This window comes from Triticum aestivum, chromosome 7B (genome assembly GCF_018294505.1).
Source record: "Triticum aestivum cultivar Chinese Spring chromosome 7B, IWGSC CS RefSeq v2.1, whole genome shotgun sequence".
Classification (NCBI taxonomy): domain Eukaryota; kingdom Viridiplantae; phylum Streptophyta; class Magnoliopsida; order Poales; family Poaceae; genus Triticum; species Triticum aestivum.
Window position 1 is genome coordinate 606,704,164 of NC_057813.1, and position 72,089 is coordinate 606,776,252.

A 72,089-nucleotide genomic window follows, 5' to 3' on the forward strand; every position below is an offset into this window, starting at 1 on the left:
AGCCCAAAGCTGGACCAAAGCCTGAAACTGAATGATTATACTGCAAAGGAAATGGTCACTGGAAGTGGAAATGCCCTGAATATTTGGTGGATAAGAAGGATGGCAAAGTGAACAAGGGTATATTTGATATACATGTTATTGATGTGTACCTTACTAGTGTTTATAGTAGCCCCTGAGTATTTGATACTTGTTCGGTTGCTAAATATTAGTAACTCGAAACAGGAGTTACAGAATAAACAGAGACTAGTTGAGGGTGAAGTGACGATGAGTGTCGGAAGTGGTTCCAAGATTGATATGATCATCATCACACACTCCCTATACTTTCGGGATTAGTGTTAAACCTAAATAAATGTTATTTGGCGTTTGCGTTGAGCATGAATATGATTTGATCATGTTTATTGCGATACGGTTATTCATTTAAAGTCAAAGAATAATTGTTGTTCTATTTACATGAATAAAACCTTCGATGGTCATACACCCAATGAAAATAGTTTGTTGGATCTCGATCGTAGTAATACACATATTCATAATATTGATGCCAAAAGATGCAAAGTTGATAATGATAGTGCAACTTATTTCTGGCACTGCCATTTGGGTCATATCGGTGTAAAGCGCATGAAGAAACTCCATAAAGATGGATTTTTGGAATCTCTTGGTTATGAATCATTTGATGCTTGCGAACCGTGCCTTTTGGGCAAGATGACTAAAACTTCGTTCTTCGAAACAATGGAACGAGCTACTGATTTATTGGAAATAATACATACCGATGTATACGGTCCAATGAGTGTTGATGCTCGTGGCGGGTATCGTTATTTTCTGACCTTCACAAGATGAATTGAGCAGATATGAGTATATCTACTTAATGAAGCACAAGTCTGAAACATTTGAAAAGTTCAAAGAATTTCAGAGTGAAGTGGAGAATGATCATAACAAGAAAATAAAGTCTCTGCAATTTGATCGCGGAGACAAATATTTGAGTTACGAGTTTGGTCTTCAATTAAAACAATGTGGAATAGTTTCACAAACTCATGCCACCTGGAACACCACAGCTTATTAGTGTGTCCGAACGTCATAACAGTACTTTATTGGATATAGTGCGATCTATGATGTGTCTTACCGATTTACCACTATCATTTGGGGGTTATGCATTAAAGACATCTGCATTCACTTTAAATAGGGCACCATCAAAATCCGTTGAGACGACGCCTTATGAACTGTGGTTTGGCAAGAAACAAAAGTTGTCGTTTCTTAAAAGTTTGGGGCTGCGATGCTTATGTGAAAAAGTTTTCACCTGATAAGCTCGAACCCAAATCGGAGAAGTGCGTCTTCATAGAATACCCAAAGGTAACTATTGGGTACACCTTCTATCACAGATACGAAAGCAAGATTCGTTGCTAAGATGGATCCTTTCTAGAGAAGGAGTTTCTCTCGAAAGAAGTGAGTGGGAGGAAAGTATAACTTGATAAGGTAATTGTACCTTCTCCCAAATTGGAAAGTAGTTCATCACAGAAATCAGTTCTAGTGATGCCTACACCGATTAGTGAGGAAGTTAATGATGATGATCATGAAACTTTGGATCAAGTTACTACAGAAACTCATAGGTCTTCTAGAGTATGGTCCGCACCAGAGTGGTACGGTAATCCCATTTTGAAAGTCATGTTACTAGACCATGATAAACCTACGAACTATGAGGAAGCGATGATGAGCCCAGATTCCGCGAAATGGCTTGAGGCCATAAAATCTGAGATAGGATCCATGTATGAGAACAAAGTATGGACTTTGGTTGACTTGCTCGATGATCAGCAAGCCATGTTAAATAAATGGATCTTCAAGAGGAAGATGGACACTGATAGTAGTGTTACTATCTACAAAGCTCGACTTGTTGTGAAAGGTTTTCGACAAGTTCAAAGGTGTTGAATACGATGAGATTTTCTCACTCATATCGATGCTTAAGTCTGTCCGAATCATGTTAGCAATTGCCACATTTTATGAAATCTAGCAAATGGATGTCAAAACTGCATTCCTTAATAGATTTATTAAAGAAGAGTTGTATATGATGCAACCAGAAGGTTTTGTCAATCCTAAAGGTGCTAACAAAGTGTGCAAGCTCCAGCGATCCATCAATGGACTGGTGCAAGCATCTCGGAGATGGAATATATGCTTTGATGAGTTGATCAAAGCATATGGTTTTATACAGACTTTTGGAAAGGCCTGTATTTACAAGAAAGTGAGTGGGAGCTCTGTAGCATTTCTGATATTATATGTGCAAGACATATTGTTGATTGGAAATGATATAGAATTTCTGGATAGCATAAAAGGATACTTTAATAAAAGGTTTTTCAATAAAAGACCTCGGTGAACTGCTTACATATTGAGCATCAAGATCTATTGAGATACATCAAGACGCTTGATAAGTTTTTTCAATAAGTACATACCTCGTCAAGATTTTGGAATAGTTCAAAATGGAACAGTCAAAGAAAGAGTTCTTGCCTGTGTTGCAAAGGTGTGAAATTGAGTAAGACTCAAGACCCGACCACGGCAGAAAATAGAAAGAGAATGAAAGTCATTCCCTATGCATCAGTCATAGGTTCTATAAAAGTATGCCATGCTATGGACCAGACCTATTGTATACTCTGCCCTGGTTTGGCAAAGGAGTACAATAGTGATCTAGGAGTAGATCACTGGACATTGGTCAAAATTATCCTTAGTAGAATAAGGATATGTTTCTCGATTATGGAGGTGATAAAAGAGTTCGTCGTAAAGAGTTACATCGATGCAAGCTTTTACACCGATCCAGATGACTCTAAGTCTCAATCTGGATACATATTGAAAGTGAGAGCAATTAGCTAGAGTAGCTCCGTGCAAAGCATTGTAGACATAGAATATTTGCAAAATACATACGACTCTGTAATATGACAGACTCGTTGACTGAACTTCTCTCACGAACAAAACATGATCATACCTTAGTACTCTTTGGGTGTTAGTCACATAGCGATGTGAACTAGATTATTGACTCTAGTAAACCATTTGGGTGTTGATCACATGATGATGTGAACTATGGGTATTAATCACATACAGATGTGAATATTGGTGTTAAATCACATGATGATATGAACTAGATTATTGACTCTAGTGCAAGTGGGAGACTGAAGGAAATATGCCCTAGAGGCAATAATAAAGTTATTATTCATTTCCTTATATCATGATAAATGTTTATTATTCATGCTAGAATTGTATCAACCGAAAACATAATACATGTGTGAATACATAGACAAACATAGTGTCACTAGTATGCCTCTACTTGACTAGCTCGTTTATCAAAGATGGTTATGTTTCCTAACCATGGACAAAAGAGTTGTCATTTGATTAACGGGATCACGTCATTAAGAGAATGATGTGATTGACTTGACCCATTCCGTTAGCTTAGCACTTGATCGTTTAGTATGTTGTTGTTGCTTTCTTCATGACTTATACATGTTCCTGTAACTATGAGATTATGCAACTCCCGTTTACCGGCGGAACACTTTGGGTGCTACCAAACGTCACAACGTAACTGGGTGATTATCAAGGAGTACTACAGGTGTCTCCAAAGGTACATGTTGGGTTGGCGTATTTCAAGATTAGGTTTTGTCACTCCTATTGTCGGAGAGGTATCTCTGGGCCCTCTCGGTAATGCACATCACTTAAGCCTTGCAAGCATTGCAACTAATGAGTTAGTTGCGGGATGATGTATTACGGAACGAGTAAAGAGACTTGCCGGTAACGAGATTGAACTAGGTATTGAGATACCGACGATCGAATCTCGGGCAAGTAACATACCGATGACAAAGGGAACAACATATGTTGTTATGTGGTCTGACCGATAAAGATCTTCGTAGAATATGTGGGAGCCAATATGAGCATCCAGGTTCCGCTATTGGTTATTGACCGAGAATAGTTCTAGGTCATGTCTACATTGTTCTCAAACCCGTAGGGTCCGCATGCTTAAGGTTTCGATGACAGTTATATTATGAGTTTATGAGTTTTGATGTACCGAAGGAGTTCGGAGTCCCGGATGAGATCGGGGACATTACGAGGAGTCTCGAAAGGGTCGAGACATAAAGATTGATATATTGGACGACTATATTCGGACTTCGGAAAGGTTCCGAGTGATTCGGGTATTTTTCGGAGTACCGGAGAGTTACGGGAATTCGCCAGGGAGTATATGGGCCTTATTGGGCCATACGGGAATAGAGGAGAGAGGCCAAAAGGAAGGAGGCCTGCCCCCCCCCCTCTGGTCCGAATTGGACAAGGGGGGCAGCCCCCTTTTCCTTCTCCCTCTCCTCCTCTTTTCTTCTCCAACAAGGAAAGGAGGAGTCCTACTCTCGGTGGGAGTAGGACTCCCCCCTTGGCGCGCCTCCTCCATAGGCCGGCCGCCTCCCCCCTTGCTCCTATATATACGGGGGCAGGGGGCACCCCAAAGACACAACAACAATTGATCCTTGAGATCTATTAGCCGTGTGCGGTGCCCCCCTCCATCATAGTCCTCCTCGATAATATTGTAGCGGTGCTTAGGTGAAGCCCTGCGACGGTAGAACTTCAAGATCGTCACCACGCCGTCGTGCTGACGGAACTCTACCTCGACACTCGGCTGGATCAGAGTTCGAGGGACGTCATCGAGCTGGACATGTGCTGGAATTCGGAGGTGCCGTAGTTTCGGTGCTTGATCGGTGGGGCCGTGAAGTACATCAACCGCGTTGTTCTAACGCTTCCGCTTTCAGTCTACAAGGGTATGTAGATTACACTCTCCCCTCTCGTTGCTATGCATCACCATGATCTTACGTGTGCGTAGGAAATTTTTTGAAATTACTACGTTCCCCAACAAATAGAACATAAAAGTTACAATCATGTACTTACCAACGACCTGATAGAGTAAAGAGAGATAGATTGGAACCTTGAAGATGTCATGGTTTGAGGTAATTGAAAGGTAATCAATACAACATTTTATCATTTGCGCTACCGCAATGGTTAACCTCATGGCAAGGTTAATTTTTCCACTTGACTGTCGTGGTGTTCCTACTACCTATACGGTCACCAATCCTGATGCTTTGCGAGTCTTATCAGTATTGCAAAAGCAGTTCCAACTAAGTCCAACTTGTGTGCATGGTGTATGCTTATATTAACCTAGCGAAGATCAAGTTGTGCTCTTTACTCGACCTTGGTTGTGCATGGTGTCTTTTTCGTGAAGTATGACCCTATTCTACCTTGCTTCCCACGCTTTAATATGAACATTAGTACTACATTAAGGTTTTATGTCGTGTATTACAACAACCATACAATAGATGCCTTCATGCAGTTCAATACTGTCAATCTACCATAAGGAGCACATGGGCCTTCGTGCATACTAGAAGGATTGGTGCACTTCGTTGCGCTGTTGTTGTTATTAGGATTTCATAATTTTTGTTTGTTATTTGGTTTGGGGTGTGGGGAAGATGGTATTTTTTTCATAATGTTGTGTTTTAGTGAGCTTTCTTGCAATGATTATGTTTTATCTGTTAATCAACTCATACTTATGTGAGGACGTATCTTGCATTGGTGATTGCATGTATTATATTAGTGCTAGTGTCACATGTTGACGCTTCTTTTTTCTAGGTGGTGAAAGGATGCGCATGACTGTTGTGTTTTTTAGGCTAATTGTTATCAATTAATTTGAGAAATTATTGGACCATTCAAAATCACGAATCAAATCCAAAATTGATTATCTTAGTTGAATGAGACAACTCCTGACAAATCGTTAACCCGTCCAAATCATGAACCAAGTCCAAATGTAACACCTCAATTGAACGGGAGAGCTCTAACATTAGGGGGCATAGCTTTGAGAAATCGTTGACCCAATCAAAATCGTGAATCAAATAAAATTTGATTACCTTACCTGAATGAGAGAGCTCCTTGAGAAATTGTTGACCCGGTCAAAATCGTGAACTAAATCCAATTGTAACACCTCAATTGAATGAGAGTGCTCTAAAATTAGGGAGTGTGTATTAGATGTTGATTCTAAGCATCCACTGCCTCAATTGGGCTAGCAGGGGCCATGGCTCCCCCGTGGTAATATTTTCTTAAAACATCCCTATATTGCTAGTTCAAGGTGCTCTAGATTTGTATGTTTGGCCCCCTCCAACCTTTTACCTCCTCTGTTCCTGTCTCCGTCCCTGTAAATAACTTGATCATATATCAATTGAAGCCTGCACATTCGATGTCTTAAGACGCATTCACTTACAGGCAAAAGTTTGCGTAAGCAGACACAATGTTTAGAATATAGTCGTATATAGCTTCCTAGTAGATGTTTGGTCATAGCAATTCAAGTTCAGTGTAGTTTCTTAGATTCCCACATTTTGAGAGAGCCTGCGCATTCCACCTATTAATCCGATCATCACAAACGAGCAAAATAAAGCCTAGGCAGCCATAATCTATTGAATTCATGCTCCAGCCAACTCATTCAAAAGTCTGAACTGATGGAGGGAGGTGGGCAATATATTTCAACACTCCCCCTCACGTCTATCGATGTAGGCCTCAAGACCTCTTGGCTCGGATACCATACTGAATTCATACTCCAGCCAACTCATTCAAAAGTTCGAACTGATGAAGGGAGATGGGCAATATATTTCAACATAATCTTCAGAATGTACAATCACATATCAACCAATTGTCATCATTTGATAAAGCCCCGTTCAACTCTCCTGTAAACATGAACGAGTAATACCATGGTCAGGATGCACAACTCCCACCGTCGATCTTCAACACCCCTCACGTAACATCGCCACCTCAGAGGAGTCAGAACCCCATTATTGTGTTGGCAAGCATCAGAGACGCGTCGTGTCGGCAACATATCTGGTGCACCGGGGCAATTGGTGCTACCTGTGCACCGGACCCTATTGCACACTAATAAATGTTCAAAAAATCCAAAAAAAATAGTGCATTGACACCATTAATGTATGTTGTCACAAAAAATCAGATCAAAATTTAAAATATTGCATGAGATACAAAAATGACAAATTTGACATCAATGTGTGCTAATGGGCCAAAACTGAAACCCAGCTTGTGTTATGTACTATTTAGTGCCAAATTTTTTATTTTTATATCTCGAGCAATATTTCAAATTTTGATTTGAATTTTTGTGACAATATACATTGATATTGTGTTAATGCACTTCTCAAAAAAAAAATCTGAACAAGTGGGGACCAGTGCACCGGTAGCACCAATTGCCTTGGTGCACCAGATACAACCTCACGTCGTGGCCAAGCCCTTGCATGCTCTGTGCATGTGATCAATCCTCGTCAGCATGTCATGACCGCATGTTTGCTTTGACGTGCTTAGACTTGACCGAAGTTATCAAAAGCACCGATATGGTTTGACAAGTTAAAAAAGTTGGTGATTTTGAGCTAAAGTCTGTCAAATAGGCCTTTCTGGGAGACCAGCTAGCCATAAGTGTCATCAATTACCATGGAATTGGAAGTGAAAGCTACGGCGATCTTAAAGAACACATCTGACAGATCATTCTCTCAGCATGCATGCATCAGCTCACAGTCGCCAAAGTGAACACAAATGTCAAGTCTTCGGCACCTACACGATGGCGGAGCTGGGGGTATTCCTGGGTCTTCCCTGGAATACCAAAGAAATTTTGTGCAAAACTTTTTACTACATATATCAATATACATGTAGACTGACTTTGCCCAGCCAATGCCCAGCCCAAACACAGCAACGCAGCGACGCGGGGCGCCAGACGAGCGACCGGGTGTCTGGTCTCGGGCGCGAGTAGCAGACCGAAATCGAATCCCCTTTCCCCTTTCCCTAACCTAGCGCTAGCTGAGGCTCCGGCGGCGGCGGCGAGCGATTCTGGTCCGGCGGCCAGCCTTCTCCTCTCGCCTCTCCCTCAGTTCCTCCCCTCCACTCCGACCATCTCCCTCCCCTCCCCAGCTCCCCTCTCCTCCGTCCGGCCCTCTCCTCCGCGGCTCCGTCAAGCGCCAGGCCGGCAGGCCGCCAGTCCGCCTCCGACTTTCCCAGCGCGGCGGCTGCCGGCAGCGCCCTCCATTGACAGTCCGGCCTCGGTTCAGCGCCGTCCAGCAGCAGCAGGCAGCAGGTCCAGCGACAGCGTCGTCCAGCAGCAGCAGGCAGCAGGTCCGGCCTCGGCTCCTCACTTCCTTTGTTTCTTTCCCTCTGTTTCTAACAAATCTGTAGTTTTATTCAGTGAGTGCTTGTAAATTTAAATGCAGTAAACTGAAATTGCAATAACTTCCTTTACTATGTGATTCATTTCTTGTTTACTATGAAAATTGAAGTGTTTGTCCCATGTACATTAGGCCATGCCACATTGTCATTGCCACTGATTTCTATTTTGTTTATGTGATTGTCATGCAGATGAAGAAGAAGGGTGTTAGCATATTTGAAATGTGGGACAAATCTTCAAAGACAAGGAAAATAACTTCTACATCCACACCAACTTCTCTTTCCATTGAGGTTGAGAGCAATCTGCAGCTAGCAATAGTGCAAAGACATGACGAAGCTCCGCAACCGGAGAGGGAGACAACTCCAATTGTAGAAGATGATGAAGCGTTCGATGAAGATGATGAATCAATGCCCCAATTTGAAGCAGATTTGGCAGCTCTGGAACGTGATTCTGGCAAGCGACTTCCCATATCTTCGTATCATGCCAATGACCAAGATAGAGTTAGAAGGAGATACATTGACTTGGGTGTTTTTCAACCAAAGGATCATAAGTTTGAGATCAGAGATTTTAGTGGACATCCGCATCGCTTTTGCCCTACTTGGTTTAAGGATCATAAGTGGCTTGAGTATAGTGTGCAAGAAGAGGCTGCTTTCTGCTTTGTTTGCTACTTGTTCAAGGATAAAACAAAAAGTCCCGGAGGAGATGCATTCATGAACGGTGGGTTTAATAATTGGAACTTGAAAGCTAGATTGAAGAGGCATATTGGTGCTGTTAGTAGTGCTCATGCTGAAGCTCCAGAAAAGTATGATAAGTTCACTATACCTGCAACATCAATTAGGGAGTCCATTGCTTCAAACACCACACAGTACAAGGTTGAAATGTTTGTGGGTGTCATTGATAGGCAACTTCATGAGCTGAATGCAAGATTTGATGAGGTAAACACTGAACTACTTACTTGCATGGCAACATTCAGTCCACGTGATTCATTTGCTGCTTATGATAAAGAGAAGTTGGTTAGCCTTGCTAGAAAGTTTTATGCTAAGGATTTCACAAATGATGAATTGTCAAGACTTTCATGGCAATTAAGCATGTTCATTTCTCATGTGCGTAAGGATAAAAGGTTTAGCAAGTTGAAGAGTCTATGTGAGCTTCCAGTTTTGATGGTTGAGACAAGAAAGAATGAACAATATTATATTGTTTACAAACTTCTTAAGTTGGTTCTCACTCTTCCGGTAGCCACTGCTAGCGTTGAGAGGGTATTTTCCTCGATGAAATACGTGAAGAATTCACTAAGAAACAAAATGGGTGATGAATATTTGAACAATTGCTTGGTTACATTCGTTAAGAGAGAATTCTTCAGGCAAGTGAAAGATGAGGATGTCATCAATCTCTTCCAGAAAGGGGATCGTAAAGTTATATTGTAATTTCCTTTGCTATTTGTAATTTTTCTTAATTGTTAGAGATATTGCCACAATGATATTTTGCTACTATTATCGATGTATGGTCATTGAGTCATTAATGTTATCATCTTGTTGTACATTTATTGTTCTATTGTGTTGCTTTGGCATAAAGTTTTTTTAAAAGAATACCCAGCAGCAAATTCCTGGCTCCGCCACTGCACCTACATGGTTTGGACAAGATATACAAGTTGGTGACTGTGAGCTAAGCTCATACAAGTAAATCTTTCTGGGAGACCGACTAGGCATGAGTGTGAAGCACATGCATGCGCAATAGCTGAGCCGATAGAACATTACACTTACAATCTTGTACTTTCCAACGACCTAATAGAGTAAAGAGAGAATGGAACCTCGAAGATGTCATGGTTGGAGGTAAGTGCAAGGTACTCTCAGTACAACCTTTATCATTTGAGCTACCACAATGGTCAGACTCTTAGCAAGGTTAATTTTCCACTTGACCGTCCTGGCGTTGCTACTTCCTGTACAAATCTAGGTCGGTACAGTCACAAGTCCTGATGCTTCCAAGTCCTAGGATATTGCGAGTCTCGTCGGTATTGCAAAAGTAGATCCAACCAAGTGCAAATGTGTGCCTATTGCGTGCATGGTGTATGCTCCTTACTTGGACCTTAGGTGTGCAGGGCGGCTTCTTTGTGACTTGTGACCCTATTCTACCTCGCTTCCCACTTAAATATGAACACTACTACACTAAGGTTTGATGTTATGTATTGCAACAACCATTCAATGGATGCTTTCAGGCAGTACACATGGGCCTTCGTGCGCTATTCTGAGCATCCACTCCCTCAATGAAGTAGGCCCTATTAAAAAACTTGATCATATCAATTCAAGCCTTCACATTCGCTGTCTTAAAGTGCATTGTCACTAACAGGCAAAAGTTGGCCTAAGCAGTCATAATGTTTGAAATATACGGTCGTGTATAGCTTCCTACCAGATGTTTGGATCATATCAATTCAAATTCACAGTGTAGCTCCTCAGATGCCCACATTTTGAGAGGCTGCACATTCATCTATTAATTCCATCATCACAAACAAGCAAAATAAAGCCTAAGCAGCTATAATCTTCACAATGCACAATTCACGTATGGACCACATAGCATCGAATCGTCATTTAATAAAAGCCCTGCCATGACAGCATATTTGCTTCAACGTGCTTAGACTTGGACCGAAGTTATCAAAAGCACTGATAAGGTTTGACAAGTTATAGAAGCTGGTGATTTTGAGGTAAAGTCGATACAAATGGACCTTTCTGGGAGACCAACTAGCCTTAAGTGTTATCAGTTACCATGGAAGTGAAAGCTAGGATGATCTCAAAGAACACATCTGACAGATCATTCTAGCATGCATCAGCATATATAGTTGACTTCTAGAGTTTGATCATCAGTAAGAGAGGATACACTCAGTTGATCTAATATTGTGAACAAGAAATATATTTAGGATCTCGAAATCGCAACTAAGTTCCTTGTCAAGAACCTCATATAACTATCGCAGCTGAATCTTCTACACCTTCAGCTATCCTGTGGCACCTGGCCAGGAGATCAAGCTCTTGAAACTCCAACGTGCACTCCTGCCTTTGGTTTCGAGTTATTGACCCTTTGTTTTAATCAACCTCAGTGTCAAAAAATAATGATCCCAGTATGCGCCCTTGGTGGTATTTCACAAACCAACTTCTTTACACAATGAGCTAATGTCAGGGATTATTCCGCCGCCAGAGTTTTTAATGACGGAATCACCTGCAAAATCTTTCAACAAGGCAGATGGATCCTTAGCCCCACCATGTCTTAAGAACTTGTCCCTAATCGCGCAACCTGTGCTGCGGGACAATGGGTCACCTTGGCATACTTCTTGCCATATAGTTGTGGCAAAACATCTAGCATAGAGATAGCTATAGTACCCTGCAACAATGTTAAATAAGAGGTTATGCCCTTATGAGAAGCATCGCATGCAAATCAGTTTATGGAACTTCCCAGATGGAAAAAAAAGGTTCATGAAACTAGAGACAGCTAGAAACCCCTACCAGCGCCATAGTTTATAAGATGAGAAAACCGAGTATGCCAGTGAGTGCCTTCTACATAATTCCAACTCGTGTGCTTTCTTTTCAAATCAGCAACAGCAGAAATTGTGTCCACCGGCTTCGATGTGTGCTCCCCAAACAAAGTTAAGTCCATTATAGAATAAAAAACCTGGGGGACAGGCACGATAACACAAATTGGCACAATTAATACAAGGACAAGGTCAACAAACATAACTGACCAGCTCTGATGAAGTGATAAGAAACTAAGTAGAAATATAAGCAAACCTGTCGCTGGAGGTCAGTAGCGGGAAACATGTTTCGAGAAGCATTTAGTGCCTTTACCAGCTTTTCTGGTATTGGATCACCAGTTGTTTCATCTAGAGCAAATGTTCTCAAGACACGGTAGTCCCACGCATAGAACCTGCAATAGAAATTACACTCAACTATCGGTAAAGAGTTCAATAGCAAAAGAAGTTTGTTTCAGATAAGCCATATAACTAGATAAACCTTCAAACGGCTAATCTATTTTTACTAACACGTCATACGTACTCAAAAAGGTTTGAGGGTGTTTCAGCAACATCGAGAGCAACTCTAGTACCAGAGAAATGCTGATATTCCTGCAAATATCAATGTGTACGAGATAAGATATGCAGAAGTCGTTTGATAACCTGAATGAAGAACCAGCAAAATACCGTTCTTGATAGCAGGGAATGAAGGGCATGGCCAAACTCATGGAAAAGAGTTTCGACGTCACAATGGTTGAGCCTTGCAGTTAATCCCCTAGAACTTGAGAAGTTGCATACCAAGGCAATGATCTGAAAAGCAAGAACACAATTGATTGACAAAAACTGAATTAGCAGTACGAATTTGAACTATATAATTTTCCAAGATGAGGATCTATTAATCTAGTTCCATCAAGTGGTATGGAATTTGAGACGTCACTTCCTTGTGGGGAAAAGCCTTGATGTTCATAGTTTTACTGCAAAAATAAACAATAACCAATACGAGATTGCGAGGATATACTGGAAGTTGGTAGTTCATGTCAGACAATCGCCGGCCCCCTCTGATTGCAAAATGAGCACATCCTGGGTATTTACCCTTTCTGGAGTAGAGATCGAGATACATAAATCCTAAATCACCCTGTTGATTAGACATGTTACAAGGTGTGTTTGAGTGGGCACGAGGATTAAGAACGTTATGAAACCAAGAGAAAAGCAAGAAAATGACCATGAAAATCATAAAACCAAGAGAAACACAAGAAAAACAACCATGCTTTTTAATATATGTACCTTGGAAGGGGGGGAGGGGGATAGTTAATGAGAGCATTGCATACAAGTGTGGGAGAGAGAAGATGCGATAATCGAGAAAAACAAGGATGTACATCTATAAACTGATTAAATTCATATGTGTGCATCATACTATGGCGCAAGACGAGTAAAATATATGAATTACAGAAAGAAAGAAAAAAGGAGTGATAATTTCAAAGTTTAAATAGATCATACATTAAGATATACAAATACTCGATCAGGGTGATAGAGAGAGCTTTATCACATCATAATACGTGCCTGATAGCTTTGAAATCATTTGTGACATTAGCAGACAATTTTATGCTATGGTAGCCAATTTATGGTATACATGAGAAAATAATGCTGCAACAGACTTCTGCTATGTTTCTCGTAGTTCTGACTATAAACTGTTTCTATGGGATTTACGCTACTCTGACCCGTCCATTTGATAGAAGTTCGTTGCTAATTTGGACCAGATAATTATAGGGCAGACTATCGATAGTCATTGTTAATGTCTATTAGGTGTGACATACCAGAGCTGTACTTGCCTACTTGGCCATCCTTTCACAAACCACAAGTTATTTCTAAGGGCTGTCATTTTGAATTTAGTAATTACAAAACTTCGAGCAGGTACGAACATCAATTGCAAATTTACACTTATGTAAAACTATCTTCTAAAGGTAGCACATTATTACCTCATCAGGGTGATGGAGAGAAAGCTTTATCACATTAGGATGCCACGACTCTCCGTCCCCGATAGGAACTTGATGAAATGTGGCACCAAATAATGATTCCACCAGCACGTTTAAGCCCTTTATGCATTGGGACAATGGAAAATACGATGCAACAACCTGATACATAAGAAAAGATAGTGTCAAAAAGGATAAAAGAGAAGGGAAGGTAGCCTGCAGGAAACAATGAAATAAAACAATAGCTCACATCAAGTAAAACTTAATGTCCTCAAGAATTTAAGCAACTGCAGAAAATGAAGCTTTTCAGACTAAATATATGAAACTATTAAGCGATTCTGTACTTCAGTTTTCTTCCCCTCATAATACTTTTGGCTTATAAAGTACCAAATGTAGGTTTGATTTGGCTTCTATCAACATATATTATGCAAAGTGTGTATTTACATACATTATTTAACAGGAAATACCTAGATTATGGTAAGAAACCTAAATAGTAGTATATTTAGCATTACTTTCAACAATTGTACATCTTTGAGATAAATAGCACATACCAAGGGATCCACAGTATGAGCAGATGATTTCATCATTCCAATGAAATAATCCTCATCCCATGGTTCAAGATCAGCACTCTTGTCATTACATACTCTTCTCTTAAAATCTTTTATAGTATTAAATTCCTGCATCAAAGGTTGATATAAGTAGAGAAACCACTGGTTCGATATAACGATGTGTATTATGTATGCAATATTAAGTTCACCCCCTTCAGTCCCTTGAATACCTCATCAGCTTTATGCCTAACAGTGTCACTCAAATCGTTGAGAAATGACATGACCACATCGACAGATGCAGCCATGTTAGGACGAATAGCAAATTCAGCATATGATCTGCAACCCATAGTCTGCGAAAAGGATAAAAAATTTGTTGTAATTTTCCTGGAATAAAAGTAGAATTAAAGAAATACTCATACTTAATAATGTAATCGATGTCATCATATTTGATGAACATGCTTAGGAAAGTATATCAGGTCCAATTTTGTTCTGTTTCTTCAAACTTCCATTAAACTACAGAACTAAACAACAGAGTACACACATCAAATACTGGATTAATTTTTGTCTGCTAATAACATGTGATCCAAAGATGAACTAATGCATGTGAGTATGTGACATCTAGCTCAGACATTTGCTAACAATAGAAAGACAAAATATCCAACATGGGTCATCTAGACTCCAGAACCCCCTTGAGAGAACATTAATTTTCCTCACGATCAAGCATGTTTTCCCCATGGAGATACAAAGTGTTCATTACTTGTCCAAATAACCGACTTCCGTGACACTCCTGAATAATTCTCATAGCAATGCCACCTCAACCAAGCAGCCAAACTACAAGGTTGAAACTGACAAACAAGGATCTCATATCCTTCAATTGGTTTACTAACATATTAGTGCACAGAGGAATTCATGCTAAGTTGACTAATCTAGACTGCTAGAAAACCTAACCAAAGCTTAAACGTCATCACTGTATTCAGATCGTAAGTTTACCATGTGCACCATCAAGTGAAGTTTAGCACAAAGATGTTAAAACATTAGCATCAGGTTGCCTCTAAATATACTCTATGATATGGAAAAATGCATTTACCTTTGCAAACTCATCACGAGCATCTATAAGTTCGTCAAGAACACCAATGTTTTCACGAGGTTCAGAATTTCCTACAACATATACCTGTCTCCTGACCTTTGGAAATTTTGGAACAGTTAGAATGCTACTAGCATAAGTGTGATGACATACATTATAGCTATACAAATATTGCATCAAAAGGGTAGGAAAGATAAATAGCTAGACCAAAAAATGGATAAGATATTTCCACATAGAATAAATAAGTGAGCACAAAAAATCCAAACATTGCTAAAAATATCATGAACATGTATGGGTATTCAAAAACGAGTTGAGATCAACCCATGAAAACGCGCAAACAGTAAGATAGTTCATTTGCCTTCACTGCTCACCACGGGAGTAACCGAGATAGTAGAAAAAATTGAAGTGATGGTTTGAATGGATTGAGGTCAAACAGGTTTTGGACACCCCTATGGATATGTATGCTTACGTCATGCAAATATAAGGATGTAAGGAAGTTTTGCAATGCTTATGAGTGGAACAAAAGGAACATACCTCCTCATCCGAAGCCCATCTCAGTGCTGATGATACAGATCCTGAGTCTGTCACTATCCTTACACCCTTTTGCCTTGTAGCGTTCATTGCATTGCTCTGCTCTTCAACACCCCTAGGTTTAAAACGACTAATAGGTTTGAAATTATGTTGTATATTCCTTGGAATACGCGAAGCTGGATATATATCCACAAAACCTGGTTTGTTCATAACATTTTCATTGAACCTGACAGAGCAACAAGAAAGAGCATAACAGTTACAGGTAATTTTCCAAATTGAATCATCAAGCTAAATGGAGTGCAAAGATTCAACTCGGTAAAAAAAAGGTATAACAGAAATATACTGGAGAGGGACCACAACATGAATGCTACAAGCACACAAGGGAGAAATGTGGTTAAACTGACAAAAAAATGTGAAGTTAGCAGGTTCTGTAGCTATTTAGAATAGTCGTATTGCTCATAAAGATTAATTATGAATAGGTGAAAGCAGAATTGTTGTGCAATGAAGCAAATATACTTAGAACCAACAGTCTATTTCTTATTTTCAACATTGCTGGAAAAGGAAGGGAAACCATCATGGGGTTCCATCAAATAAACCAATGATAACAAACCAAGTGTGCAATTTAACCGTCATCTTTAATGGTATGATGCCGCTGAAGCGCTTGTATTAGCAATATCTAGGTAAGCATTTGAAGAAAATAATTAGAAGATCCAAATATCAGGCTTTAATCAGTCCACGAACTTAACAAACAAGCTACAAGAAATATATAATCAAAACGTAAGCATGACATTGGTTTGTGGGAACTCAACATTAAAGATGCTTACCAACAAGTAATGCCACTAAACAATGAAATCACTTGCTGATAGTCAAGTAGGAGATGTGCAACTACAACATGGAATGGAAAGTCAACATGGATAGTTCAACAGTGGAAATAGTACTGAGCTTAGCAACGGCCAGTGTCCAATGGTACCTACTTTCTACCCAGATGCGCAATTGCAAGGTTCAGCTGATTAACACGCTCGAGTTTATCTGCAATGGTAGAGCATTATGTTTCTAATTCAAATTCAAAACTGACAAGAAGCAACGGAATATAACTGTCAGTATGGCAACCTTTGGGAAGATGAATCCCTCCTTTCTCAAAGTCGACACGCAAGTTATTTGCTGCCTTCTGAGATTCCTCTGAGAGCAGGGCACCTTCGCTCTCAGCTTTTAGTATCGCGTTGTATAAAGTGGTATTTGTATTCAGGTACTGCAGAAAATCACAGAAAACGAAATGTTACAATTCTGGTTTGGACATTTCACTCTGGTCTCTCCCTTTTCACAGATGCCATTTATGCTATGGACCTTACTTGAAGATGCTCATAAATCCTCATCGATGCCTTATCTGCTTCCTCCGCAAATTCCCTAGTTCACATACATATCTATTCAGTAAAAACCGAAAGCACTTTGCTGCAGAGCATCAATATTACACAACAAACAAGCAACCATCCCTTATACTCACCTGTCTGGGTGTGTGTTCCTGCACAGCTCCGCCGAATCAATGACCGAACAAACCTGAACAAATCAACACAAAAATACATCAGCTACCCTGTACCAAACCATACGCATCAAATCGAAAGTAACCTAAGAAGAGTAAGGTACAGTGTTGGAGATCTCATCCATGGTGCGAACAATCTCCGCAGCCGGCGGCAGCTGCGCAATGTTAGCAACGAGCTCGTCCGACCTGCACATTCAAGCAAACAGTCACAGAAAAATTAGCGAGCGATGGTTGGGGCGGGGGAGTATTGGGGATCGAACATCAAAGGGGTTCAGGGTTTTTCCCCCCTTACCGCTGGATGGCCTCGTCGACGAAGCGGCGGAAGCCCTTGGCCGTGCGCAGCACGTCGAAGCCGTACAGGCCCGTCTCCGGCCTCGCCGCGGAGGTGGAGAAGGCGGCCACCGCAGCGCGGCGGGCGGCGGCGGCGGCCCTCAACATCGTGGCAGCGTGGGCGCTGGGCTTATCGGCCCCGGAGAGCGGTAGGAGATGACAGGCGCTTGAGCGGCGCCGCTGATTCCGCCGCGTGGTTGGTCCGTACGGCTGCTCGCCCGGTGCCCGCCGTGCCGCCGCCAACCGGAGCTCGGCTGCCCTTGCGCGAGAGGAATGTGACGAGACGGGAGGGCAGGCGAGAACAACTGCCGCCGCCGGGTGAGAATAATCCTCGGCGCTCTGGGGAACGGGAGGGACTCGCCGGTGGGTTGGAAGTCGCCGCGCTTGGGCGGAGGCGGCTGAGCTCGCCGCGCCGCCGCTCCGTGTTAGGGGCGAGCGCGAGAGGGGCTTCGGTCTCTCTCGGACGCTCGAACCAGGGTTTTTTTTTTTTTTTGAGACAAGGTCGAACCAGGTCGGTCGCTTCGTTCGGCTTAGACCGAACCGGTGATCTCTACGAACATGCCCAAAATCTAGAGAGCTTTTTTTTGTCTGTTTTGTTTTTTTCTTTTTAAAATAGTTTTTTTTTAGCATCAGTACAGACATAAGCGCTCATATACACGCGCATACACTCATCCCTATGAACGCACACACGCACACCCTACCCCTATGAGCACCTCCGAGAGACTGAGCCGGCATATCATCTTGAGATTTACGAAGTCACCGTAGACGCCTCGTCGTCGACGGGAACGTCTCCTCCCACTGAAAGCGCATCGTCGGAAATCCTGAAATAAATCCAGGAATAATGCGAGCACCAGGATTTGAACCCTGGTGGGTTGGGGATATCACTGTCCACCTAATCAACTCAACCACAGATTGATTCGCCTTTTTAAAATAGTTTAGATTGCTTACCGCATATGTCGCGTGGTTTCCTTTTGATTCTTGGTTTCTTCTTTCCCATAGATGTAACAAACCGAAACGCTACTCACTTCGTTCTAGTGCAATTATATACTAAATATTCACACCAAAGTATAATTGCAGGAGTTGACACTTTGAGAGGTTACATATGAAGAATAGACGATGGAACCAGAGCGAACATTTGAGATGATCCTTTTTATTGGATGAAACTAGATGATACCTCATACATTGTGGCTAAAATATTTTGCAACATTTTTCAACGAGGTTCATCGCATGAAACATGAATATTTTGAGCAATAATATAAGATCTAAGACTGATAATACATATTAGTTATTGTGTTTGATTATTGTATAGTTATAAAATATTTATTAAATATAAATAACACAATGAAATGAAAATTCTACATGTTTGCATGTTGAGGTGGGTTTTTCCGATACATGTTGCATGATGTTGTGGCATGCTTGCATGTTGAAAGAAATAGGTTAGTGAGAGTGAAACTTTTCTCATACATGTTGTGTGATGAGCTGGCATACTTGCATATTGAAAGAAATAGGTCAGTGGGGGCTAGCTATTTATTTGGATACAGAAGATCAGGGGAAGGGGCCCACCCACTTGAATTGGGAGTGGGGTGGAGATGTTTGTTAGGAAGGTTATGTTAGACCCCAGGCATGCACAGACCAATCCGGAAGGTCCGAACCAAAATCTTGACATTCATGCTGGGCTTGAGTCAGCTTTTCGACCCGAAGGCTGGCCAGAAAGTTCGAACAGTGCATAAATGACTATTTTACTAGAAATATAGGTTAATATATCATTTAAATATCCTAAAATTAACTATTTTAATTAAAAAAATGCATTGTTCATGTGTTTTGGGTTGGGCCGGGCTCGAGCTTGGGATTTTGAGGTCGGGCTTTACAAAGCCCGGCCCGATGAATGCCCAAGTTTAGGTTATTGAAGGAAACACGTAGGATTACCTAGGTCTAACATTTTTGTGACAAGTTAGTTCCAAAATCATCAAGAATATATCATCCATGTAGGAGCGCTCTATTTTTTGCTCGCGTCGCTGTTGGAGAACGTTGCATAAAATAAAAAAATTCCTACGTTCACCAAGATCAATCTATGAGTTCATCTAGCAACGAGAGAGGGGAGTGCATCTACATACCCTTATAGATCGCGAGCGGAAGCGTTCAAGAGAACGGGGTTGAGGGAGTCGTACTCGTCGTGATCCAAATCATAGGAGATCCTAGCGCCGAACGGACGGCACCTCCGCGTTCAACACACGTACGGTCAGCGTGACGTCTCCTCCTTGATCCAGCAAGGAGGGAAGGAGAGGTTGATGAAGATCTAGCAACACGACGGCGTGGTGGTGGATGCAGCAGGGTTCCGACAGAGCTTCGTCGAGCTTCTGCGAGAGGGAGAGGTGCAGTAGGGGGGAGGGAGGCGCAAGACTTCAGGGTGCGGCTGCCCTCCCTCCCCCCCTTTATATAGGCCCCCTGGGGGGGTGCCGGCCCTGGAGATGGGATCTCCCAAGGGGGGCGGCGGCCATGGGGGTGGAGTGCCCCCCCAAGGCAAGTGGAGGCGCCCCCCCCACCCTAGGGTTTCCAACCCTAGGCGCAGGGGGGGCCCAAGGGGGGCGCACCAGCCCAAGGGGCTGGTCCCCTCCCCACTTCAGCCCACAGGGCCCTTCGGGATAGGTGGATAGGTGGCCCCACCCGGTGGACCCCTGGGACCCTTCCGGTGGTCCCGGTACAATACCGGTAACCCCCGAAACTCTCTCGATGGCCGAAACTGCACTTCCTATATATAATTCTTTACCTCCGGACTATTCCGGAACTCCTCGTGACGTCTGGGATCTCATCCGGGACTCTGAACAACTTTTGGTTTCTTGCATACTCATATTCATACAACCCTAGCGTCACCGAACCTTAAGTGTGTAGACCCTACGGGTTCGGGAGACATGTAGACATGACCGAGACGGCTCTCCGGTCAATAACCAACAGCGGGATCTGGATACCCATGTTGGCTCCCACATACTCCTCGATGATCTCATCGGATGAACCACGATGTCGAGGATTTAAGCAACCCCATATACAATTCCCTTTGTCAATCGGTACGTTACTTGCCCGAGATTCGATCACTGGTATCCCAATACCTTGTTCAATCTCGTTACCGGCAAGTCACTTTACTCGTACCGTAATGCATGATCCCGTGACCAGACACTTGGTCACTTTGAACTCATTATGATGATGCTATTACCGAGTGGGCCCAGAGATACCTCTCCGTCATACGGAGTGACAAATCCCAGTCTCGATCCGTGTCAACCCAACAGACACTTTCGGAGATACCTGTAGTGCACCTTTATAGTCACCCAGTTACGTTGTGACGTTTGGTACACCCAAAGCACTCCTACGGTATCCGGGAGTTACACGATCTCATGGTCTAAGGAAAAGATACTTGACATTGGAAAAGCTCTAGCATAACGAACTACACGATCTTGTGCTATGCTTAGGATTGGGTCTTGTCCATCACATCATTCTCCTAATGATGTGATCCCGTTATCAATGACATCTAATGTCCATAGTCAGGAAACCATGACTATCTGTTGATCAACGAGCTAGTCAACTAGAGACTCATTAGGGACATATTGTGGTCTATGTATTCACACGTGTATCACGATTTCTGGATAATACAATTATAGCATGAATAAAAGACAATTATCATTAACAAGGAAATATAATAATAATCCTTTTATTATTGCCTCTAGGGCATATTTCCAACAGTCGCAACGTATTTGTAAATGCATCAAGTGCCCCTTAGTGGTTTTGGAGTATTGAAGACCAATGTGTTAAGCGACTAATGTGTTTGTGAGTACACACAGGTGTTATAGTCCTTGAAGATTTGGTTTAACCAACGAAAGACGACCCCTAAATGTATATTTCTTCAAGTGAAGAAATTGATGCGACCTGTGAAGAAATGATGTGAAGACTTGGAAGCTTGAAGACTTTATTTTCATAATTTCTTTTCTTCTTACTATGAGTCATAGAAAAATCATACTGTTAAATAAGGTCTAGGTGATACGTATATCATTTTTCAAAGTGATGCTCAAATTTATACATACTTGCCATAAAGCAAGTGAAAATCTCCGACAGAGCTAACGAATTCGCTAGCGACAAAGACGCAGTTTTTCTGGTCACTGACAATTTTGGCCAGACTGAGGAGTTAGGATTTCGCCAGTACGATATGCCTATCGTAAGAAAATTTAATGCCCCGACGAAATTGTGAGTTTATTTTTCTAACCGTTGTTGCGCCGCGTGCCAACTGTCGAGTGGATCCTTATCCTAACAACGATCATGTCCGAAGAGGCATTTGTCCCTAGCTATAAATAGTCGACTCCTATCACCACTTATTGGTTGACTGCTCTAGAGAACTTGACACTTGTCACTTGAGAGCAACCCTTCCTGTGACTACGTTGAGAGAAACCAAGTGAGGAAAAACTCAACCAGACACAAAGTGAATGAGCATCACTAAAGAGTTTGATCTTTGTAACTCGACCCATGTTATCTTTGAAAATTGTCATTCTTCTAGGCGATTGGGTGTCATGTTCTAAGCACCCCAAGAGTAATTGTGCGTGTGCTGATGAACAAGTCTGTGAAAGTTTTAAAAGTCTACCTTGAAAACTTACCACGAGTGATTGGTGAGGTCTGTTATAACCTTAGTTCAAGAGGAATAGTGTGAAGACTAAGTGTCTTTGAAGTTCAACTCAGCCACCTCAACCAGACGTACAGTTGATACAACAACTGAAACTGGCCTATCAAATCGTTGTGTCTTCATCGAACCAATCTGGTTTCAAATTCCTCACCCCTTTACTTTAAGTTATTCCACCGCTGAAGAACATGTGATCTACTTTCTGAAGAATTTGAACCGAAGAGTTTCATCATGTTGTTTTTTATTTCTTCGCTCCATCTTCTTCATGTTTGAATGCTTGTATAATTACATGTTCTTCACTTATATGTATCTTGTATGCATGCTTTTTGTTTCTGTGATGACTTAGTTCGTTCGCGTTTCTATTTCCTCACTCTGATCTTCGTCAATTTATCAGAGTTTAGCAAATTTCTAAAAATATACCATTCACGCCCCTCCCCCTCTAGAGTAAACATGTGCTTTCAGTATTGACATGTTTGGTATAGTAAAATAATAACGGGACTGCCGAAATCAATAATGAGAAGCAGTCCTTCAAAGTTCGTCCTCATCTTATCAGGTTGTGACGAGTGGCACGCTCAACCTGAGAGTTTTCTCATTTTTCGTAGATTCAATTATTCAAAATGTTTTATCTCTTAAATCATGCGTCCAAATCTCGAACCGTTTCCACTCCGTCAGGTGTGCCTGTGCCTCTCGCGGAAAAAACGTTTTTTTCTTTCCAAGAGGACGTATGTGCCTCTCGCGGAAGTAAATACATACCTTCATGAAAAATAAATCTATGCCTCTCACGATATAAGAAAAAAAATATTTTTTCCTTGTCCAAAAGGAACGCCGTACATTTCCGGAAGCAAATCCGGCATGCAAGCCCGGCACACGACCAGCGGGCCCAACCTGTTCACTTGCCCGGGCAGCGGCCCGTGCCTTTCACGCGCGGGTGACTCCCACGGGCCCACCAGTACACAAACCCTCACAGCTCCTCCCTGGTAAGATCCTCAAAAAAAAAAAAAACCTCCTCCCTGGTATCATCTAAAAAAAAAACTCCTCCCTGGTCGACGCCACCTCGGTCTCCCTCCGCAGCTCCACCTTGCCATCCCGGTACACTCAGTCCTCACCGGCGACTCGCGCCCGGAACCCTAGGCACAGCGATCGCCGGCGAGCAGGCCATGGATCGCGGCGGCTCGGCGGAGCTGCGCGAGACGCACCGCCTGGTTGGCCACGCCGACCGCGCGTGGGCACTCGCCTGGAGCCCCAACCCGGGCGCCGGCGCCGGCCCCGTCCTCGCCTCCTGCGGCGCCGACAAGACAGTGCGCATCTGGAAGCGCGCCCCCGACGGCGCATGGCACTGCTCGGTAACACCAGTCTACTTTCCTTTGTTCCAGGGCTCCGCATTGCATTGCAATTGCAGTGATTGGTTTCCTTATTTGCGCCCATCTTGCTTGATTAGGATGTGCTCGAAGGCGTGCACGAACGCACGGTGAGGTCCTGCGCTTGGTCCCCCGACGGAAAGCTGTTGGTGGACGCTAGCTTCGATGGCACGGCGGCCATTTGGGAGTACTCTGGTGAAGACTTTGAGTTGGTCGACACGTTGGAGGTGAAGCCTTTTCTGAATTTGGCCTTTTGGGTTCAGTTTCAGTGTCACCACTGTTTGTCGTGGAGAATGTTGGTTACCTGTGGATGTTAACTCTGTGCCGTTAATGGGTAGGGGCACTTGAACGAGGTGAAGAGTGTGTCATGGAACCAGTCCGGTTCGATGATCGCGACATGCAGCCGGGACAGGGCAGCGTGGATATGGGAGATTCTGCCAGGGAACGAGCACGAGTGCGTAGATGTGCTGGAGGGGCACACTGAGGACGTGAAGATGGTCCAGTGGCACCCGTTCTTTGATGTTCTGGTTTCTGTCAGCTATGACAATACGATCAGGGTATGAACTTTTGTCAATTTAATCTGTAAGTAATGCACTAGCTCGGCCTGCGTTATGTTGCTGTATGCCTTGTGGTTTTAGGCTGTGGATACTGGATAGGCAACAAGGGTGTGCTCTTTGCTCTTGCTCTATTCAGTATGCAGTTTTAAGTGTCATTATCATTAATATGCAAGCTTTAATGTAGGTCTGGGCTGATGACGGCGATGGTAAGTGGCCCTGTGTACAGACATTAACTGAAGCCGGTAACAGGTAATGAGGCTCTTTGGTCAAGCCCTTTTTTGCCTTTATTTGGTTGATAAAACTTGCACTGCGTGTGGTATAATATGTTTGGACTTATTTACATTGTAATATTGTACGAATGCATTCAGTCCCGCGAAATCCCAGCTTATGTTTCTTTAGAAGATCAATCCCAACTTATGTGATTCCGATGACTGTGAAAAAGATGTGATGCATGAAGTCATATGGCTGTTGATTTTATGATCTGGACTAAACTTCTGCCACATGATCATACCTTCTTTTAATATGTTTGGATCTTGTAGATTTATTTTCTACTAGCAGCCATATACATGTATGCACGATTCTAGCTATGTGTATTGGAGGTAATTGTAGGGATCCAACTTAAACCATGAGGTGTTGATGTGAGATTTATGGACAGTTATGATCAATAGTGTCGCATGGTGTCCTTCTGTTCTGGTATAAATATCCCTTGATTATTGGGTTTTACTGGTACTTTTTTTCACAGTTCCCATTTTGCTAAAACATAATGCGGGTTTACATATTTACATGTCAATGATAGTAATGTGTTTGTGACTTTGTGTTATGTTGCTATTAACTATAAGATTATCTTGATACTGTTCCATCTTGTTTGGATGATATGATAAACTTTTTGCTATTCATCTTTAAAAATACCTGAACATATCTATTTCCTTCTGAAGTTTTGATTGTTAACTTCAATTGTTGATGGCGACTATGTTCCATCATTAGTAACAGAACGCTACTATATTGATCAATCTTTCTAGTGTTAGAGCTTAACTGATTATTGCATCTTTCCCTGGTAAAGTTGATCTCCTTTTTCTTTTCACAGTGGTCATTCCTCAACAGTATGGTCAATATCTTTTAACCAGAAAGGAGATAGGATGGTCACATGCAGGTTCGCTCTACCATGCTGGATTATAATATCCCTATTTGTTTTGTAGGATCTTTTTGGAGCGGTATATTCCTAGATTCTCTAGCACTGCTGAATTCCTTTGTTCCAGACGGGCCCTAGAAAAGTTACTGATCTCATTAATTTGTTATCCAGTGATGACTGTACTTTGAAAATTTGGGATACGAGTATTGATTTGTCGCAACCAACAATTGGAGAAGGTCATGATTCTTGGTAAGAGATTTTTTCTTGATACCTTTTTTTGATTCATGTTTGTCGCAAAACAAGACAAGCTGTGTGGTGGTTCATGTTTAGTCCCCACCCCAAAATTTAGACTATGCCAGTGATGAATCAAGCATATTAGTGTTATTGTGCTGTGTCTATTGTTATTCATTAGTCTGGCATATCTCTGTAATTTTATATTATCCACCACTTTACTCCCTGGGACAGTTGCAAACTAATAACTGATGATGTTCCTGTTCTTCACAGAGAAGTGGTTGTTTGGTAGAGTATACCATTGTGCTTTTTTATTTGTTGGAGAGCTTTTCTAAGTTAGATGTACTCATCTTTGTTGCTATTAGATCAAATATCAATGCTTACATTGAGTAAAATTTTGCTTTGCTTTCACCGGAGTGCAAATATAGCACAACTTGGCCCTTTCCTTGCATATGGATTATGAGTCGACTTTAGTGTTGGTGTGTAACTATTCTAGTTCTGCTGATATTGTTATCACATCACTGCAGTGAAGCTTATCAAAATTATGTTGCCTTTCCACACCACCCCTTTAATAGGATAATTATCATTTAATTTCAGGCGTCATATTTCTACTCTATCTGGATATCATGGTCGAACTATTTTTTCAGTCCATTGGTCAAGGTTAGCTGAACTCCAATAACTGATGCATATTTACTGCTTCTGAATTTCATTCTGCAGGGGCTAACAAGTTTACTCTTTATCTGCTAGAACACAAGCATTTTTATGAATCCAATCAACAATATAAATTTTATAAAAATAGTTTCTGACTTCTGGTTGAGAGCATTATATGTCTGCAAAAAGGAGGCTCATTATATTTTATGCAAGTTAACTTAATTATACACATCAATATTCCTGTTGAACTGATGGCCAGAATCCTGCAGAAAAAGCTAATCAAAGTCCTTAACTGTCAGTTCTACATGTTTACGAAAGATATGACCGACTATTTATGTATATGTTTTCAGAATACAATTGTCGTATATTTATGTTGAACAAATGTTGATCTCCCAGAATTGGCAAATTCTGCTGTCATTCTGAATAAGCAAAGATATTATTGGCCATTTTAATCTTCCGAGGTTTATTTACATAAGTCGATATGGATTGCCATGCTGAATTGAAATAGAATAGTCTTTCACTCGTTTGTACTATACTTTGACATTTTTCATGCTCCTTTGTGCATGCAGCGAGGATGTAATTGCCAGTGGGGCAGGTGATAATGCTATCTGCTTATTTGCCGAGGAGAATAGTATGGTATCTTATCCTTCCGCTGAACATTCAAATTCTCACGACTCTTGATTCATCTCTATGGGATCTGCTTAGCTGACCATTTTGTCCAAGTTACATTTGCAGTAGATAGTGGAGTGCGATGTTCCAACATGGAGTGCATACTGTAGTATTGGTCATACTTGTCTAGGAATAAGTAAATGCTTGAGTGTTTGTTCATATTTTGCTAAATGCAGTGACCACCCTTTGATTTAAGTATTAACAGCTACTCTGGGCAGTGCAGGTTGAGGGGCCTTCCTACAGATTAATACTGAAGAAAGAGAAGGCACATGACATGGATGTAAATTGTGTCAGATGGTGTCCTCAGGTAATCTCAGAAAATTAGCTGCAAAATAGTCTCAACGTGTTAAAGCTGGTAATGGGCTTCATTTGTTTCTGGCTTGGTGTATGAGAACTATCAATATCTATAATGGTTCAAATATCTTTTACTTTAGTTAGAAGTGCCTAATTCTTGGCAAATAAACTCGTAGGACCCAAGGGTGTTGGCATCCGCGAGCGATGATGGCACAGTCAAATTGTGGGAGCTGCGGGGGGATATACTGGATTGAGTTGGACTCTTCTGCTGTAATAGGATTATAGTTCTAGCTGTGCATCTTAAGTTCCTACTGTAGAACAGAGTAGGGGTCACCTTTTATTTTGTTTCTTTATTCGAAAACAATGCTCCCAAAATAAGTGTCTCGACACTTATTTTGGGATGGAGGGTGTACTTTTTTGTACCCGCAAAGCTTGGATGGGGATGACCGTTTAACAGATACCATTCAAGCTACAAGATCTGCCATCCTGACAGGTTGTGGAGTAGTTCGTGTATGCAATGTGAAACAATAGACTTGTTACAGGCATATCATTTTTGCAAATGAGTTGTAAAACATCAAATTAAGTTTCGCCATTGTGAACAACATATTGTTTGTCACACTGGTTGGTGATGGGATGTCATTGTTGCCGCCTCTTGATGAGATTTCAGATTCCATATCCTTTTGTATACTCACTCTGGAATAATGCATATGGCGTCTGCGTTTTTCTAGGTTATCTAATTGACAAACTAAATATTGTTATATGTCACAAAAGCACATCATTGGATTCATACGAATGAAATTCTAAATATATATTACCTCTGCCCCAAATTAGTTGTCTTAGATTTATCTAAATACGGATGTACCTAGCACTAAAAATTGTTTAGATACATCTGTATCTATACAAATCTAAGACAACTAATTCGGGATGGAGGGAGTAATGTGTACTTTCTCCGTTCCGGAGCTAAATGAGTGAATCTACACTCTAAAATATGTCCATATACATTCGAGTGTAGTCCGCATTGAGATATGTAAAAGGCTTATATTTAGAAACGGATGGAGTATATATTTTATATAGACAACCCCCACTGGCGATCATTAATTGCTATTTTCCTACTATCATAACGAGCCGCATCATCAAAATTGTTGTAGCCATTTATATGCTATATCTCAATGTATAATAGTCATCTGATCTAAATATTGAGTTACTGTCCACGCTGAGAAGTAAACAGTGACAGTAAGGGCCAGTTCTTTTACTGGCTTCTAGAATAAGCTGAAATGAAAACTTCTTTCAGCTTATTCTAGAAGCCTAACCAAAATTATTTTAGAAGCCTACTAACTTAGACTCCGGTAACCTTCAAAAAAAATATTTTGGGTTGGGCTTCTAAGCTAAAAAAACTGGCCCTAAGGCTAAAAGGCTATCTAAAGCCTACTAACTAAGACTTCACCAACACCTGAAGAAATTCTTCTCAAACTTTTAGAAAATTATGAAGTGATTGTTGTTTTTAGTCAACATCGGGTCGTGCTCGGTTTTAACCCAAGTGTCCTTTAGTATTTTCTGGAAAGACTTGTCGGTCGTAAAAATCGGAAAACCGAATTTCTTAAAAAAACCGAGAAACCGAACCGGTCGGTTCGGTGTAACCGAACGCCTGGGCAGCGGCCCGTGTCCTCCACGCGCGGTTGACCTCCACAAGCCACCAGTAAACGAACTCCCCACCATCCTCCTCGCTGTTCGCCGCCGCCGCCTCCCTCCGCTAAATTCCCACCATCCGGCGAATCCACACCATACCTCCTCGCGCCGCCTCGGACCCCCTCCGCAGCTCCCCACTCTGCGCTCCTCACCGGCGACTCGCGCCCGGAACCCTAGGCAACGGCGATCGCCGGCGAACAGGCCATGGATGGCGGCGCGGCGGAGCTGCGCGAGACCCACCGCCTGACGGGCCACGCCGACCGCGCCTGGTCGCTCGCCTGGAACCCCAATCCGGGCCCCGGCGCCGGCCCCGTCCTCGCTTCCTGCGGCGGCGACAAGACCGTGCGCATCTGGAAGCGCGCCCCCGACGGCGTCTGGGACTGCTCGGTAAGAACAATCTACTACTTCAGTTTGCTCCAATAGGTCCACGTTGCATTGCGGTGGTTCGTTTCCTCATCTGCGCCCGTCCATCTCTCTTGTTCAGGATGTGCTCGACGGCGTGCACGAACGCACGGTGAGGTCCTGCGCCTGGTCCCCCGACGGGAAGCTGCTGGCGACCGCGAGCTTCGATGGCACCACCGCGATATGGGAGTACTCCGGTGGGGACTTCGAGTGCGTCGCCACATTGGAGGTGAAAACTCTTGCTGAATTTGGTTTTGGGGTTCAGTGTTACCGCTTTCTGTTGTAGAGATTGCTGGTTACCTGTGGATGTTAACTCTGTGCTGTCGATGGGTAGGGGCATGATAATGAGGTGAAGAGCGTGTCGTGGAGCCAGTCGGGTTCACTGCTCGCGACGTGCAGCCGGGACAAGGCTGTGTGGATATGGGAGGTGCAGCCAGGGAACGAGCACGAGTGTGTAGCCGTGCTGCAGGGGCACACTCAGGACGTGAAGATGGTCCAGTGGCACCCAGTTCTTAATGTTCTGGTTTCTGTCAGCTATGACAATACCATCAGGGTATGAACTCTTATCAATTTAATTTGTAATGCACTAGTTTGACCTGCGTTACTTTGCTGTCTAGTGATTTTAGGCTGTATAGGTTGCTCTTGCTCTGTTCGGTTTGCAGTGTTTAAGTGGCATTACTCATTAAGATGGAAGCTTTGATGTAGGTCTGGGCTGATGACGGCGATGATGACTGGCATTGCGTACAGACATTAGCTGAAGCCGGTAACGGGTAATGAGGCTCTTTGGTCCAGCCCTTTTTGCCTTTCTATGGTTGATAAAACTTGTACTGCTTGTGGTATAATATGTTTTGACTCATTTACTCCCAGGTAATGAGTAGTACATTGTAATATCGTGCGAATGTCCAGCTTATGTTTCTTTAGAAGATCAATCCCAGCTTATTTGATGCTGATGATTGTGAAAAAGATGTGATGCATGAAAACCCATTTTATGAGTCGTTTGGTTGTTGATTTTATGATCTGGACCAAATTTCTGCTCCATGACCATATCGTTTTTTCATATGTTTGAATCTTGCATATTTTAGTTTCTATACTAGCAACCATGTACATGCATGCACGATTCTACAGATGTGTATTGGATGAAAATATAACTACTAACATATTTCAGAAAATCATATTGCATGTACCCAACATTCCCTTCCCACCTTCCCTAACAAACCACTTTATGGAGGGAAAAAAGGATCCAAGATCCAGGTAGTTAGTGAGCTTGATTCTGAATTAATCATACTATAAGTGTGTAATTACTAAAAGGTAATTCTAGGGATCCAACTTAAACCATGAGGCATGGATTATGAGTCCAAGGACTAGTCAACTCCAGGGCCGACTACACTTCAATGTCGACTAGTCTATGAGTCGCAACTTTAGTGTCGACTAGTTACGCTTAGTCTATGAGTCTCAACCTCGGAACGACTCGTCGACTCGTAAACCTTGCCATGAGGTGTTGAGATTTATGAACAGTTAGATCAACAGTATCGCATCGAATTGGTGTCTTTTTGTTTTGGTATAAATATCCCTTAATTATTTCACTTGTATTTTTACCTTTTCCCACAGTTCCCACTTTGCTAAAACATAATCTGGGATTACATGTCAATCATTGTAATGTGTTTGTGTTATGTTGCTATTAATTATTAAGATTACCCTGACACTGTTCCATCTTGTTTGGATGATATGATACACTTTCTGCTATTCATCTTTAAAAATAACAGAGCATATATTTATCTCCTTTTGAAGTTTTGATTGTTCATTTCAATTGTTGACGGACACTATGTTCTCTCATTAGTAACAGAACACTACTATATTGATTATTCTTTCTGGTGTTACAGCTTAACTGATTATTGCATCTTGCCCTGCTATAGTTGATCTCCTTTTTCTTGTTTACAGTGGCCACTCCTCAACAGTATGGTCCGTATCTTTTAACCAGAAAGGAGATAGGATGGTCACATGCAGGTTCGCTCTACCATGCTGGATTAATATCCCTCTTTATTTTGTAGGCTCTTTTTGGAATGCGGTATTTTCCCAGATTCTCTAGCACTGCTGAATTCCTGTGTTAGCAAAAGTTTCTAATGTCATATGTTTCTTATCCAGTGATGACTGTACTTTGAAGATTTGGGATACGAGTGCTGATTTGTCGCAGCCAACAACTGGAGAAGGTCATGAATCTTGGTAAGAGTTTTCTTATCGATACTATTTTTGACTTATATTTGTCGTATAAGGTTCGATAACACTGAAGTAGCACAGCTGTTCCTAAAAGATATGGCTGCAGAAGTAGACAAGCTGTGTGGTAGTTCACATTTAGTCCCCACCCAAAAATTAGACTATGCCGGTGATGAAATCAAGCATGTTAGTGTTCTTGTGCTTTCTATTGCTATTAGTCTGGCATATCTCTATATTTTCATATTATCTGCCACTTTACTCCCTGGGGTAATTGCAAACTAATAATTGATGATGTGCCTGTTCTTCACGGAGAAGTGGTTGTTTGGTATAGTATTACCAATGCGATTTTTTTTTTGTAGCAGAACTTGTATAAGCATCGTTGTTGGTATTAAGATCAAATATCAATGCTTACATTGAGTAAAATTTTGTTTCGCTTCCACCGGAGTGCAAATCTAGTACAACCCTGCCCTTTCCAGGCATATGGTGACTTTAGTGTATTGCTAAGGTTCTGATTAGTTGAGACATACTTGTTAGTTCTGACCATTCTCTCGCGAGTCGACTTTAGTGTTTGTGTGTAACTGTTCTAGTTCTGCTGATATTGTTGTTGTCACATCACTGCAGTGAATCTTTCCACACCACCCCTCTTTAACAGGATGATTATTGTTTAATTTCAGGCGACATCTTTCTACTTTATCTGGACATCATGGTCGAACTATTTTTTCAGCCCATTGGTCAAGGTTAGTTGAACTCCAGTGACTAACACATATTTACTGCTTCTGAATTTTATTCAGAAGGAGCAAACAAATTTACTCTTTATCAGATAGTGCACAAGCATTTTTATGAATTCAATCAACAATATAAGTTTTATAAAACTATTTTCTGACTTCTGGTTGAGAGCATTATATGTCTGCAAAAAGGAGGCTCATTCTATTTACGCAAGTAATTTTTTAATTATATACATCAATATTCCTGTTGGCAGAATCCTGCAGAAAAAGACGATCAAAGTCCTTAACTGTCAGTTCTACATGTTTACGAAAGATATCACTGACCATTTATGTATATGTTTTCAAAATACAATTGTCGTATATTTATGTTGAACAAATGTTGATAATTGACCATTCTTATCTACCGAAGTCTTTACATAAGTCGATGTGGATTAACATGCTGGATTAAAATAGAATAGTCTTTCACTCTTTTGTACTATTCTTTGACATTTTTCATGCTCCTCTGTGCATGCAGCGAGGATGTTATTGCCAGTGGGGCAGGTGATGATGCTATCTGCTTATATGCCGAGGAAAAGAGTACTACGGTATCTTAGCCTTCCGCTGAACATTCAAATTCTCACCACTCTTGATTTATCTCTTATACGATCTGCTTAGCTGACTAGTTTGTCCAAGTTACATTTGTGGTAGATAGTGGAGTGCATGTTTCAACATGGAGTGCATACTTTAGCACTGAACATACTTTTCTTGGGATAAATGCTTGAGGGTTGTTCATATATTTTTCTAAATGCAGTGACCACCATTTGATTTAAGTATTAACAGCTACCTTGGATGGTGTGCAGGTTGAGGGGCCTTTGTACAGATTAATATTGAAGAAAGAGAAAGCGCATGACATGGATGTAAATTGTGTCAGATGGTGTCCTCAGGTAATCTCAGAAAATTAGAAACAAATTGCATCTCGGATAATTGCTCCAGTTGCGCCAATTCCAGTAGTCTCGATGTGTTAAGCTGGTAAAGGATTTTAATTGTCTAGCAATTCAATCCAGTATGAGACTATCACAATCTATAATGGTTCAAGTATCTTCTACTTTGGTTATTAGAAGTGCCTAATTCTTTTCTAATAAACTCGTAGGACCCGAGGGTGTTGGCTTCCGCGAGCGATGATGGCACAGTAAAATTGTGGGAGCTGCGGGGCAATTTACTGGACTGAATTGTGCTCTATCTGCTGCAATGTGATGATAGTTCTAGCTGTGTACCTTAAGATCACAGATGAGTGTAGGAATCGCCATTTGGTTTCTGTTTTCCAAACAATGCTCCCTTAGGTTAGCTAATACTTTTTGTACCTGCAAGAGCTTGGATGGTGGTGATCTTTTAACAGATTTGCCATCCAAGCTACGAGCTCTGGCATCGATGTGGAATTGTTGGTGTATACAATATGAACCGATAGACGTGCTATTATTTTTTTTAAATGAGCTATCAAACATCAAATTAAGTTCCTGTACAGAGACAAGTGCCGCGCACAGTTTTATGTGGTCTCGTGTTCTCTTTGCCATTGGAAAGTGGAAACCCCATATTGTGTGTCACACTGGTCGGCGATTTGATGTCATTGTTGCTGCCTTTTTTATGAGATTTTGAGATTCCATATCATCTTGTATACTTTGTACCTATTGTTTTCTAACAAAGCAAGATTTATGTGGCAAAAGATTACGTTCACCGTTGCTGCATGGGGTTCATGGTGGAAAACTTCGGGAGCAGAATATATTGGATTGCCATTGAAACAAATGTCAAAATTGAAAGCGGATAGATGGTTAGCGCTGTTGTTTGGAATTTCTGATGACCATTTCGTCTGGTCCTTGCCCGAAGGTTAGTATCTACGGACCAAAGTGTCCTGGAATTGCTTCGCCTTCTGCAAAGGTGATTCGGAAGATAGGGAAGAAAATTTTGGTCCTTAAACCAGAAAATATAGGGAGCTATAGCATTTTGAGGGAAGGGCTAGAGATGCTCTTGGGACATCATTCACTATTTAGAATGCAGACCATGGGCTCTGGTTGATCTTCTCATGGATAAATGTCGGTGTCTGTTTTTACTGCAAGGCGGAGATGATTGTGCTGCAAGGGGCAGAACCGCAGAAGCAGCGGCTTCTGCCCCTGTAAAGGAAACAGGGTACACGTGATTTAGGGGGGAAACACACATAACCAAAACACACACACGCACACGCAACATCGAGGACACCCTAACCAAGGCTGTGTCGAGGGGCACCCTCTCACCGGTCACCGCCGCTTCGCCGAGACAACACAAGACCGCCATCGGAAGGCAATGCATAGCTGAAAGTGCATCTATTGCCCTATAGTGGTTTTTGATGATCTATGCTAGCTTTACTTAAAGGACTATGTTTTCTCTACAAAGTGTTCATCAGCTTAGACTCCAAAAGATACAAGTTTGACCCCTCTTTTCTTTGAGGACAAGTGCTAGTAGCCTTCAGTGATCCAAAATCGCCAAGTCCTTAGGTATGCCGATACTATCAAAAAGGATGTTGATTTTTTGAAGTGAAGTGTTTTTTGCAAAGTGCTTAAAGACCAAATTCCAAAACCCCTCAAAAGCCTCATTCTTCCTTTGCCCAATCTCCTACTTTTCAACTTGTTCAAACCCTCCAACCACACTTCATCCGAAGCCTTCGACTCTCTTCGGAGAGTTTGTAATTTGTCTGTGTGCCATTCGGACCCATCTGACTGCTCTTCCCTCAGATAATTTGTTTGTGTTTTCGTCCGACTTTCACACATCGCCACGGTCCAAACAACGAGCAACATGACCAAATTTACCAACCAATTGATCTTAACATTCGTGGTATTTATCTGCTCAAAAGGACACATAGAACTAAAATTCACATGAAGATTATGTGGATTTGCCTGAAAATATCGCATCAATTCTTGTTGAAGAATTTAAACTGCTCGTAATCAGCAGTTTATACATTGATAATGAAAGTAGTGAGGTATTTGTTTCGGTCAATCTACCCTAGAGGGATAAGTAGGGCATTAACCTTTAGGCCCTATTCGGTATCGCTCCGCTCCACAATTCTGCTCCCAGAGCCGGCGGAACTGCAGTTGAAAATGACGGGAGCTGCGGTTTCCTCGCTCCACAGATTCCAGGAGTGGGTGGATTACCAAACAGGGTCTTACTCAATCACAATTCATGATTATTTCCCACGCCGACGACCCGTAGGACGTCCCACGAGGTGGTCTCCTGATCTCCGGATGCACCTCCGGGTGCCTGATGTCTCGTCGACAGAACTGGCACAGCTCGTCGTCGTCGGCAGCCGCCCCTCGGTAGTAGTCACCGTCGTCGTCCAACTAAATCATGCAGGCGAGGGCATGGTCCGGCATGCGAACCTCGGCGAAGAAGGTCCGATCCCGTCCACCGCCGGCGGCGGCAGGCCTGGCGGTGAAGACCACGTGGCCGAGGATCTCGGCGCAGTCGAGCAGGATGCTGTTGCTCCTGGCGCTGCCCTCGACCAGCTCGTACTTGACGCCGTTGCCGGGGTCGGCGTTGTAGCCCCGCAGCGCGTGCACGGCGTACCGTTTGCTCTGGAACTCGTGGCTCCGGCGCACGCACTCGGGGTCGTTGGGGTCTTCGAGGCAGCAGTACAGGTCTGGGTCTTCGTCCTCTGGGCGCCGCCGCCGCGCGGGTGGTTCCGGCTCCGCCGGCTGCTCGTCGTAGGTGGCGGGGAGGTGGCGCTCGAACGCCGTCCGGCGGGATAGCGAGGAGGAGTCGGGGTCGGGGAACACCAGCGGCGGCACGTCATCGCCTATCTGGCTCGGAGACTGCGGAGAGTCTGGGTCTTGGACGGGGGGCTCCTCCGTCTTTATCTCCCAGACGTCCGGCACGTAGTACCTGACCGGCGGTAGCCTAGCCGGAGCGGCAACGTGGTCTTTGGGCGACGGCGAGATCTCCATGGAAGGCAGGCAAACGACCGAGCGAGCAAACGGGCGTTGATCACCTACGGGCTGGGTATTTATGACCGATCGATGCATCGATAGGCGGAATCCGAGATCAAGCAGGAATTAAACCCGCGTACACACAGTACTACGCGCGATCCTGATTTAAAACGTGGAAAACTTGATTACGCGTACACACAGCTCCGGGGGTTTTCCCCCTAACCCTAAAAAACGCTCCGGCGGCGCTGGCGGCGATTAGGGTTTGGACGTGAAAAAAGACTTCGTCCGGTGATCCATCGCCGGTGCGAGAGATCCGTCGGAAGGGAGACCCTGCATATGGCGGGACCCAACTCCGCGGAGGGGAGTGTGGAGCCGGAGAACGATCCACTCGCGGGTTGCGCGGCCAGGAAACATCTGGAGGAAGCCCTAGGAAAACTTGACATCTCTGAGGAAGAGGCGACTCCATTGATACTTGATGATCGCATCGAGGAAGGTCCGGTGAAGTGGCTGTTGGCTGGTAAGGTTCTGCACCGTAATCAACTACATATCCAGACTATCACCAACGCCCTGCGGCCGGCATGGGGAAATCCACGGGGTCTCCAATTCAAATCTGCTGGAGTTAACATCTTTGTGGCAGAGTTTGAGAATCAGAGAGATAGGGATCGTGTTTGGGGCGGATCCCCTTGGCATATCAATAAGAATGCGGTGGTGTTAGCGGAATTCGACGACTGCATGAGGCCGGATGAGGTGAAGTTCGATAAGCTGCAAGTGTGGGCTAGGGTTGTTAACCTGCCATACAATTTGCGCGATGAGGCATGGTGGAAGCCAATAGCTCAGCAGATTGACAAGAACGCTCTTTCGGTAAAATTTGACCACAACGGTGGGTTTCTGCGAGCGAGAATTTCCATCGATGTTGCTAAGCCGATCAGGCGCTGGATCCTGATAGATTCTGCCAGGAGAAAGAAAGTGGATATGTACGATATTCAGTATGAAAATCTTCCTTACTTCTGTTTCTCCTGTGGTAGACTAGGGCACTCGGAGCTTTATTGCCCAACTCCTGGTTCTAGGGATGAAAACGGCGAGCTTCCGTTTGGTTCAAAACTACGAGCTCCTGACGAGTATCGGAAGCCACCGAGTTCGGAAAAATCTTCGAAGGATCCAAAGACAGGTGCCAGTAGCAAGCCTACGACTAGAAACTCAAGCACCAACAAGGAGCCGGGAGAAGAAGTTGTTTCCCCAATCAAGCATAGGCAACCACCAAAGAGAAAAGATGCTCCGAATCAAGTTTACGGACCGGTGATGAAAACCTTGCTGCTTACAGATGGGGGACCGAGTACAGCCAAGGGTGCTGAAACTGTTGGCAAGGATGGTGAGACTTCTGCTAGTAATGAAGTGGAAGGTGATGAATTTGTACGAGATTCTAAGAAAAAGAAGCCCACTCCTGAAAATTCGGCAGAGACCGCGACGCGGTCCTGCTAGGCACAATGACATGCTTAAGCTGGAACTGTCGGGGGCTTGGGAACCCCGAGGCAGTTCGTGAGCTTCGCAGTATAGTGAAGCTGGAAGGACCCACTCTCCTCTTTGTAATGGAAACGAAAATTCAAGCAAAAAGAGTAGAGGCTTTGAAGTATTCTCTCGGTTTTGGAGGTTGTTTTGCAGTCGATAGTGTCGGCCTTAGCGGCGGCATTGGTCTTTTTTGGTCACGTGATGTGAATGTTGAGTTGCGAAATTTCAGCAAGTGTCACATTGATGTGGTGGTTCATAGCAATAATCAGAGTTTATCGGTTTGGAGGTTCACTGGTTTTTACGGGGCGCCGAGAGCATCTGATCGTGGAGAAAGCTGGCAGCTCCTGCGCACTCTCTATGCTATACCCCATGCAGCCTGGCTGTGTATGGGAGATTTCAACGAAACTCTGTATGCATCTGAGCACTTCAGCAGAAGAGCGAGGTCGGAGTCACAGATGAGAGCGTTTCGGTCTGTCATGGACGATGTTTCCATGCAAGATTTAGGCTGGTCAGGTACGCCTTATACTTGGGACAATCAGCAAGGAGGAGATTCAAATGTAAAGGCACGCCTAGACCGAGCTTTCGCGAATGAGGATTTCCAGCAACTTTTTCAGCATATACGGATCAGACACCTCCCCTCTGTTGAATCTGATCACTGTTTTGTTGTAGCTGAAATCAAGGATACACTGTCATACGGAGCACGAGCAAAGAAACAGTTTCGTTACGAGAACGTATGGCAGATGCACTCGGATTACGACCATCTAGTAAGTGATACATGGCGGGGAATCCAAAACAAGTCAGGGCTCCAAGGGATCTCCATGGCTTTGGGGTCTCTTCAGTCTATTCTTGAGCCGTGGGGCTCAAAGGAATTTGGTTGTTTGGCACGCACGGTAAGGAAACTCCAAAAAAATTGGACCGCGTCAGGTGCTGTTCCATGGGTACGGGTCCAACGGACGAAGAGAAAAACATAGTCAAGAAGCTGAAGGAAGCGCTTCTCCAAGAGGAAGTGTGGCTCCGTCAGCGTTCTCGGGTTCCATGGATCCGCGAGGGCGATCGGAACACTTCCTACTTTCAGGCACAGGCTGCCCAGCGCAAAAGAATGAACAAGATCCAGGGTTTACGCCGTGTAGATGGTTCAGTATGTGAAACTGAGATGGAGGACAAGGAAGAGGTTTTAGCTTTCTACCAAAACCTGTATCAAACACAAGGTTTTAGTGAGGCTGGTGACTTATTATCACATGTGCCCGTCAAGGTGACTCAGGGTATGAATGATGATCTTACCAAACCTTATACCGCAGAGGAGGTCAAAGCTGCGCTGTTTCAAATGGCCCCCTCGAAGGCCCCTGGAGTTGACGGATTCACCGCAGGGTTTTATCAGCGGCATTGGGACTTGCTAGGCAATGACGTGACATTGGCAGTCCTAGACTTTCTGAATGGTGGTGAGTTACCGTCGGGATTGAACGATACCTCCATCACATTAATCCCAAAGGTACGCCACCCGCAGTCAATTTCTCAATATCGTCCTATTGCTTTGTGTCCGGTTCTATACAAGATCACGGCCAAAGTTATATCTAACCACTTGCGACACATCATGGACGATATTATTAGTGAAGAGCAGAGCGCTTTCGTTCCTGGTCGTCTTATTACAGATAATGTACTTGTCGCTTATGAAAGTATTCATACGATGAGACGAAGGAAGAAAGGAAAGAACTATTCTTGTGCAGTCAAGTTAGATATGATGAAGGCGTACGACCGAGTGGTGGCACTACCTCGAGGCAATTCTGTCTCGTCTGGGCTTCAACATTGTTTTCATTCGCCTGATTATGAAGTGTGTCACCTCGGTTCGTTTCTCGGTTCGGGTTAATGGAGAGCTGCTCCCTTTCTTCACACCATCTCGGGGTTTTAGACAAGGTGATCCAGTCTCTCCATATCTTTTTCTGCTCTGTGCAGAAGGTTTCTCTTCATTACTAAAGTTTTACAATGGTGGTTCTGTTGATAGGGGCCTAAGAGTGAGCTATAGATCACCTTGGGTCTCTCATCTGCTATTTGCAGACGACAGCCTAATCTTCATAAATGCAAGCCCTGCGAGTGCTTGCCGTCTGAATGAAATTCTGAGGATTTATGGCGATGCCTCTGGCCAGTGCGTGAACCGGGACAAAAGTTCTATCTATTTCAGCTCCAACACCCCGGACACTGTCATGCAAGACTTGAAGACGACCTTGAACATCCAGGTCGAGGCATTCAGCGAAAGATATCTGGGGCTTCCCACTGCGGTTGGACGTATCACCAGTGGTACCTTCGACCATATTAGTGAGAGAGCTCATGGAAAGATGCAAGGGTGGTCGGAAAAACTACTTGCATGTGCTGGAAGGGAAACACTGCTCAAGTCTGTCATTCAATCAATCCCAACTTTCCCAATGAGCACGTTCCTTCTCACCAAAAAAGTTTGCAAGAGTCTCACTTCTCCAATGGCAAAATATTTTTGGAGCAGCTCTCTTGATAAAAAAGCTTTGCATTGGGTTTCCTGGAAGGAGTTATCTAAACCCAAGTGCAAGGGGGGGATGGGTTTCCGAGACCCGAATCTGTTTAATATCGCTATGCTAGGCAAGCATGGATGGCGCTTTATCACCAACCCAAACTTGCTGTGCGCATGAGTTCTCAAAGGTCGTTATTTCCCGGACACTGATTTCATGCATGCATCAGTCCCCAAGTCCGCTTCGGCAACTTGGAAGGCAATTGTGGCAGGAAGGGACGCCCTGAGAAAAGGCTTAATCTCCAGAGTGGGAGACGGATCTACGATCTCGGTATGGGAGGATCAATGGATTCCAGGTACGGTTGCAATGATTCCAACTCAGAGACCTACAGTGACTAACATTGATCGGGTGTCAGATCTTATAGACACACGAAACTGGTCTTGGAAGATTGATGTGATCAGAGACAATTTTACTGCTCAGGATGCCACGGCCATACTAAATATCCCAATTAGGCAAGGCGGGGGCGATGATTTTCTTGCATGGGCATTTGACAAATCAGGTAACTACACTGTTAAAACGGCGTACCGCGCTCTCGTGACTCATAACGAGCCTTTGGCTCTAGAGGAAGGGACGGCTACCGAAGCCTCATTGGACGATCAACAGTTGTGGAAATCCTTATGGAAGTTAAATGTTATACCAAAAGTGAGAGTGTTCTGGTGGAGAGTGTTACGTGGCATTCTTCCAGATGAAACTACTCTTAACTATCGTCACATTGCAGATGCTCGGCAATGCAGTGTTTGCCGCTCTATGGAGGAGGATTTGAAGCATGCGCTAATACACTGTATACATGCACAGAGCTTCTGGGAAGAGGCGTGGACATGGCTTGGTCTCCGTCTTCCACCTCTCCACTCGGTTACTTGGGCTCGAGACATAACCTGTGATCCTCAGTTCACTACCTATGAACGTGCAAAGATCACCACTATTATGTGGTCTATTTGGCACTCTAGGAATCGAATCAAACATGGTAATGGCGGAAGAGATCCCACAGCAACTATCAGACACATTAAGGAGGCTATATCCCTCCTTCAATTACCATGCAAGGAAACCCTGGTTCTACCGGGTTATGGTTGGCGTCCCCCAGAGGAGGGGTCGGTCAAGATCAATACAGACGGCGCTTTGCAGATTGATGAAGGCCGGGGCGGTGCTGGCGGAGTGGCCCGATCTTCCTCAGCACTACTGGGTTCATGGTGCAAACCATACACGGGAGTCTCGGATCCCTTGATGATGGAGTGTTTGTCACTCCGAGATGGAGTCCGCTTTGCTCGTCTTCGAGGATTCCAACATGTGATCATGGAAGTCGACTGTTTGGAGCTGGTGAAGTACTGGCAATCTCGCCACAATGCTCGTTCTATTGTGGCTCCTTTATTTTTAGAAATAGGAGAGCTCTGTACCTCTTTTTCTTCGTTTGATATCTTTCATGTAAATCGAACGGCAAATGTTCCGGCGCATCTGTGTGCGAAGCGTGCTTGCACACTGAATGTGACGGAAAGTCGGCTCGATGAAACCCCTAACTTCTTGGTGACTAGCCTTCTGGCTGACTGCACCGATTATGCTTTCATGAAATAAAGCTCTCCAAATTTCCCGCAAAAAACAAACAAGAATCGCTCCGTATTTATACCGGGGTCCATCCCGAGAGCTGATCTGTTCCGAGTCAGCTAGCTGAGCATCGGCCCCTCGCCGGCCTGCCCATCCACACGGCCTCCTCCTGCCATGCTTATGTGCCCCGCCGGTGCATGCATGCACGGTACCTCCCATGCACGGGCAGGGACGAAGCTACAAAAACTAGGCACTGGTGTCAAGCTCTGTCCACTCTAGCACAACCTATAGTAGTGCAGCACACATAATGTTAGAGAGCGGCACGAAAAGCGAAAACATGCGATGATCCAACAATATTATCATTACATAAAAAATGCCATACCAATTACGCGCTGAGCGAAGTCGTATAGCCACTTCTTGACATAGTCAGAAAATAATAAGCAAAATGATGACTTCAAGAATTCTAGTTGTTTCTTCCTGAAAAGAATGAACGAAAGAACATATTATATGTACAACAATGGTACAAAACAAGTAATACAGAAAATAAACATCATTAAGCAAAATATAAAGTGACACGGGGCTCACATTTTATAACTTTCCTTCTCGATCTTTCATCTTCTTAAATAGATCCATCACAATATCATTCATAATTCTAGAAAATATATCCTTCTGTACGTAGAAAATCATGCAACCACTCATGAACTCGTCACCCACATGAGTATCTAGTCTGCTTTTCTTATTCCAATTAGAGAAAACATTAACAACAAATGCATCATTACCACCTTAGTCGTGGATGCAATCTATGAAAGTATGAATAGATAGCAACACAAACAAAATGCCTTATGCAAATTACGGCTCTAGGCAATGGTAGTCTTTAGACCATTCTAGATTATTTTTTTGTTCTAATCCTACTGTGGTCTTCTGTGGACATTTAAAGACTTCTTGTGGCATGTAAGATATCTCCATCTAATCTCGGCTTGCTTCTTATGATTCTTAGCGTATTATGATATTCTTTTTCGATCAGCTGGATCGGGAGGAAGATCATCTAAATTTATTTCGTCTGGAGTAATAATACAAACACTTGATATATGACCATTATCCTGCCTAAGTCTAAGTGGCCTTGAAGTCCATAACCTCCTAGTTGGACATGAATCAAGGAAGAGAGCAGTAAAATTTTCAAATTAATTCGGTAGCGAAATTTAGTCTGAAGACTAAATCTAATACACATGTGGGTCACGAGGCATACCTGAGAAGAATCAATCTAGGCTTGGTGGATTGGCACCAGATTATGCCGCATTAGACCAAAATCCAGCTGATTTGGCAGCTCGTCTCTCTGTAATTCCACCAGAGACCAGCATGGAATTATCGTATGGATATGGGGGGTTGGGGAATTAGGGATTGAGAGGGGGCGATGAGATTTTCTGCAAAAAATAAAAATAAAGGAGAGGAGGCGATGAGATGAAGAGATGTAGACTCACGCATACATCAGCGGGGCCGTGTGCAAGTATTACATAATGGGTATTCGGGCTCGTGGGTATTTACGGCTGTAATGTGCAGCGGCGTGTGGAATTTGGTGGAATGACCGCATATTTTTTAGTGACTTTGGGCTTCTATGGCTGGGCTGGAACTAGGCTGAGCCTTTTTGCGTCTATACGGACGGGTGGCTGGGCTGGGGTCAATCGTGTTTTCTGGCTGGGGTCAAAGACAAATCTTTTTGACAAGATTAGTTTGAGGTTACGATCGGCACTGGTGTCATTTGACACCAGTCCTTGTACGTGAGCTCCGTCCCTGTGCACGGGAGATTAGCTTTTCTCACATGTCGATGGCATGACCATGTTGTTGTTGCTTGAGTTCCAACGCAGACGGCCGAAAAATTATGAATCTCGGCGTGAAAGTGATGGTTACGTCAGCCCTGAAGGATTCACATCCCAAAAAGAGGAAGACGTTGCATTGATCAAACCAGGTTGCAGTCATCGACCACGTCAACATGACAACATCACTACACCGCTGCCTGTCGAATCTTTTACATTTTAGACCATCCGCGCTAGTGTAATGCCAGAAAAGAACACCTCTGAGTGCAATTGACATAACTATTGTGGTGACAATCCCAACAGACAACACGTGTCACCTGACGCCACAACCGGAGGTGGCAGCGCCTGCCATCACAGCCGATAGCGGCACCTTTGCATCGCAAGATTTGAAGCGACGCTGGAATGGTAAACAAAATGACTTGGCACCTGCCGCCATGGGTTATGGAGGCAGCCACTCAACATATTTGCATGCATTTATGCATGCAACGCCCGAATAATTAAGCTACAATAATTCCAAGTTAATGGTGCCACATCGTCACATTTCTGTTGCTAATCCTCATTTGATCCAAGGCATGGTTCAAATTCAAAATAAAGTCCAAAATTCAAATTTCTCAAACATGCAGTATAAAATATTAAAATTGTGGCAAATATTCCAAAACTAATTATGATGGTGAACCAACATTTTTATAAAGCGTTTTAATGTCCTAAAATGAATAAAACAGTAGCTAAAACAATTGTTTTAATGCTTTTTAATTAATAAACAAATATAAACTATTTACTAATGTGCCGAACTTTTTGCGGCAGTGGGTTAATTGGCAACACTAATTATGTAGCTAGTTTTACATTTAATAAAACTAGCCGCTCCTCGCTCCCCGCCCAGCCGCTCCTCGTCCCCCGCGCCCTTGCGACGTCGGCCATGGCCGCCAGCGTCCCCTATTCGTGACCAGCCACAGGGGAGTTCGGCTGGGCCACTGTCTAGTTAACTAACTTAAGTAGTCACTGACTGGTGGACCCCCTTGTGCTAATTAACCTAACTTAATTGTCCTGTTTAAATAGTAGTCAATGACACCTGGGGCCCACTTGTCAGTTTGACCAGTCAATCGAGTCAGCTTTGACTCTTGACTGGGCTGTCAACAGGGCCCCACTGTCAGCCTCTTTGAGCCTCTGGCTGGGTACACTTCTGGGCAAGTCTCACTAAACAGTAGTGAGCACTTGCTTGGGCTTTTGGTGTTAAATCACATGGCGATGTGAAGTAGATTATTGACTCTAGTGCAAGTGGGAGACTAAAGGAAATATGCCCTAGAGGCAATAATAAAGTTGTTATTTTAGATTTCCTTATTCATGATAAATGTCTATTATTCATGCTAAAATTGTATTGATCAGAAACCTAAATACATGTGTGAATACATAGAAAAATATTGTGTCCCTAGTGAGCCTCTACTTGACTAGCTCGTTGATCAAAGATGGTTAAGGTTTACTAACCGTGGACACGAGTTGTCATTTGATAAAGAGATCACATCATTAGGAGAATGATGTGATGGACAAGACCCATCCGTTAGCTTAGCATATTGACCGTTCAGTTTTATTGCTATTGCTTTGTTCATGTCAAATACATATTCCTTCAACTATGAGATTATGCGACTCTCAGATACCGGTGGAATACCTTGTGTGCTATCAAAAGTCACAAAGTAGATGAGTAATTATAAACATGCTCTGTAGGTATCTCCGAAGGTGTTTGTTAGGTTGACATAGATCAAGATTAGGATTTGTCATTCCGAGTATCAGAGAGGTATCTCTGGGCCCTCTTGGTAATGCACATCATAAGAAGCCTTGCAAGCAATGTGACTAATGAGTTAGTTGCGGGATGATGTATTACGGAAGGAGTAAAGAGACTTGCCAGTAACGAGATTGAATTAGGTATGAAGATACCGACGATCGATAAAGACCTTCGTAGAATATGTAGGAGCCAATATGAGCATCCAGGTTCCGCTATTGTTTATTGATCGGAGAGGTGTCTCGGTCATGTCTACAAAGTTCTCGAACCCGTAGGGTCCGCACGCTTAACGTTCGATGACGATTTTGTATTATATGAGTTATGTGTTTTGGTGATCGAATGTTGTTCGGAGTCCCGGATAAGATCACGGACATGACGAGGAGTCTCGAAATGATCGAGAGGTAAAGATTGATATATAGGACGATAGTATTCGAACAACAGAAGTGTTCCGAGGTACCGGGTACATATCGGGTCACCGGAAAGGGGTTCCGAGCACCCCCGGCAAAGATATTGGCGTAATGGGCCAAGAGGGGAAACGAAGCAGCCAGCTTGGGCTGCTGCGCTCCCCATATAGGCCGAACTAGAAGGCTTCTTAAAGCTTTAAGAAATGAAAAGTTTATGCTCTCATGTGTCCTATGGAAAATATCAATCGATCCTAACTACACTTAACACGATCGATGTATCATAAAGGGGCAAGCACCCTACCTTCATGTAGAGCAAAACCTCATCAAATCGTGATGAGTAGTTTGAGACTTCATTGTGAGTTGAAAACCTCATCAAGTAGTTCAGAACCTTCATGGTGAGCTCCGTATGTAAGTAGTAGTTGTTAGAAGTTGATGCCAAGCGCCTGCAATATGTGCATCATGTAAGTCTGCATAGCATGAGCTGGTGAAAGAAAAAGGACCATGGTAAGATTATAATAATCTTATTCAACTTGTGAACAAAGATCTTGATTTTCGTTTGACAACCACATAAATGCTATAATAATTTTGTCGATCAGCTTAGACCCCAAAAGATACAAATTAGACCCTTCTTTTCTTCAAGGACAAGTGTTAGCAGGATTAAGGACATTTTCATAGCCTTTAGTGATCCAAAATCACCAAGTCCTTAGGTATGTCGATGCTATCAAAAAGGATATTGGTTTTGTTACGTGAAGTGTCTTTTGCAAAGTGCTTAGAGACCAAACTCCCAAAACCCTCAAAAGCCTCATTCTCCCTTTGCCCAATTTCCTACTTTTCAACTTGTTCAAACCCTCCAAGTTCCAACCACACTTCATCCGGAGCCTCCGACTCTCTTCAGAGAGTTAGTAATTAGTCTGTGCGCCATTCCGACCCTCTGATTGCTCTTCCCACGGATAATTTGTTCGTGTGTTTTCATCTGACTTCTACACATCCCTGCGGTCCAAACGAGGAGAACCATGACCAAATTTACCAACCAATTGACCTTCAACATTAGTGGTATTTATCTGCTCAAAAGGACACATAGAACTAAAATTCGTATGGAGATCATGTGGATTTGCCTGAAAATATTGCATTACCTCTCGTTGAAGGAATTAAACTGCTTGTAGCCGGCAGTTTACATTGATAATCAAGTAGCTAGTGCAGTATTTCTTTCGGTCGATCTATCCTAGAGGGATCAATAGGGCGTTAATCTTTAAAATCAATCGCAATCCATGATTGTTTCCGTCGCCGACGTCCCACGAGGTGGTCTCCTGATCTCCGGATGCACCTCCGGGTGCCTGAGGTCCTTTCTACAGAACTGGCACAGCTCGTCGTCGTTGGCAGCCGCCCCTCGGTAGTAGCAGTCTCTGTCGTCGTCCAACGAAATCATGCAGGCGAGGGCATGGTCCGGCATGCGAACCTCGGCGAAGAAGGTCCGATCCCGTCCACCGCCGGCGGCGGCAGGCCTGGCGGTGAAGACCACGTGGCCGAGGATCTCGGCGCAGTCGAGCAGGATGCTGTTGCTCCTGGCGCTGCCCTCGACCAGCTCGTACTTGACGCCGTTGCCAGAGTCGGCGTTGTAGCCCCGCAGCGCGTGCACGGCGTACCGCTTGCTCTGGACCTCGTGGCACCGGCGCACGCACTCGGGGTCGTTGGGGTCTTTGAGGCAGAAGTACAGGTCCGGGTCCTCGTCCTCCGGGCGCCGCGCGGGTTGTTCTTCCGGCGGCGGCGGCGACGGCGGCGGCTCGTCGTGGGTGGCGGGAAGGTGGCGCTCGAACGCCGTCCGGCGGGATAGCCAGGAGGGGGAGGGGTTGGGGTTGGGGAACACCAGCGGCGGCACGTCGTCGCCGATCTGGCTCGGGGACTGCGGGGAGTCTGGGTCGTGGACGGGGTCCTCCTCACGCTTTATCTCCCAGACGGCCGGCACGTAGTACCGCACCGGCGGCAGCCTGGCCGGAGCGGCGGCGCGGTCGGTCGGCGACGGCGAGATCCCCATGGAACGAGGTTAGGTTAGGTCGAGCGCGCAGTCGAGATGTGACCGATGGGTATTTGTCAAGATGGGAATGGGCCGGGTCGACCCGCTGGGTCACTGACCCGGCCCAAAATGTCAAGGCCAATGGGCCACGTCGGTTGGCCTCAGTTGATATATGGGTCAGTGGAGTCGGCACTATGCGGCCCGATGGGTCAGATGGGTCGACCCAGTCCCCCGACCATCTGTGTGCTGCCGCTGGCCGCCCCCTCGACTCGTCGTGTACTTTCTTAAGAAATCGACGATGTGCTCATGTGCACATGGATTACTTGACCGGAAGACACGTACGTAAGAAGCTGAGCAAACTGGATCGATTTTTGGAGACGCCCCTGTACACAAGCAGGCAGGTGGATTGATTTTTACGTGAACTAGTACATGCACGTAGAAACAACCAGCGGCTTGTTCGAACGGCACCCCCGAGCATCTCTGCTACCACCGGCATTCGTCCCGCTCGTGCCTCTCGTTCGTCGTCTCGGTCGCCCTCGAGCTCGTCATCCTGGTCGCCTTACTCTTCCTTTTCAACTTGTCCAGCTCACCGTCCCGATGGCCTGCCCGGTCTTCAGATTATGCTAACTGAATTCATGGATTTTCTCATCTTAATCTTGGGTCGGCCTCATATACCCAACGGGTCAGCGAGGCCATAATTTTCTAATGAAATGGATCGACCCATGGCCTCGCATACTGACCTTGGGGCCATGGGCCCATGTCCAAGACCAGGTCCGGGTCGGCCCATTCCCATCTTGAGGTATTTGTGACCGATGGGTTTCGAATCATGGACCTAGTTGGGAGTCGAAATCCGAAATCTTGATTAATCCTCCTATTAGCAGTTCAGACCTATTTGCTTTAACTAATTGTAGTAAAAAAATCTTTATCAAGTGTGCCACCAATAGGTTAGGACCAATTTATGATGATTTGATTTTTCTTCAATGGGAGGTATATTGTTGAGAGTGTGGTTATGAAATTATCATGATGTAGTAGCACATAAAACCCTTGTTTCATTTTTAAATTAGACTATGAAAAAGCCTATGATAGAGTTAGTCATGAATTTCTTCTTAAGATGCTGGCTCATAGGGGCCTTAGTCTAAGTGGGTTAATTTGGTCCATTCCTTACTGGATAAGGCTTTTGTTGGAGTTAAAATCAATAACGTTAATAACCATTTCTTCGTTGCCACTAAAGGTATGAGACAAGGGGCCCTATTTCCCCGCTCTTTAACCTTGTGGCTGATGTGTTTACCAAGATGCTCACTAGAGCTGCTCAACACTCTCATCTTAGAGGGTTGATGGCTAGGTTGTATCCTAATGGGGGTAATTAGTCTGCAATATGCAGATGATACCCTTATTTTCATTGATGACAAGCTTGAAACTGCTCTTTATAATGGTTTTATCATGTTTTGAGCAGCTGTCTGGCCTTAGGATTAACTTCCTTAAGTGTGATTTTATCCCACTTAATGTCTCTGACTGCATTTTGGGACCGTTTCCCAAGCCCTAGGGGGTGCAAACTAGGGGAGTTGCCAATGAAATCTTTAGATGTTCCTTTGCACGACTCTAAGTTGAGGGGGGGGGGGGTGATTTGCACCCTATGGTGGATAAAACGCTAGTAGAGGGGTTGGGTGGAGAGGAAGACTCCTATCCCCAGCCAGGAGGTTGGTGCTTGTTAAAGCATGTATGGCCATTATCCCCACTTATCTTTTTAGTTTTATTAGATTTCCCAAGTGGGTCATCTCTCTTATGAATTCTCGGTTGGCTCATTGTTTTTGGGATAGATTATGATGGGCATTTAAGTACCATCTGGGGCAACGTTAGACTCATCCCCGCGCGTCGCCTCTGGCGCACGGGGGAATCTCTAACCTCGCCGCCAACTGCCCCTCCCCGCTCCTCCCCCGCTTCACTGCCACCGGAGGGGACACCGGTGAAGCCCATGTGGTCCCTAGGGAAGGTGGCGGCGGGGCGTCCTCGTCGTTCTCGCGCAGATCTCGCGGCGGCCGGTGGCGCGCGACGGAGTTCCGCCGGTGGCTGGCGCCTGCTGCCTGTGGGGCGGCGTTCCTCATGACGGCGGGGCTGCCACTGAACGACGCTTGGTGGTGGCCACGTGGCGGCGCGAGGGTGGACCGGATCTGGGCTTCCGGTCTGCGTCCTCGTCGGGGCAGTGCTTTCCGTTGCCCTCGGTCATGAGGCGTGGTCCGGGACGGGCCGAGAGTCGGTGGTGCTGGCCAGGACGCACGCTGGCAGCGCCCTACTTCATCTCGCGTCGTCTCGCTGGCCAATGGTGGTGATCATCTTCTTCATCAGAGATGGCCGACCAGAGGCTTGGTGATCGGATCTCGGGATCCACCATCTAGTCCCGGGTGCGAGTTGGGGAAACATGGTTGCCGGTGAAAACCGAGCCGTTGGCAGGCGATGGCGGCGTTCTACGCCGTTACCTTGATGGAGGCATGGTCGTGTAACTACTGTCGACCCACTCATGCTGCTCTGGGGGAAACCCTAGGATCTGGTGTTCCAGATCGGACAATGGCGGCACTGCGGTGTCGTTTCTCTCTTGGGAGCATCGTTTGTGGAGCAGCGCTGGAAGTCAGAGGCAGGAGGTGGAGCGGCTTCATCTTGCACGGAGCTTCGGTGGAGATGTCAAGTCATGCCTGACCGATAGGTGCTACACTTTGTCATGCCTGGTCGGCAAGTGCTACGCACGACAGATTCTCCAAAGACTTCAAGTTGTGTCGGCTGGTGGTACTTGGCAGCATGGTGCTGAGGTGTATCAATGGCAATCGCGACGTGCTCAGCTATTTGCACACAGGGAGGAGGTGCCATTGGGCGCCATGGTGGCGTCGACGATAGCTAGATCGAGCAAGGTTGATGCATCAGTATAGTTCTGAAGATGGAGCGGTGGCAGTTGGCGGCGGCGACCTCTGAGAGCACGCCGGACCGGCGAGACCCATGCCCGGCAGGCGTCCTGGATGGGTCCTTAGGTCTTAGATGTTAGGTTTGGCTGCGATGTCTGTTTGGTATTAGGCCCAGGCTATCTACGCCCCTTCATCAACTGGACAGGTGTAGCGACAGTCTGTTGCTTAGACGGCGGCTTTAGGCTTACTGTGGTATTACTTTGTAAGGTCTTGTGAGAATAATTAATAAAGTGGCCGTATGCATCGTCCAGATGCAGAGGCTGGGGGTCTCCTCCTTTTCTATTTTTTAAGTTCCATCTTACTAACATTGAGTTGCTGATTATGAAAAAGGAACTTGATGGTCTTGGTATTCCTAACCTTGCTGATATGAATTTATCCTCCTAGCCTCTTGGGTTAAAAGGCATGAACAACAGAAGGAAAGATTTGGAAACAAATTGTAGATTTTAAGTATAATACATGTTCTCCTAATATTTTTGCCTGCCCTACTATACATGCTTCCCCTTTCTAGAAAGGGGTCATATGGCCTGCCCAAGCTGCCAAGTTTGGATACAACTGGCAGGTTGGAAACTGTCAAGGGATTGATTCTGAGCCACGGGAAATCCTCCAAAACCCTGGTTCGAGCTCTGGGGGCTTGGTTCACGTCTACGAGGTAACGAGCTAGGCAGGACGAGAACACAACGAGTTCCCAGGTTCGGGCCACCGTGTGGTGTATAACCCTACTCCTGCTTGGTTGTATTGTTTGTGGACTATGCTCTGGGAGCTACAAGGTGAGCCGAAGCTCTTGGAAGGCCAACAATGACGCTAGGCTTGATCAAGAGTCGATCCTCTACTACGATGGTCGCTCTACCCCTTTTATAGGTGCCTTGGGCCTCTTCCCCGAAAATATGAGCGTGAAAGGGCTATCACAGAGCGACAATTTGAAAGGGGACATGTGCTGGTGCTTATCCTAAACAAAGTTGGTCTTCGCCTACTAAAGTGTTATCCATGACGCGCCAGGGGCTCCACGATGACCTCCGTCCTGCCATGCCATCGTCTTGGTCTTCTTTCATCAAAGGGGAAACCTTTGGGACTTGCTTCGGGGGCAGGAAGGCACAACTGCCCCCTTAGCATCAAAGGGGAAACTGCCCTGGCCGCATAGGCCGGCGCCTGCTTTGGCGACGTCACCCACTAACCCACGTGATGGGCACGCGACCCGCTGAAAGGATCGAGATGGACCTAGAGGGGGGGGTGGTGAATAGGTACAATTACAAAATTTAATTGTTACTTAGCAATTTTAGGCAATAATGCAAAATATGAAGTTGAGCCTAACAATTGCAAGTGTGAAGCTATGAGCTAAGCAAGGTGAAAAAGTAACTCGAGTAGGAGAGTAAGCAGACACAATATGATATAAGTAAAGACTAAGAGACAAGTGACCACAAGTAGGGAGTTAGGGTTAGGGATAACCGCAACTCCGAGAGACAAGGATGTATGTCGATGTTCACTTCCTTGGAGGGAAGCTACGTCACCGTTAGAGAGGTGGGTGTTACCATGAAGGCACACCAACGCCACGAAGGCTCACCCTATTCTCCCTTTGAGACAACACCAGGAAGGTGTTTATCAACCAGTAGTGGTAGACTTTGGGGTGGTCTCCAAACCCTCACAAACTTTCCGGGGGTAATCACAAAGAACGATTCCTCTCTGAATGAATCCTACCACCTAGGAGTCTCCAACCTCCAAGAGTAACAAGAACGATGGGGAAAAGCTCAAGACTTGCTCAAATCACGAATTCCTTTGGGTGGACAACTTCTCTCAAATGCTCTCAAATCCCTTAGGGATCTAAGATTTGGTGTTGGAGAGTGAGAGAGAGAGTGAAGATGTGTTCTTGAGGATGCTTGAAGTGAATGGTCAACCCTGTCACGGGATAGGAGAGAGATATTTATAGTATGCCTCAATAAGTGGCCGTTGGAGCCCAAAACAGCACAGAAGCGTCGGACGTCCGTTGCACAACGGACGACCGAGGGCATGACAGACACCGGACATCTGACAGGGACTGGACGTCCGATGTTTTGGCACGGTCTAGTGGGTACCGGACGACCAAAGGATCCGGACGACCGATGTTTAGGCTCTATGGAGAAAGTACCGGACGACCGAGGGCTCTGCAAACAACGAACGTCCAACACGGAACGGATGACCAATGTTTTGGTTCTGGATCGAATTTGCCGGACGTCCGGTGCACACCGGACGACCAATGTTTTGGCTCTGTATGGAAGCGGTCGGATGTTCGGTGAGTACCGGTCGTCCGATAGAGAAGAAGGTTAGACACTAACTTTGAAGAAGTTGTTTGAGCAAGACTTTAGCAATAACCCATGCTCCCCTCTTAATAATGCGGGATCCTATACTCAAGAATAAACATAAAGATAGTCTTGTTTCTTCGTTCTTGATGAGGTTAAACATTTCCGAAGTCATAATCCACACACATAATTGATTCTGAGGGGACTAAAGTGTGAGATATACTTGACAAACTTTGTTAGTCCCCTATGAGTATATTGTCATCAACATCAAAATAATATTTAGGGCATGATTGCACTTTCAATCTCCCCCTTTTTGGTAGTTGATGACAATATACTCATAGCACAACAGAAATCAAGTTGCTCTATGCTTTAAGACACATTTATTTAAGAGCTTCCCCTCCCAACCATAATTATTGCAACATTATATGGAGAGCTCTCCCTCACAGAGACAACCAATCTAGAATATATGAGAAAAATATCACAAGAACCAAATAAAACCATCATCATATAAGCACAACTGCATAATATCATAATATCTAAACATTCATACAACATAGAGGTTCAATAAGTTGAACATCACATCTTAAGGCATATATATAAAGTCATACACCCACTCAAGGTAAATGGTTCAACATAAGAGCAACATGAATAGAAAGCTAGAACTAGTTCTCCCCCTTGGCTACAACTACCTAAAAAGGGCCAGAGAGAACCCTTAGACAATCACAGGTCATCATCATCATCATCATCATCATCATCATCATTTGGAGATCCACTCCCACCAGCTTCATCGAGGAAATCAGCCCACTCAGGCCCCGAAGGAAAACCAAAGTCAGAAGGAGGAGCAGCTAGGAGGCGCTCATCCTCACTCACATTAGTAGCCCCAGAGTCACGGAGACGAGACTTCAAGGCATTCTTGGAAGTGATCAAGCGAGTGACAACATCATGGTTGTGTGTGCAGTTGAAGGAGAAGGCCTTCATCATGGCAGAGTGAGCCTTGCCGATAAAGCGAGCAAAACGCCCAAAGGGCACTGAGCTGGCATTAGCAGGATGGGAACTAGCGGCAGACCTACGAGTAGGAGCAGACTTGGAGGAACCTTTTGTAGCAAAATAATTGGCCATGTGAGGAGGAATAATCCACTTCTCATGCCCATGGGTGCGGACAAAGGAGAAGGGAGCCACACTCTCAATAAGAGCCTGAATGAATGGAGCATGAGGAAAAGCACGCTTATACTGAAAGCTAGCAAGTCGGATTTCATGCCAAAGGAAATGAGGAACATTAATCTTGCCTTTGGGAGACTCATAGAGACGAGACATGAGATCAATGAAATAACTGTTGCAAGAACCTTTGTCACCCATCTTAGGATAGATGGTGCGAATGATGCATTGATAGATGATGTAGTACGGAGATCTCCAAATAGAAACTTGATTCAGATCCTTCAGCTTTTCCTCCTCAGTTAGTTCATCAATTCCCTGTAGGAGATAGCCACATGCCTCAACCCCTTTGGGTTTGTGATTTGGATCATCTTTATTGATCTTGAATCCAGTGTTCGGAAACCCAAGAGCAGCGACAAATTGCGCATAAGTGACAGTGAGCTCGGTGTCAGAGGTCATCCAGGTGACGGTCTTGTTAGGAGCAAAGAAGCAAGTGGCATAAAACTGATGGATTGCAGGTGATTAAAATCATGCTGAAAGGCAAACGGAGCAACAAGACCATATGACTGAATGAGCTCAATGGCACCCGGATACTACACGGGATGTTTCCGAATATAATCTAAGTCAATGAAATGGTGCAGAGACAAACCCTTTGGGAGGACAACAGAGGTGTAGATGTCAGCCTAAACATTGGTGCGAAACTGTTGATCCAGAGAACCTTGAACCACTTCAAATTGATCAACATCACGCCGGAACTTAAGATATGCTGGCTTGGGCACTTTGGTGAAGTCCTTGAGGATACACCCATGAAGTTGAGGGGACTCAAGAGGTATGTGGCGACCATCAGCATGCGGCTGATCGGGAGGAGGAGCGGGTATGTGAGAGGCCCGGCGAGAACCGCGGGGGCGGGACGAAAATGTCACACGCGCACCACACTCCTCCTCCTCCATCTCTTCTTCATAGTCAGAACCCTCGGAAGAGGAGGACTCCAAGATCACGAGACGTTTTCCAGCATGCTTGCGGGGACGCAGCTCCTCCTGAGAGTCATCAGAACCACCACGACGGGAGGCTGAAATCAAGAGGAGAGGAACATGTACAACCATAGTGAGCCCCAGACCCGAATGGAGATGGAGATGATGAAAATTTGAAACTAAAAAATGACATAATTACCGCGGGCAGAGGTACCCCCGGCATCCTTGTGAGCGGTATGCTTGATTTTCACCATTGTGGGACGAACCTCACCTGAGAGATTAGCCAAGAGTGAAAGGGATCACAACCATTTGCATGAAAGAGTGACAGAATCGAGAGAGAGATAGAGAGAACCGAGAAGCACAACAAGGGAGGAGTACCAGATTGAGAGGAGGGGAGACGAGGAGGAGGAGAGGGCGCGGGGAGGTAGCACCCTGCAGGCGATGGCGAGGCCCTCCAGGCAGCGCGGCGGCAGATTCAAACGAGCGAAGGGGGAAAAGAGGGGATAGGGCAACCGTTCGGCCCGACCCCATCATATATATATGTGACCCGCACTATCATCGGATGACCGACCATGGTCGGACTTCCGTGCACTGGTGGACGTGCTAGGCGACGGACGACCGGTGAACCACGGACGTCCGAGACCTGGGGGTGATTTTTGGGCTTGTGCAGGATTTGCCGCAGAACAACCGGACAACCAAGAGAAGTTGGTCGACCGGAAAACTGTGAGTCATAGGACGTCCAAGAACCGTCGGATGACCGATGGCAAAGGGTTTGGCAGATGACACATGCCATATCTAGAGGAACCAAAAATCAGGAATAGGTATATGACAAAATGTGATGTACAAACAGACATGTAAAATACCACATGATGAGAAACTAGACACACAGGTTAAGGACCCAAAACATGATTGGGCAACCTCTCCTTTTGAGGAGAGTCGGTGGCCAATATGCCACCATATGTGAGTATAAGTGTCATGATGCCACAAAAATAGTGTCCTTGGGCTCAATAACACGACTCCATCATTTTAAAGTACCATAGTTCGAAGAACATGGTAACTTTGAGAGTGTTTGTTTTATTTATGCATTATATGGGGTGAGAGTACTCATGAGTTGAAAGTCTCCCCCTAAATATATGCCTACATCTAAACAAGACATGATGAAAGTGCATGAATGGCTACTAGATTTCACATAATGCTGTCAAGATCCAAGATACCAAGTTCACGCCTAAGTTGACAAAACCTTGCTTCATGCAATGGCTTGGTGAAGACTGCAAGTTGAATATCTGTACCGACATGATCAATATGAATGTCCCCCTTTTCCACATGATTTCTCAAGAAATGATACCGAATATCAATGTGCTTGGTGCGGGTATGATCTTTGGGATTCTCAGCAATATTGATGGCACTTACATTATCACACAGAAGAGGCACATGTCTATAGGTGATACCGTAATCCTTCAAAGTCTGCCTCATCCATAGTAACTGAGTTGCACAACTGGCGGTTGCAATGTATTCAGCTTCGGCGGTGGAGAGAGCAACATAATTTTGCTTCTTCAAGGACCAACTTACCAAGGAGCGTCCAAGAAACTGACATGCATCGGAGGTGGACTTTCGTCCGACTTTGTCTCCAGCCCAATTCACATCCGTGTACCCAATGTGATCAAACTTAGCATCCTCGGGGTACCATAGACCCAACTTTGGGGTGTGAACAAGGTATCTAAGAATATGCTTAACTGCCTTATGATGACTTTCCCTAGGGGAAGCTTGAAATCTAGCACACATGTATACACTAAACATGATGTTTGGTCTAGATGCACAAAGATAAAGCAATGAACCAATCATGGAGCGGTAAGTAGATGGGTCGAAAGGAATACCATTTGTGTCTTCAGTGAGTACAATTTTGGTTGGCATGGGTGAGGCAGTCCTGGACTGAGGGGTCCTCGGACAGCCGGACTATATACTTTGGCCGGACTATTGGACTATGAAGATACAAGATAGAAGACTTCGTCCCGTGTCCGGATGGGACTCTCCTTTGCGTGGAAGGCAAGCTTGGCGATTTGGATATGTAGATTCCTTTTTCTGTAACCGACTTTGTACAACCCTAGCCCCCCCGGTGTCTATATAAACAGGAGGGTTTAGACTTCTAGAGTTTAGCCACAACCATCATAACCTCATAGGCTAGACTTCTAGGGTTTAGCCATTACGATCTCGTGGTAGATCAACTCTTGTAATACTCATATTCATCAAGATCAATCAAGCAGGAAGTAGGGTATTACCTCCCTAGAGAGGGCCCGAACCTAGGTAAACATCGTGTCCCCCGCCTCCTGTTACCATTAGCCTTAGATGCACAGTTCGGGACCCCCTACCCGAGATCCGCCGGTTTTGACACCGACATTGGTGCTTTCATTGAGAGTTTCGCTGCGTCATCACCAGAAGGCTTGATGGATCCATCAATCATCTACAACAACGCAGTCCAGGGAGAGATTTTCCTCCCTAGACAGATTGATAGCTACGCCCCTGGCCATCAGGTCAGATTTGGAAGCCTGAATTTTGTGGCCGATATCCGCGGAGACTTGATCTTCGACGGGTTCGAACCTATGACGGCTATCCCCGGCCACCACGATGAACACGACCTAGATCTGTCATCGGGCCACACGCAGGAGATAGCGCCTGTGACTGCCCTGGCCCTAGAGCCGGAGCGGACTGCGTCGTACGAAGACGGGAAGCTTAACCCCGCCGCGGAGGCCGCAGACTCACACTACAAAAAAAATACACTTCCGTGATGATACGTGTTTGTCACAGTAGGTCGTGTTTTTTTGTCATGCATGTACATCCATGATGATTTTATGACAGAATCAAGATAGTCATACCTGTGCTGTCGTAGAAGTGTTCCATGACATTACCAAAATTATCATCACGGAAGTGTCCACTTCCATGACGATAAATCGCGCGTCACAGAAGTGCTTTCGTCAAGGGTGACCGACACGTGGCATCCACTGTAACGGGACGCCGTTAAGCTATCGGGTCGGGTTTTGGATCCGATAACCCGTTAACAGCCCTGACCAATGGGGATTTTCCACGTGTAAAATCATCATTGGTTGGAGGAAACACGTGTCGGCTCATCGTTGGGACAGATGTCATGCACTCATTGGACAGAAGGCGCCTATGATACGTCTACATGTGGCACGACCCATCAAGTTTAAATGGGCCGGCCCAACTAAAGGCCCACAAGATTTTGCGGACCATAATGGGCCGACCCAGCTAAACACCCACAAGATTTTTGCGGACCATAATGGGCTGGCCCAGCTAAAGGGCCACAAGATTTCGCGGGCCATAATGGGCCGGCCCAAGTAAAGGCCCACAAGATTTTTGTGTGCCATAATGGCCGGCCCAGGTAAAGGCCCAAAAAATTCTTGTGGATCATAATGGGCCAACCCAGCTAAAGGCCCACGAGATTTCGCCGACACTAACGGGCTGGCCTAGCTATAGGCCCACAAGATTTTGAGGACGCTAGTAGGCCAGCCCATTAACTGGCTGCCATGTTTTGGGCCAAATGCCGACCCATATTTGATCTGGTCCATTAATGGCCTACCACGTTCCGGGCCTAATAATGGCCCATATGAGATCTGACCCATTAAAAAAGCCTCCCACGTTCTGGGCCAAATCACGGCCCAGATCAGGTCTGACCCTTTAAGAGGCTTTGGCCTCAATTATGGCCCATATCAGATTCGGCCCGTTAACTGGACGCTATGCTTTTGGGCCCACTTGCTAAAGGCCCATTTAGTAATTCAGCCTGATATTAGTTTCGGCCTGTTAAGGGCCCGTTTAACATTTCGGCCCTATATTAATTTTGGCCTGTTAAAAGCCCGTCATATAGTTGGGCCTAACTACGGTCCGGTTTGCATCCGGCCTGCTCGCAGCCGATATCTGATTGGGCCAAACAAGGACCGAGACAATTTTGGCCTATTAAAAGCCCGTGACTTGATTCGCACAATCATGCGCCGGGGTCCAATTCGGGCTGTTGCCGGCCCGTGAGCTGTTCGGCACGTTTCAGGCCCAACCTACTTCTCAGCCTCCTAAAAGCCCATTGAGTTTTCTTGCGAAAAGAGGGCCGGGGGTTACTTGGCCTATTAAAGGCCCGAATCTACTAGTGGGCCAGTTTGACGGGGCCCATGATGCGGATCATACATCGTGATTGCATGACGGCCCGATTATGTACCGTAATTTTACGGTTTGGCCGCTTTATTGCGAAGACAAGATATATATACAGGAAAATAACTGCAGCATCATGAATAAGAAAAAACCTAGACTATGCAATAAAGCAATTACAACATATTACATCCACTGGGCATCAAAGTTCGCCACTATGATAATAAAGCACAAGCAGACAACAGATTACATACACTGGGCATCAAAGATCGCCACCAGTGCAAATAAACACGCCGACAAAATAATATACAAAACCAACAACACTTCAATAGAGTTCAAGAAAGGTTAGCCCTGCTGGCGAGCTGCAGCGCAAGCACCTGAGCAAGATGATGAGACTGCACTTGTTCAACACTTATATCTTCCTCACTCTGAAAGATAAACAAGCAGACGGATGACGGGTTTTGCACATAAAAGTATCAGTGCTGACAATTCATCACATTTCTTACTGACGAATAAAGTGACACAGTTTAAAAATGCATTAACACAATATGGTATTGTTCAGGTCAAGACATGGCAAGAAATGACATTATGAAGGAGTTGGCAGCTTCACGACACCACTAGATTACAGATCAAGAACTCATAAGTATCAATGGTTAGTGTGTTGTCAATTTATCCCATTTCAGATTGGCAAATAAAGAGACAGTTTAACTAATAGCAGAATGATATGACATTGTTCATAGTTAAGACATTGCAGAATATGCCATTGTGCTGTAGTGGGTAGGTTCACCACACCATTGGATTACGAATGAAGAATAGAAGCATACATGCAGTGCAAAAGAAGATCACTTGCTCTGTACATGGTATGAAGAAGGAACTTGGTTGTACAACTGAAAACTTAAATTGAGAAGGACAAACTTTTGTTTATGAACTAGTACATAATAAACTTTAAACATGCAATTTGATGCAAACAACAAAAATAAACAGCTGTTGCAGTCATGCCTAACCAAATATACACAACAAAGTTTGAAGGCTTGAGAAGGACAAACTTACATTATTGGTGAAGACAGGCTCTATAAAGCCCTTGTCCATGCTGATGGGGGGGGCAATTCAAAAAGTTTACCACAAAATCTTCTTCATAAGCATTGCCTTTATTCTACATTTTGTTAAGAGTATATATAGATGTGATAATATATGAAAAAATGGAGAATATTTAAGATAAGATGAAGAGTGATGCTACATAACCAAGTAGCTATAAATGTATGTGCAGCGATACAGGCAAAAGGCACAGCCAAGAGCAATGCACAACTAAACTTCTTCAGTACCAACCTTATGGTAAGAGTAAATATAGATCTGATGTGTAGAAAATGGAGGGCAAAGGAAAATAAGCTGCAGAGTGATGGTACATGAACAACTACCTGTCAATATAAGTACACTGATAAAGGACAACATGTACTTACAAGAACAATGCAGAGCTAAAAAAATTCATTGGCATTGGATATATTCTACACTAATGTAACCATTCATATAGATCAGTTAATTTGGAGCGAACAATTGATAAGCAAGCTATCATGCATACTACTGTCACATAATGAACCAGGTATGTATGCAAGTACAGTGATACAGGACAACAGGTACTAGCAAGAGCAAAGCAGCGGGCAGCATATTTTGCGATATCCTGTCGTTCTTTTCAAACCGGAATTCTTCTTCGAGAAGATTTCCTGCAAAAAAGATCCATAAGGCACATGCGGAAAAGTAGAAGTTCAAATTGTCATGTGATTTCATAGACAGTACCTCATCATGGGAACGAGACCAGTGCATAACAAGGTTTTTCCATTCAATGTCTTTAAATTTAGCACAAGAGACTTCATCAGAAATTCATTTATAGACTTGCCATCAAAGTGTGATTTCCTCAGGTAACACCGATACTGCTGCAATGCTTCCTTGAAAAGCACAAGCAAGCTTTGCTCGTCATGACTATCCAGATTGACCCTCGCCTAGTTACAACAATGTAATGTAAATCATTGATGTGTTCGATCAGCAGAAAATAGGAAAATAATAACCATGAATAACAGCACTTACACGTAAGTTGGACAGGAAGATGTGAAAATGGTGTTTGTCTTCACTATAATCTTCCCATGATGGGAATATATGCACATAGTCCCTAACAACATTGAAAGCATTGTCTTTTAAACTGGGAATAAATGGAATGGGGTTCCAATCTGCAGGAATTGGCCGTCTCTACAGTTGGGATAGGTCTTCGGCCGGTGGACTTGCTGTACTTTTTGCTGGAGTGGGATTTTTCTGTGGTACAACTAGTGCTATGGCAAATGAAATCGGTATACCTTTTGCTAGAGTGCAGGTCCTGTGTGGTGGGGCTAGTGGTGTGGCTAGTGAAGTATGGATACCGTCTGCTGGAGTCGGTCCTACGTTTTGTGTCACTGGTTGTACAGCCAATATAAGTGGGGCGCTGTCTGATTTCTCTGGCACCACCACGTTTTTCAAGGACTTTGCTGGTGCTCCTTCGGGTTCTGCAATCACCCTCTTCCTTTTTGATGTCTGATGCACAAGAACATCATTTGAGTAAAAAACATGGTATGATGACAGATGGAATATGTATTGATAATGGATGGGCATGGCATCTTGAGTTATATGATGAGTAAACTAAGCAGATGGCGGTGCAACAAAGTAGAAGAAATGCAAGACAACATATGCAAGATACGAGCAATCAATAAAACCTTGCCAAATTAGAACAGGCACCTTGATGGGCGAACAGGACAGGCCATCTACCTTTGACTCCTCGAGGTCAGAATAGTCATTAGGATGATATTCTGAACAAGAATCAACAAGTGGGGAGCGTATGAGTTTCATTGCTTCTAGAATGGCACTCAATGCCTTGGTGCCAATTTTGTAAGTCATTGTAGTGTTCCACAATATTCTTCTGATGCGCGGATTCTAATATTCACTGTAATTGCATATAATATCTGAGAACCATGAAAACATAAATAGTTGTGAGATTATCTTTGTAATGCAGATGATATTCTAATATAGGGGCGCCCCTGTAAACACTTGTGTGCTATCACTGGATTCTGATGAGAGAGCTCATGTGTGCTGTAATATGGTGCGTGCATTTATATAATCTGGCACAAGTACACAAAAATAGGCTCCAGAAGTAAGGATAGCTAGCAAATGACAGGTTCATAATATATTGTATAGAGAGTTTATTGCCAAACCATGATAACAAGAGCACACAACAACTAGGAAGATCATAGTGTACATAACAGGGGTACACCATAACCACGATATATAAATCGGGAAAGTGGAACTGGCTTGAAAATACGGTGTTGTATTGCCGCTAGTAATTGAAAGCCTATCGATCACGTACAGGCCAGCTCTATCAGCTGTTGACTGCAGATGTCCCTGCGCCCCTTCTTGACAAGGAACATACTGTACATACTAAATACAGAATAAACAAAGAGGAACATGTTAAAGAACAGAAGAGGAAGCATATTCTTGAGGTTCTGCTTCATTGCATACAATGTTGGTTGCCCACTCATGATGAATCACAGCATCCAAAGAAATGCAATTCCATGCTGTCTCTCTATATGTGGCAATTTTGAACAAGAGTCATTAGGATCATATTCTGAACAAGAGTCAACAAGTGGGGAGCGTATGAGTTTCATTGCATCCAGAATGGCACCCAATGCCTTGGTGCCAATTTTGTGAGTCATTGCAGTGTTTAGCTTCAAGAGTGGACTACTGCTAGTGCGACACAAAGCAGCTACACAGATCATAGTGTAGATATAACGGGAAAACCTTAAGCATCGGAGTAAAATCAGCAAAGTGGAACTTGCTGGAATATATGTGCTAGTTTGCTGGTACGGCTAGAAAGGCTTCGGATACCAGCTCTCTTCAAGTGAAGGTGCGGTACTGTTAATATGAGTGTAACTCTCAAAGGCGACACAGCTCCCCGCATTTCCTTGCTGTTCTTATAGGATTCAAGTGGGCAGGCCACTACAAATCCTATTCCTATGTTTACAAGATCCTACAAATCAAAGAGGCTCAAAGTGTCCATCACAACCGACCGTATGGACCTCTACACTGCAAATGTCCCTGCTCATCTTCAGTACAAGGAACATACTGTACTACTATCAAACTCCCTCCGTTCCAAAATTTAAGTCTTGGTAGAGATTTCCACTATGGATCACATACAGATGTATCCAGATACATTTTAGAGTGTAGATTCACTCTTTTTGCTCTATATGTAGTCCATGGTGGAATCTATACAAAGACTTGTATTTAGGAACGGAGAGAGTACATATTAAAGAAGAACGGAAGAGAAACATGGTAAAGAAGAGCAAGTAGATTTTGGATAATAAAATGTTGGTTGCACAGTGCCCACACATGATGAACCAGAGCGCATTAAGAATGCAACTCCCAGCTGTCTCTCGACCATTTCAGGCGGTTGGATGAAGATCCTACGTCTCATAGCCCATCTTCTTCCTCGTCTCTGATTCTTCCCATACAGAACACCGCACAGGCTACCGGCCGGACCACCGCCCCCCACCGCCTGTGTTCCTGCGCCACCCCCACCCCCACCCCTGCCCCAACCCCCACCTGCGTCGAGTTTTCTTCGTTCAGCGAGGCCCCACAACCACCTGAGCCCCTTCATTCGCACCGGCGAACTCCGACGAGCTCTGAAAAATTTAGTCTACTATAATTTAACTAGTGTGGAATATAAAAGGGGAAAACCATAAGCATTGGGAGTATAGTGTTGAGCGTGCCATGCCGGATCTGGAGGTGCAACCCGGACAAAGGCAACTTCGCAACCAAGACAAGAAATCAGAGTAAAGCAGTGGCGATCTATTTTCTTGCTGCGATAAATAAGTTGAGCAGATACGAAAGAGTACCACCTCTGGTGCGGCGTCGTGTATGCATCTGCTGAGAATTTGATGGTGCTGCGGTAGCAATGGCTGTCGGAGGCATGGAACCAGATCTAGGAGGATAGACAGTGGCGGCGGGGCGCGGTGGACGAGACAGTTATAGGAGTGGCGCCGGCAAGGTGGACGGCGGTGGGGATGAAGCGAGAGGACGGGATGCAAGGATCCCGGTCCGAAGCCGTGGATGAGAGAGGTCGATCTCTTGTAATGGACGGCGGCATCGACGTATCAGCTCCGGCATGGTGGAGGAGGACGGCGGTGGATGGGGTGGCGGGCGGCGGCGGATGGAGGAGGGTGGGGTGGAGAGGGCGTTTTGGCGCCCACGGAGTACGAATGGGGAAAAGGGAGGTAGAGAGGAAGGGGGAAACATGTATTTAGGGCGCGCTTGTCTCAAATGCGAGGAAATTTACAAACTTAGCCCCCGTTTCAAATTTCTACTACATCACAACAACATTAGTCGGTTGGGGATAGGATGGTAATCTCGCATACACCGAATATTTGCCGACGAGAGTTTGTTTTTGGCGCCCACCGTGTATATGAATATGAATCGGGGAGGGAGTCGATTTTTGTCGAGGACACACTATGTTTTGGCGCCCACCGTGTATGAATCCGGGTGAGAGGCAGTTACGTCACATTTGGGTGAAATTAAAAACCTACCCCTATCGAAACCTATAGAAATCCAGCAGATAGGCTTTGCGTGGCAGGGATAGGCAGTAGTAATTTCCATCTCGCAGATTTTGGTTTCGGGCAGTTACTGCGACTTTCCCCGCTTCGTTCAAATTTTGCACAGTGCATGTTTACGATCGTGCCAACTCAATTTGAATCCCGTTTGTATTCTATTTTTTCCGGGCGGGATCCATTTTCAATTAGAATTACATTCTATATACATCATTTTTTATATATACTTTCAAAAGCACAACAAAGAATACTGCTCCTTTATATGTATAATATGATTTACAAATACAACAATCTCAAAATCTTAAGGTTGAATTCGGAAAAAATCAACCAAATTATGTTCTACTAAAATGTATGGATCAGTAATATCTACATATTAAATAACATATATGTGCGTGAATTCATATGAGTATGAATGTTTGATAGATCAATTTTGGTTCGAGTATGGATTACATGTATCATCATGTCGAATTCAAATATTTGAATCCCTTTTATGTTCACTCCTTTCACGCCCATCTCTCTCGCGTGCATGCTCCTTCAGGTAGCTATCACTCTCTTTTCTCCAGCTCACCTGCACGCTCACTTCATGTTTCTCCTATCCTCGCAAACATGGTCTCTCGACGTCTCCCTTGAGAAGTGTCACACTCCTCCCTATCATTATACATTACACGGTTTTCATTATCTCTCACGTTTCTACTGTTCTCTGGTACCACTCGGTACCTAAGCTTTTTTTTCACCGCCACACACACAGTCTCCACTTGTCTTTCACTTTGTCTTTCTCTCTATGGGATTCTCTCACACACCCTATATGTCTCTACATATGACCCATACCACTAAAATTACTCTCTCTCTCTCTCTCTCCCTCTCTCTCTCCTGTAGACACAACATTTGTTGCGGTCTCCTTTTCGGCTCCATCCCAGACTGACATTACTCATTTGTTTACCGATCAGACAACCCCCCCTCTCTCTCACAGACACACACACAACTCCTGCTTCCACTCCCCTTCCCGACTACCCTCTCTCTCTCGCACACACAAAACTCTCGCTTTCGCACCCGAACTCGTATTTCTCTCACAAACATTTATCGACTAGCTAGCCTCTAGATAGGTTTATACACCCGCACACTCGTGCTTCCACTATCACATACATGTCTCTCTCCCGCTCCTTGTATCTATGTAGATTTTTCTTCCCTTCTTGAGACACGCCCTCTCGATCGTGCACACACACACTATCGCCTCATTTAAGTTGATACCTATCACACACACACTCCTTGTGTTTTTGTCACACATGCACTCCGTCCTCCTCCACTCTCCCTCTCTCTCACACACACATGGGCTTTTTGCAACAACTAGCAAGATGCCCATGCGTTGCACGGAACATCAAGATGCATTTGTATGAGTAGTTTATCTTGTGGGGGAAAAGGATGAACGAGGGAAGGCCTTATTTGCAAATGTGGAGAGGGGTGTGGGTATCTTTTTTCAAAATTGCCATAGTTTCCTTCCTACCCGTCAGATATAAATCAGATGGCCTATATTGCAGGATGGCAGGCACACGATCATCACCGACAATGATTTTTATAATAGTAGGGATAAAAAATAGAGTTGGTGATGATGGTGGGCCTGCCATCCTGCAATGTAGGTCGTCCGACTTATATCTGACGGATAGGAAGGAAACTATGGCAATTTACCCGCACTCTTCACCACATTTGCAGATAAGGCCTTCCCTTGTTCATCCTTTGCTCTTACAAGATCTTGATGTTCCGTGCAACGCACGGGCATCTTGCTAGTAAGAGTAGATATTAGACATATACCAGTTCTCGAATCTTGAAACCAACAACATTCCTCCCTTATCTCATCAAAACCGCCAAAGGAATATATTTTGAGTGAAACATAACATATTTTTAGTGATATACGTATTTCAAAACTAGACTTTTTTTCTATCAAATCGGTGAATATGTATTAATCTACTTTGATCGTGTGGCAACGCATTGGCACATTGCTAGTAGTTATTATAATTTGTTGGACACCAGACAAATGGTGGAGTACATATACGAAGAGAAGAGGCGCACGCACGCAGTCGGCCTCTCGCTGTCTCGCACACATGAGTGTTACGTAAAGGCGACGTTAACAAATAAACCCTAAAACCCTAGGTGCACGATTGCTGCATTCGCGGGTACCGGGTACGTGGTGGGGCACCTTTGTAGGAATAGTCAGCTCGCGTGATAATTTGATCCGTAGGAGTTGATGGTCGGGACCACAGGTGAACGACTTGGAGCGCGGTGGCTCGCCAGTTGCCACAGATCGAGTAGCCACGTTTAAAATATCGTTTTTTAGCGGGGTTAAGAGTTACGATTTTCAATGGCGCGTTATAAGTAGTAACTAGTTTTTAGAACGATTGGTATGGAGCGAAAATGGAATTCATAATACTACGTACCTCCTTGGCGTATGGTTGTATGGGTTTATATTACGAGATGTTGAACCTGGTAGTTCTAGGGCAAATACTATGGTTTAGATTTAGATGCTGGTTTTCAGTAATGAAAATCGGAAGGGGAAACTCTTCTTTGATTAAAAAAAACTACTACCTCCATTTTGGTTTACTAGTCCCCATCGTACTTTGGGTCAAAATTTGTCCATGAATTTTACTTGTAAAATGTGAATGGAAAAAGAGATTTTGTTATACCCAAACAAAAAGGACTGGAGGGAGTGATTGCTCTGACACGGACGCGACCTCTCATAGCGCGGGCATTGAACCGGCGCGCCGGCCAAGAGGGCCGCACTCGCTGCAGTCCCGGCTAAGCACGCCTCCTCGCCGCGTGCAACCAGCTTAAGACTGCCTCGCCCGCCTTCATTGAATCCGCACGTGTGCCGACAACACATCCTTCCGCGAGCCGGCAGGCATTTTAGAACACAAAAAATGACTAAAATATAATTAATTTACGCATGGTCTTGACTTGTTGTGCTCGCACTGGTAGCAGGAACTAGTAGAGGTTTTTCTTTATTTATAACTCTCCTCACATTTTTTTGGCTTTAAAGTGAATCATGGTTGTGGACATTATGTATGAATGTGCAGATATCTGTGAACATGAATTTGATGTGGAAGTTGAACTTGGAATGTCGGGCTTGCGCGTGAACTATACCATGTCCAATGCTTCGTCTGTTATTGTTTGGAAAGTAATTGCTGTTATTACATGACCCGAAAAAAACATTTTGTGCCACATCAGTAGATGCAGAGACATCACAACAGGCATGCTGACTGGATAAACATTTGAACCTAGCTATTATGAAGGAAATTTTGTATTGACAACAGTTTTAGATAGCAGGAGACGCCTAGCCTGCTCTGCCTCTGCTAGCTTATTTCTGGCTTCTTCCATCTCTTCTTTGGCTTGGGTGAAGAGAGCATCTGATTGCTCTTTTCGCTTCTTCAGGAACTCAGCTACATTCTCAAGGGCTGCTGCACGCTTTCTTTCAGCCTTTACTAATGCCACGAGGACACGAACAGCTGACGACTCCACCTGGCTTGTGTGTAATCCAGCATCATCTGGGAATTTGCACCTTGTGTCTAATCCAGCATCATTAGGGAACTGGCACCTTGTGTGTAATCCAGCCTCATTTTGGAAACATGATCTCGAGGTTGACCATACTTCCCTCCTCGCAGGAACTGCATCCTGACATGAAGTTACTTCTTTTTTAGATCAATACTCAGAGCAACCTAGATCCATTTAGTAGAAGCCAGATAAACAGAACTCGGAGAAGTGAATTCAAAAGGAAAAAAATATAAAAATAGACTACAAGGTGAGAACACCCACTTCCTACATCAAGCTAAAAACGAAAGCATTAGGACGATTAAGACTCTTCTTATTACACATCGAAGAACACCACGCTTAAGAGAAACAGAAACAACAACATATACACATCGAAGAACACGAGGCTAAACGAAAGTAATTGAAAGGGTGTTACTTACCAAAGCTCGTTTTACAGGTTCGGTGCAGCTCCTCCTTAACTTGCCACACTCCTTGAAGATGTCCTGAATATCCTGTGTTTGGTCTTCATTGCTCCTCTACATGTTCGCACTCGTGGTTTTAAAATCTCAACGTGGCAAGAAAAATATACTACTAGTAATACTCGCGCATCTTGTGGGCAACATTAAAGCACTCATCTGCCATGTTAGAGCATCTCCAAGAGAATCGCAACGCGTGGCGCTTTAAAAAAGCATTTACAGTGCTGAGATCGAGAAGTAGAGACTAGAGAGTGGAGGATAGTTCTCAGCATAGATAGATAAAAAAAAGATAATTCAACTACTACTCGTCGTCCGACTCCTCCTCGGTGATGTCCTCCTCCGACGTCTGACTGTATGCGTGAAGATATCGATCATCGTCGGATTCCAGGGCGACGCTGCTCCTAGCCTCATGTTGAATTGAGCGTCCGCTTTTCGCCTACGATTGTCCTCATGATAGGCGGCTCGCACCGCCCTCCTCTTATCCCTCTCCGCCCTCCTTTGTGCGTAGAACTCGCGCTCATTGATGATGTCCTGTGGGAAGTGTTGGCGCCACAACACCATGGCTTCCTCTTCCATATCGGCGATGCCGAGATGGTGCTCCTGCCTCCGGTTATCGCGACGATCCTCATCGGTGCTAAGCCGCGGCAGAGGCGCGAGCTCCTGCGCCCGCTCCCGCGTCGGCACGTTGGGGAAGTTCAATGTTCTATGAGGCCACCGAAGGCACCACGCCACCACGTGGTACGCGCAGGCGGCCTCGTTGGCGGTGTCGAAATTGCCGTGGCCGAGGCGCATCCCGCGGAACCGGATCTCGGCGGAGAAGCCGCCGGAGGGGCGCGCACGGACGCCGCGGTATCCCCAAGTTTCCCGGCGACGCGGCGGCATGGTGGCGCGGTGGCGGCGAGGCAAAAAAGAGCGGGGAGAGAGTGGTGGCGAGGCACAAGGCTGGGAGAGAGCGATGGCAAGGCAGAGAGCAGTGGGAGGGCGTTGAATTTTATAAAGCGCGTCGGACGCCGCGCCAAAACTAGCGCACGACCGGCTGCTTTTTCCTGTGTGCGCTCGATCCCTTCCCGACGTCTCTGCTATCTCTACTCTCTTCTCTACTGTTATATTTATTTTATACTTAATACTTAATATTTATCTCTACTTCTCTACTGTCTAGTTTTTTCTCTATACTTCTTTTCTTGCAATATAGGCCATCCGATTTATATCTGACAGATAGGAAGGAGACAAATGGGAATTTTGCAAAAATATACCCATACCCCTCTCCAGAGTTGCAAATAAGGCCTTCCCTTGTTCATCATTTTCTTCCACAAGATAAACTACTCATACAAATGCATCTTGATGCGTGCAACGCATGGGCATCTTGCTAGTTCTAAAAACCTTTCCATCATTTGCCACACTACTGGTTGCAGATGAAAAACCTACCCAAGCACAGCGCGATACAGGAGCGACGCACAATTACAAGCTGATATTCTGTTGGACAATGGAGGCTATAACTAATTACTTTTATGGGAACAATAGCACCTAGGAAATTTGAAGGGTAGGTATGAACAAAATTGGAACTGCACATGTACTGCTAAGTGATTCAATAGACACATTACCAATCGAGGAGGAGAACGATGGTCGCGGCGGCCTCTTTGAGTCATGGTCGGCAATGGGAGTCAGTTCATTGTCCACGATGGTGGTACTTCTGCGCTTGGCGTCGGCTTCCGGGAAGCAGATCCGAGACCGTGGAAGACGATGTCGGGGAAGAGGCTCCGTGTACGACGATGATGGTGGACCGGCTCTAGTGCGGCGTACGAGGTCCTCAATGAGGCAGATGCGCTGCGGTGGACGAGTGCGCCAATGTAAAGGGGGAGGACCATGAAGGCTGCGGTGCCGTGGAGAAGTCTATTTTGCGGTGGGGATAGAAAATGGGGAGTATTCAGGTGTACTACTCTGGGTACCGGGGTGGGGTTGGCTGGGTAAGGTGAACCTGAAGTTAAGAAAACAGCCCCCTACCAAGCGTCATCCGTAGGCCTGTTCTGAAGGCTATGATGGTAACTTCCCACTGCTCGATTTAGGGTCGCAGGAGATTTTCCCGCCGACCTCAAAATTTTGTGACACTGGACTCCCCGTGTGGCTTGTTGAGTGATTCGACTAAGCAACTAGCGAGTAGTAGTAGTAAACTCTGCATATTAGGTTTGACCGAAGTCAAACTTCCTAAAGTTTGACCAAGTTTATAGAAAAATCTAAACATTTACCATAACAAATATGTATGATGTGAAAGTACATTCAATAATGAATCTAATGGTATTTATTTGTTATTGTATATGTTAATATTTTTTGTTATAAGCTTCCCAAGAGTTTACAAAACTTGACTTTGACCAATGCTAATACGCGGACTTAAATAAAAATGGAGGGAGTACACATTTGTTTTCTTAGTTTGTAGTGAACTAATCATTTGTTGAAATTGTGAAATAAATATATTAGGCTATTGACTACGAATGTAATGGTCTATACAATTCAATAGTTACAATCATTGTCGAATCCCAAGATGTATACAAGGTCTATAGTACTTCACAACATGCTCAAACTCACATAATCCCAGTCAAATGAGAATCTAAATGCATTTCATAGTTATTACTTTGTAGGATGCAACAAAAACAACCATAACTCTACATCAACCATTATAGAAGCAACATTTTGACATATCCCAATGTGTGAATGAAACGTGCAGAGAGAGCTTTTGAAGATGGAGCAGATAGGGCGGGAAAGATTGTATGTATGTGGATGAGAGAGTAGGAGACAAACCTAACGAGACAGAGAGAGAGATAGAGAGAGAAAGAGAGAGGAAGAAGTTAGGTCTATGAGAAAGATGGAGACATGTAATATACGTGAGATGCGTGTGCATCCGGATTCTGTATACGTGGAAGGAGAAGGGACAACATGTTTGATGAGAGAGCTGGAAAAACATGGACGAGAGGGGAAGGATCTCGTGGGTTGAGGGATTGACAATTTTGTGCGGGGGAGAGAGGGATTGGTAATTTTGTGCAAGAGAGAGAGGGTGGGGGGAGGAGTCAGTCAGCCGTCGTCACATCACCCTGCTTCCAAATGACCCTGCATTCTCTAGCGCGGTGTGGTCGCCGTCTTCGATCTGCTCGATGCCCTCTTTGAAGATTGAGGTGTTGTGCATGTTGGGGTGCAAAGAAGCACAAGCGAGAGTGGTCGCCGTATAACCT

At 44.5% G+C, this 72,089-nt stretch overlaps 3 protein-coding genes across 5 annotated transcripts; 2 read left to right on the plus strand and 1 right to left on the minus strand.

The window, feature by feature from the left end:
• Positions 1–10,899: 10,899 nt before the first annotated feature.
• LOC123159030 (mitochondrial intermediate peptidase, mitochondrial) lies at positions 10,900–18,188 on the minus strand. The gene is made up of 17 exons (XM_044576831.1): positions 17,656–18,188; positions 17,468–17,549; positions 17,328–17,380; positions 17,176–17,230; positions 16,937–17,075; positions 16,801–16,855; positions 15,830–16,052; positions 15,299–15,394; positions 14,442–14,561; positions 14,215–14,340; positions 13,670–13,825; positions 12,712–12,828; positions 12,381–12,503; positions 12,238–12,305; positions 11,974–12,109; positions 11,692–11,857; positions 10,900–11,569 (listed from the first exon to the last, which is right to left on the minus strand). Exons 1-17 carry the CDS (start codon positions 17,799–17,801, stop codon positions 11,331–11,333), a joined length of 2,100 nt encoding a protein of 699 aa, XP_044432766.1. The 5' UTR covers positions 17,802–18,188; the 3' UTR covers positions 10,900–11,330.
• Positions 18,189–23,375: 5,187 nt separating this feature from the next.
• On the plus strand, positions 23,376–27,910 carry LOC123158005 (protein CIA1). 3 transcript variants are annotated; one of them, XM_044576159.1, is made up of 10 exons: positions 23,376–23,693; positions 23,789–23,935; positions 24,047–24,265; positions 24,450–24,514; positions 25,350–25,415; positions 25,566–25,643; positions 26,223–26,285; positions 26,846–26,912; positions 27,169–27,252; positions 27,416–27,910. In XM_044576159.1, exons 1-10 carry the CDS (start codon positions 23,508–23,510, stop codon positions 27,491–27,493), a joined length of 1,053 nt encoding a protein of 350 aa, XP_044432094.1. In that variant the 5' UTR covers positions 23,376–23,507; the 3' UTR covers positions 27,494–27,910. The 3 variants fall into 3 exon arrangements, 2 of the variants coding, with proteins under 2 accessions (XP_044432094.1, XP_044432093.1); XR_006479225.1 differs by having other exon boundaries at positions 23,382–23,693; positions 26,846–26,907; positions 27,416–27,473; XM_044576158.1 differs by having other exon boundaries at positions 23,382–23,693; positions 26,846–26,907; positions 27,164–27,252.
• A 984-nt stretch (positions 27,911–28,894) lies between these two features.
• LOC123158003 (protein CIA1) lies at positions 28,895–33,843 on the plus strand. Its single transcript, XM_044576157.1, has 10 exons — positions 28,895–29,312; positions 29,410–29,556; positions 29,662–29,880; positions 30,033–30,097; positions 31,266–31,331; positions 31,470–31,547; positions 32,213–32,275; positions 32,778–32,847; positions 33,103–33,186; positions 33,393–33,843. The coding sequence occupies exons 1-10, from the start codon at positions 29,130–29,132 to the stop codon at positions 33,468–33,470; spliced, it is 1,053 nt and encodes a 350-aa protein (XP_044432092.1). The 5' UTR covers positions 28,895–29,129; the 3' UTR covers positions 33,471–33,843.
• The last annotated feature ends 38,246 nt before the right edge of the window (positions 33,844–72,089 follow it).

Coding starts and splice junctions, on each gene's coding strand:
- LOC123159030 (XM_044576831.1), bottom strand. CDS start 17,801: ATGTTGAGGGCCGCCGCCGCCGCCCGCCGCGCTGCGGTGGCCGCCTTC. Junction 12,829..13,669: donor CTCTCCATCACCCTGATGAG/GTAATAATGTGC, acceptor TCTAATCAACAG/GGTGATTTAGGATTTATGTA. Junction 12,306..12,380: donor ATTCCCTGCTATCAAGAACG/GTATTTTGCTGG, acceptor TGATATTTGCAG/GAATATCAGCATTTCTCTGG.
- LOC123158003 (XM_044576157.1), top strand. CDS start 29,130: ATGGATGGCGGCGCGGCGGAGCTGCGCGAGACCCACCGCCTGACGGGC. Junction 29,881..30,032: donor GCTATGACAATACCATCAGG/GTATGAACTCTT, acceptor GCTTTGATGTAG/GTCTGGGCTGATGACGGCGA. Junction 32,848..33,102: donor CCGAGGAAAAGAGTACTACG/GTATCTTAGCCT, acceptor GATGGTGTGCAG/GTTGAGGGGCCTTTGTACAG.
- LOC123158005 (XM_044576159.1), top strand. CDS start 23,508: ATGGATCGCGGCGGCTCGGCGGAGCTGCGCGAGACGCACCGCCTGGTT. Junction 24,515..25,349: donor TTAACTGAAGCCGGTAACAG/GTAATGAGGCTC, acceptor TTCTTTTCACAG/TGGTCATTCCTCAACAGTAT. Junction 27,253..27,415: donor GTGTCAGATGGTGTCCTCAG/GTAATCTCAGAA, acceptor ATAAACTCGTAG/GACCCAAGGGTGTTGGCATC.